The sequence below is a fragment of the Oncorhynchus tshawytscha genome, linkage group LG34, assembly GCF_018296145.1.
Source record: "Oncorhynchus tshawytscha isolate Ot180627B linkage group LG34, Otsh_v2.0, whole genome shotgun sequence".
NCBI lineage: Eukaryota > Metazoa > Chordata > Actinopteri > Salmoniformes > Salmonidae > Oncorhynchus > Oncorhynchus tshawytscha.
Window position 1 is genome coordinate 15,777,332 of NC_056462.1, and position 72,089 is coordinate 15,849,420.

Consider the following 72,089-nt stretch of genomic DNA (forward strand, 5'->3'; position numbering starts at 1 on the left):
TTGTATACATTGATAATATTATTTTGTCAGAAATTCAAGCCGTTGATACAGTTGTGTACTCTATCGCCCGCCCTGCTGATCGTGCTTTATCTGAACTACATTATGCTTTCATTATTTTGCATCAAATATTTATGGACCTTAAATTATTATAGAATACGTGTAAAAACTATGTATATGTTGTTTTCTCGAGTGTAGGAAAATGATTCTAATGATTGAAGTGTATGTACCTAGTATGTTGTACTAGTATATTAAGCTGACTTAAAAAAAAAACATATTTATGAGTTAGTTAATTAAGAAGCTGAATATAAAAAGTGTGGCTTCTTACATAGAAATGGGTCAGGCCTCTTGCTCAATAACACAAAGCAGATCATTCAATCTATGTTCTTACTGGTTCTAGACTATGTTGAAATAATATAAATGAATGCAGCGACCACTTCATTAAAAACTATAGATGCATTTGACCGTAGACCATTTTGTTTTATAATGGGTACATGTTCATCGGGGTTTGTACAGAGTTGGGTAAATCCGCTCTTTGCTCCCCCTTACATGGGTAATAATCTCCAAGCTGCTCTAAACGTTGATGTTTTGGTGTCTCTAGGTTAATCTCTAGACTGGTGAATGAGGCCTGCTACAACTTTCTTACAAAACCTTTAAAGGGAGTTTGTGAAACCATTCAGTCATGGATGTATGTAAAACATATTTAACACGTATTGCAGGTTACAGAATACTCCTGTTGTACGGCGGCAGGGTAGCCTAGTGGTTAGCGCGTTGGACTAGTAACCGGAAGGTTGCAAGTTCAAACCCCCGAGCTGACAAGGTACAAATCTGTCGTTCTGCCCCTGAACAGGCAGTTAACCCACTGTTCCTAGGCCGTCATTGAAAATAAGAATTTGTTCTTAACTGACTTGCCTGGTTAAATAAAGGTAAAATGAATCACCACTCATCCCTGTTGGCTATGTATGTTTATAATCCACATAGTGTGAATATTGTTTTCCATAAAGTTAATAACCCCCTAAACCGAAATATGAAATTACCGCTTCCCCTATCGTTAAAGCGTGAGACACATTTTTAAAACCAGTGATTTAATTCAAAAATTAGTACATACATTTTAACACACGTTATAATTCAAAATGTTTACTATTTCTTACAGAAAAGGGTCCGGTTAGGCCTGACCATTATCCGTTTCAAATTCACCATCGCAAAGACGCTTGTCCGCTCCATCAAAACTCCGTAAATTTTCCCTCCATGTGTAGATCAACCATCCTGCATGTAAATCCTGGGTATGCCCACATCATTAATTAATAAGATGGGTAGAAAACTGTTTAGCCATAAGTAAAGGCCTTTCATAAAGAGGCTGTCATGATTGCCTGTGCCACATATTTAACACTTATTGCTTGTTACAGAATACTACTGTTTTACATTTAATATCCACTAGCAGATGTCGTCGCATTTGCACAAATTCTGTCATGTTACTGTGGTCTTTTTAAAAGTCAATAAATGTGTGTAAAGTGTACATGTTTGTTTCACTGTAGATTTGTTTAAGCCCTCCTAGAAACACCTGATTTTATCCCACAGCATTAATTAATAAGCTGTGTAGAAGCTGTTTAGACATAAGTAAAGGCCTTTCATAAAGAGGCTGTCATGATAAACCTGAATCTGAAATTACCTTTAGGATCTTTTCTTTGGGGTTCTAATCTCCCCAGGTGTACATGCACTGAAAATCATTAGGCTGGAGCCATCTGGAAGCTCTGTGCATGTACATATAAAGAGAACTAAATAGGAAACTAGGCTGAGAAACATTATTTAGATGGCTGTTTTATTGTTGTTGAAAGCTTGAAATGGACACAATGCCAAGGGACCTTGTTTCTAACACACACACACACACACACACACACACACACACACGCACACGCACACACACACACACCTGCTTCATAGATAGCAACCATAAGGACAATAAAACTGGGGGTGTGGGGCCATACTCTTTCAAAAGTTCAAACACAGAACCCCCCCAGTTCAACCAGGTCCCTAGACATCAATCAGCATGACAACTTCAAAGGATGCAATATGGATATAAAATAACACACCCTCTAACACGTGACCACAGGAACAGGATGTCCTGGCCGGAGGCCCATATTTGGACATGTATACGTCATCATGGACACAGGGTCATAAATCAACATTGACCCGTGCCGTCTACTTTATTCTCTCTTAGGTGGACCCCTAGGGGTCCCTGGTGTAATGGCAAGGGGTCCATGAAATAAAAAAGTATAATGAACGTATTCAGCAGCACAAGGATTCCACTAACTTTGCATATAATATAGAGGGGGTGGAGGTCCCTGAGGACCACTCAAAACCTTGCCTGCCTTTCCTCAAAATATGCAGGGGTTCCAGTACTCATAATAGGTTGAGAACCACTGTTATACACACTACTGAACAAAAGAACCAAACATATGTTTGAGGGTTTCAATGGATACAACAAATTGCTGTGGAATTGCCAAAACAACAAACAATACAAAAACTTAAAATACTCTCAATAAAAGATTTGTAAAACAGAATCAGTAAAGTACAGTCGTGGCCAAAAGTTTTGAGAATGACACAAGTATTAATTTTCACAGAGTCTGGTGCCTCAGTTTGTATGATGGCAACTTACATATACTCCAGAATGTTATGAAGAGTGATCAGATTAATTGCAAAGTACCTCTTTGCCATGCAAATGAACTGAATCCAAAAAAACATTTCCACTGCATTTCAGCCCTGTCACAAAAGGACCAGCTGACATGTCAGTTATTCTCTCGTTAACACAGGTGTGAGTGTTGACGAGGACAAGGCTGGAGATCACTCTGTCATGCTGATTGAGTTCGAATAACAGACTGGAAGCTTCAAAAGGAGGGTGGTCCTCTGTCGGCTATGGTTACCTGCAAGGAAACATGTGCAGTCATCATTGCTTTGCACAAGAAATGTCTTCACAGGCAAGGATATTGCTGCCAGTAAGACTGCACCTAAATCAACCATTTATCGGATCATCAAGAACTTCAAGGAGAGTGGATCAATTGTTGTGAAGAAAGCTTCAGGGCGCCCAAGAAAGTTCAGCAAGAGCCAGGACCGTCTCCTGAAGTTGATTTCAGCTGCGGGGTCGGGGCACCACCAGTACAGAGATTTGTCAGGAATGGCAGCAGGCAGGTGTGAGTGCATCTGTACGCACAGTGAAGTGAAGACTTTTGGAGGATGGCCTGGTGTCAAGGGCAGCAAAGAAGCCCCTTCTCTCCAGGAAAAACATCAGGGACAGACTGATATTCTGCAAAAGGTACAGGGATTGGACTGCTGAGGACTGGGGTAAAGTCATTTTCTCTGATGAATCCCCTTTCCGATTGTTTGGGGCATCCGGAATAAAGCTTGTCTGGAGAAGACAAGGTTGAGTGCTACCATCAGTCCTGTGTCATGCCAGCAGTAAAGCATCCTGAGACCATTCATGTGTGGGGTTGCTTCTCAGCCAAGGGAGTGGGCTCACTCACAATTTTGCCTAAGAACACAGCCATGAATAAGGAATGGTATCAACACATCCTCAGAGAGCAACTTCTCCCAACCAACCAGGAACAGTTTGACGACAAACAATGCCTTTTCCAGCATGATGGAGCACCTTTTCATAAGGCAAAAGTGATAACTAAGTGGCTCGGGGAACAAAACATCGATATTTTGGGTCCATGGCCAGGAAACTCCCCAGACCTTAATCCCATTGAGAACTTGTTGTCAATCCTCAAGAGGCGGGTGGACAAACAAAAACCCACAAATTCTGACATTTACTCATTTACTCCACTGAAGCTTATTGTCCAAGAGGACACCCAGATATTTGTATTCCTCTACAATCTCTATGTTCTGACCTCTGATAGATGTTGCAGAGGTAGGTGTTGTACACTTCCTGAAGTCTATGCACATATCTTTGGTCTTGTTGGTATTGAGAACCAAGTGTGATTCGTTACACCACTGTACAAAGTCATCTAGGACCGGGTCATGGTGTTCCTAGTCATCATGCAACAGGCTGATCAAGGCAGTGTCATCAGCGAACTCAACAAAGTGTCTGTCAGGATGGGAACTAGTACAACTGTTAGTGTACAAGACGTACAGGAGTGGGGACAAAACATGAGCCTGTGGAGAGCCTGTGTTGGTGGTGCGTACGTTCCACATGTGGGGACATACTTTAACCCGCTGTGACCTCTGGCTCAGGAAGTCCAACAGCCACAAAACCAGCCCCCCCATCTAAGGAGGTCCTGAATGGGTCTCCGTGCCAGAATGTAGGGCTGGATTGTGTTGAAGGCAGAAGAAAAGTCAACAAACCGTACGCTGCCATGGGATTTGGCACCATCTAGATGTCTATAGACCATACTGATGAGAGTAAGAATGGCATCATCAACTCCTCTGCTGGGCTGATAGGCAAACTGAAACGGGTCAAGGAGCTTCTGGGTGGCGCTGAGAATATGACTTTTCACAATTTTTTCAAAGCATTTCATTACTAAGGATGTAAAGGCGACAGGGCGGTAGTCATTCAGCACAGAGGGATTAGATGCTTTAGGAACGGGTATAGTTATTGAGTTTTCTACAATACTGGCACGTGTTGCTGGTCGAGCGAGGATTGTAAAAGGTCTGTAAAAACACCAGCCAATTGTTCAGCACAGTACCTCTCCCTATGGCCATATCCTCCATAATCTATGCTCTCAGACGCAGAGAAGAGACAACAGCTCATCAAACTGTCCAGTCTCTGGAAAGGCCAACAGACATTGCTCAATCTATGCTTGATTAGGCCCATGTGCCACCCAGCCAAAACGGACTAATACATAAATTCTTTAGCTATTGTATTTTAACATTTTGTGTGAATTTCATACAAGCTTGCAAGTTGTTATATTATTGCTTTGTAACTCTCAGACAAAAATAATATCCTGTAATCGTGTCTACAATGTTAAACGTCAAACTCCATTCTCTTATATGCCAAGGTGGTGGATAGTGGCCCAACAGCTCGCAGTATGTAACCTGACACCACTGGAAGAGAACTGATGGATAGTGGCCCAGCTGCACTCAGTATGTAACCTGACACCACGGGAGGTGAACTGATGGACAGTGGCCCGCCAGCACTCAGTATGTAACCTGACACCACTGGAGGTGAACTGATGGACAGTGGCCCAGCAGCACTCAGTATGTAACCCGACACCACTGGAAGTCTTGATGGTATTTGTGTAGAACAAGAAAGAAAACCAGTAGGTGGCCATTACAAGCAGACAACTTTAGTGAATTATTTACATTTTAGTCATTTAGCAGACGCTCTTATCCAGAGCGACTTACAGTAGAGAGCATACATTTTATTACATTTTAAATACTGGTCCCCCGTGGGAATCAAAACCCACAACCCTGGCATTGCAAGCGCCATGCTCTGCCAACTGAGCCACAAATACAAAAATCATTCACAGTAGTAGAAGATCGGCCTATAGTTTACAACACCATGAACGTGACCATATCCCTGGCCAACTGCAGTAGCTCAGACAACTTCATCCCAAGGCCGATGTCCACGTACCCCAGACCTCCCTCATCCCCATACCACTCTTCCCGTATGTCCTGCTTGCCCATCAGGAGGGCCCACTGAAGATCCCCACCTGCATTACACCAGGGTGCCAGGGGAGCGCTGGCAGGTCCAAAATAGACAAAGCAAGGATATTTGTAAACTATGTGCTTGCAACATTTGTTCAGGGTTTGGTAGGGACCTGGGTAAGCCATTCTCATACAAAACATAACAGCCCTGTCCTAGTTCTGTGTGACAGCATTTGTTTCACCAATTGGGGAAATGATATTGATATGTTTTAGATGCCATCCACCATAGCTTTAAAGAGTTAATGTATAGAGAAAAGCACATCATAGACCAGGGCTATATGTTTTATATGAGGATGTTTTGATATTTTTCCTTTCCATTTCATTTAATTACATTTCTTGCAGTTGTTCTTCGTTAAAATATTTTTTTACATAAATATTTTTTGAACCAATCTTACTCTGATTAAGCAATTGTTGATGGTTTTGGAATAGCAGGACAAAGTACCTCATGCTGTACTCATATCGAAGAGACAGGTTGATGATACAGGAGGGGGCTAGAGAGGAAGGTCCCCCTGTAGTCACAGAAAACTGTTAATCAGACATCGCTCCTAATATTGGTTTGACGTCACTCAGTGTCCGTGGCTACACATAATGTTGTTGTGAGCGTCTTATAGAATCCTGTTGGAGATGATAAACCAATACTACAAATACTATATGCCTACATTTCTTCACATTCTGTTATACGGGGTGACTGTACTGATTGCTAGACTGATTAATTGGGACACCGCTCGAATTATAAGCTTGGTTTGTTAATAGGTCACAATTGCATATGTTTTTAGTAATGTTTTCAATAACTTCCTTTTGAAACAAGTCGTGATTGTTGTGTTAAACAGAAAATATCATCCAACTGTCTCGTGAGGTGCACAACCTGCAGCAGTCCTCTTAGTCCTGAATCATTTACTTGCAAACACAAAAAAAACATTTGATTTTACTCTGCTGCTACTCGCTGTTTATTATTATCTATGCATCGTCACTTTACTCTTACCTACATGTACAAATTACCTCGACTAACCTGTACCCCTCGTATATAGCCTCTGTATTGTTATTGTTACTTTAGTTTATTTAGTAAATATTTTGCCTCTATTTCTTGAACTGCATTGTTGGTTAAGGGCTTGTAAGAAAGAATTTGACGGTAAGGTCTACTACACCTGTTGTATTTGGCGCATGTGACCAATACAATTTGATTTGAAATGTTCGTGTTTCTTTGTTTTTCTTTTCAGTGGTTGTGTCAGGGTTGTGTGGTGGTGCTACATTGCCAACGAATCAATCAGGAACATCACTTGCAGCTTGGGTCAAAGCAGCCAGGCCTTATGAGGAGTGGAGTTTTTATTCAATCAGATCCACATGGCGGTGTCAGAGGTGGAGCTGTCAAATCCACAAGTGGCTACTGGCATTACACCTAAAGTGGACATTGCTCTTAATGCAAGTCCGTGCAGTCAATGGCAATCTCATACAAAAATCCATGAACACTGGAATGTGAGATGTAATCTACACCTGGATTAGTTCAATAGAAAGCCCCTATGGAGTCTTTGTAAATGTACTTTAAAATCATCACTATGTCTCTAATAAATGAAAAATAACCCAACATTTATTTTTATAATTTATTTCCCTTAGCCTCCTTCGGCCTTTGAAATGCTCAGTCTGATTGTGTGGGCATTAGGAAACAAATGAAGATATTTACATACACAGCCCTGATTGGCTGATGGGTGGGCTCTATAGACCATCCTCCTTACCCAGATGAACAGTTCTTCGGACTATTATAATCAGATCACATTGTGACGTCATGATGTGGACCAAAAGTTGTCCTATCTGAACATGCTGAAATTCCAGGCATTTATTTTCAACCTCTGTGTGGAAATATCATTAAAAAAAACTGTAAATTAATGTTTTTAACTGCACTGCCCCTTTAACAATTTTCAATTGAACATCATTATGTATATATGGCATACACTTTATCATTCTGAACTTCAAACCCAAGTGGCGCGTTGTGGCTTTGTGACAATGATCAAAGCAGCTACTCACCGATTTGACAGCTGAGAGCAGTTACACCTTTAACACCACCTAAAAACATCAGCTAGGATCTTTTTCAACATCGCTCTTTATTAAGCTAGTTATAACTGGCATGTTCACGCGTCTCCTGCCATGATCAACTGAAAATGACCTCACATAGAATGCATCCAATTGCAATTCAGTATGTTGACACATGAATATTACATGCGGGAGTCCACTATCGCCGGTTAACGCTTGATCTGGTTGAGTCTAGGCTCTAGTGTTTAGGAGGGAATTATCCAATAGCCAGGTAGCTGGAACTTATTTAATGAAACAATACCATAACTAGAGATAGGTAGCAATGGTGAACGTGCATAAAGATGGCAGAATTAAGGTATGACATACTTTTTAAAACTATGTGTGGATAGTGCAAAAACAATGGCGTTTCTAGAGTACTGAAAGTTTCCAAGAGCATCATTGGGGAACTGAAAAAAATATGGAACTACCCGGACTCTGCCTAGAGCTGGCCATCTGACCAAAGTGAGCAACTGGACAAGAAGAAACTTGAACAAGGAGGTGATCAAGAATCCAATGACCACTGACAGAACTACAGAGTTCCTTAGCTGAGATGGGAGAACCTGTCAGACTGACAATAGTCTCGACAACACTTCACCAATCTGGGCTTTATGAGAGAGTGGCCAGACGGAAGACACTCCTGAGAAAAAAATAATATGGCAGCCTGCCTAGAGGCACGTGAAAGATAAACACTGGTGAGGCAAAATATATGCAAATCTTCTTCAGAGTGCAAATGACCTTAGACTGGGTGAAGATTTATGTTCCAACAGGACGACCAAGTATACAGCCAAAGCAACACTTGAATGGCTTCAGAACAAGAATGTGAGCATTGAGCGGCCCAGCCAAAGCCCAGAATAGAGTCTCATTGAAAATCTGTATAAAGATTTGAAGTTAGATGAATGGCAAACTTAAGAGCATGAGAAAATCTGAAAGGAAGAATGTGAAAAAAATCCCCAAATCCAGAAGTGTAAAGCTGATACAGACATACCCTAAATGACTCAAAGCTGTAATTGCCGCCAATGGTTCTTCTACAAAGTATTGATTCAGGGATGTGAATACTTATGTAAATGAGAGCTCTGTATTTTAATTTCAATACCTTTGCTAAAATTTCATTATTGGATGTGTGTAGATGGGTTAGGAAAAAACAAAACATTTAATCAATTTTGAATTCAGACTAGTAACGAAACGCGGAATAAGTCAAAGGGTATGAATACGATCTGAAGGCACTGTACTCTTGCTAATGACCATAGAAAAGATTAAATGTTACTGATCATAACATATTGCTGAATAAACTTAGGTTATGGATTAAGAGTTAACTTTCTAATAGAACACAAAGGGTTTTCGTTAACAGAAGCCTCTCTCATGCAAATTCCGTTGAGTGTGGTGTACCACAGGGCAGCTGGCTAAGGAAATTGTTTTCAGTTTTTACAAATAACCTTCCACTGACCATGAACAAAGCCTATGTGTCTAGGTACGCTGATGACTCAACAATATACGTGGCGGTTGCAACAGTAAAATAAACAACTGAGACACGTAACATACAGCTCCAGTCAGTTTTAGAATGGGTAACTAGAAATAGGCTTGCGCTAAATATCTCAAAAACTAAAAGCATAATTTTTAGGACAAATCACTCACTCAACCATAAACCTCATTTAGATCTATTGAATAATGTCGCTATTGAGCTAGCTGAGGAGACTAAAAAATGCTAGGTGTAACTCTAAATAAGCTTCCATGGTCAAATCATATAGACTCAATGGTTGCTAAAATGGGAAGAAGTCTGTCCATGATAGGGGGTTACTCTGCCTTCTTGACATCTCAGTCAACCAGACAGCTCCTACAGGCCCTAGTTTTGTCGCACCTAAACTACTGCCCTGCTGTGCGGTCATGTGTGGCAAAGAAGGAAATAGGTCAATTGCAGTTGTCCAGAACAAAGCAGCAAGTATCGCACTTAAATGTACACTGAAGTGTCAGTAGCATGCACGTCAGTTTCTCCTGGCTCAACATTGAGAGATTGACTGACTGCATCACCATTGGTCTTTGTGCGAGGTATTGATGTGTTGAAGGTACCGAACGGTCTGTTCAAGCAGTTGGCACGCAGTTCAGACACTCATCGGTACAACACAAGACATGCAACTAGAGGTCTCTTCACATTCCCCAGGTTCAGAACAGAGGCAAAGTATTAAATAGAGCCATGACTACATGGAACTCTCTGCTAGGGTGCCCATATTACTTCCACACCTGAGGTCAAATTCCATGTGACTGTTTAGTCACTGTAATTAGGCTTCTCCAAGCTCTGATGCTGCTGATGGTCAGTAGTAGCCTACCAAACTTGATAAATGTCTTGTACTCAGCACTCTATTGTCCCTCTAATCACTCAGACATCAATGCAAATGTGTTGAAAATCTAATCAAACACTTCATGAGAGCCCATGAGCTCATGTTGCGCAGCATTTCTATAGGTTAAGCAGAGGATGGCATCAGCTTTCTATAAGCTAAGCAGAGGATGGCATCAGCTTTCTATAGGCTAAGCAGAGGATGGCATCAGCTTTCTATAGGCTAGGCCTGCTGTATTTATCTATCAACTTCTCTAATATTAAGCACATTGCTTCTCTTTACAACAGGATTATAGCATACCTGGCCTGAATGAAAATGTACCACGGGAAAAAGCGTCCTCCCTTCCATATATAAGTGCATAGATTATTTTCCGCCCCCATGCCCCAGTTCCGAGACAGGTGCATGATAGTCAATTCCAAATCAAAATACATTTTACACATATATTCTTCAGTATATGTAAAGACATTAAATTATGAATAATCTAATGGGTGACAATATTAGCCCATCACTTGTGAATGATGCATTAACACTTGTGAATGATGCCCAGCTTGTGTGCAGTAAGGCACACAAGCCTTTTTTTGGGCTACTTTTTAAATCATAGTCACACACCTACCTCATGTAGCCTAGCCTATAGACCTATATGTTTTGATAAGGTTTGTAAAGTGGCCAAATAACTTATTATACTTGAGCACATTTAATATGCTTTATAACCGGTGTAGAGCCTAACTGGCATACACAGGATGCGTGTGAGTTAATAGTGAGGACAAATGCGATTAAACTTAAGAACAGTGCGAATGCAATCGAAAAATCACATCAAAACATCCTATCATACTTTTACAACTCACCTCACTGTGATGATCCATTTAAAGAAGAAGTTCCACAGCAGGCTGAAGCAGTGTAAACAAAATGGACAGCACTTTAAGGTGATAATTAATTCAAAACAACCATATGCATATTAGTTTATGGATAGGTTTCAGCCCAAGGCCGAATCAAAAACCTGAATTAAAATTATGATTATGCCATTATACAATACATTGCCTACCGCATATTATGCATGGCAGAAAAGCATAAAACAAAACTGATTTAAGATGTCTTTGATACATAATTTGTGGAATGTCTTTCCTTAATTAATGCATTTGAGCCAATCAGTTGTGTTGTGACAAGGTAGGGGTGGTATACAGAAGACAGCCCTAATTGGTAAAAGGCCAAGTCCATTTTATAGCAAGAATAGCTCAAATAAGCAAAGAGAAACGACAGTCCATCATTACTTTAAGACACGAAGGTCAGTCAATGCGGAAAATGTCAAGAACTTTGAAAGTTTCTTCAAGTGCAGTCGCAAAAACCATCAAGGGCTATGATGAAACTGGCTCTCATGAGGACCACAGGAAAGGAAGACCCAGAGTTTCCTCTGCAGCAAGGGATCAGTTCATTAGAGTTACCAGCCTCAGAAATTGCAGCCCAAATAAATGCTTCACAGAGTTCAAGTAACAGACACATCTCAACATCAACTGTTCAGAGGAGACTGTGTGAATCAGGCCTTCGTGAATTGCTGCAACAAAAAAACACCAATAAGGAGAAGAGACTTGCTTGGTCCAAGAAAAACAAGCATTGGACATTAGACCGGTGGAAATCTGTCCTTTGGTCTGATGAGTCCAAATTAGAGATTCTTGGTTCCAGCCGCTGTGTCTTTGTGAGACGCAGAGTAGGTGAATGGTTGATCTCCGCATGTGTATTTCCAACCGTAAGGCATGGAGGTGGTGGTGTGATGGTGCTTTGCTGGTTTTATTTCCTATTCAAGGCACACTTAACCAGCATGGCCACCACAGCATTCCGCAGCGATATGCCACCCCATCTGGTTTGGGCTTAGTGGGACTATCATTTGTTTTTCAACATGTCAATGACCCAACACACTACCAGGCTATGAAGGGCTATTTTACCAAGAAGTAGAGTGATGAGTGCTGCATCAGATGACCTGGCCTCTACAAATCACCCAACCTCAACCTAATTGAGATGGTTTGGGATGAGTTGGACCGCAGAGTGAAGGAAAAGCAGCCAACAAGTGCTCAGCAAATGTGGAGTCACCGCAAGTCAGCACAAAGACAACAGGAGCACTGCCACCGTTATTCCAGCACCATTTCAGCTTAAACATAAAACTTTAATACGCTGAAAACCAACTTAAAAAGACACCAAAAACAATTTAGTCCAATCAATGTTGCAAAATATGTGGCTGTCCTGTTTTCTGTCTGTGTGTACGCAAGTAAAACTAAACACGGACTCACCCACTTGTAGAACACCAACCATCCTAATCTTTTTCATGTTGGCAGAATGGTCTATGGCTTTGTCATACAGTACACTTTTAGTTTGTTGTCATAGGCTACCTAGCTAAAAAGCTTGCTAGCCTAACGAACCAACTGAGTTAGCCAGCTAGTTAACATGAGCCTACATCTCAGGTCAGTGGCACAACATTCCTTTATTGTTAGATCATAATCATTGGCCTGTACAGAGAATTAAGTCAAAACCACAAGTCCAAATCCATGGCTTAAGAAAGGGACGATTTTGTAAGCTAGTTACTGCAGGCCATCAACACAAGCAGACCAGAAACAGACATGTTTTTGTGAAAATTGCTTTTCTTAGAAAGTGATTTGATTGGTATGAAGCCAAATCCAAACTGGCCTCCTTTGGAGGGCATTTTGCTGCACCAGGACAATCTACCGTTGAGCTCAGCAAACGCTAATTAAAAAAATATCTATCAAGGGAGGCCAAAAGCTTGCTAGCATCAATCAAATGCTACGCCAGCAACATGTCACACTCTTTTGGTCCAGACAGCATCAGATACATGGGCTACACATACGGAGACAGAAGGCTGCTGCTTCCCTCGCTCTGATGATTTCTCTGGTGAGATTCCAGCCCTTTTGGAATTTTGAAAACCCAGAGAGACGAAAGATAAATGTTATTTTAAATGTTTTATTGGTCAAATATTTGGGGAAGCCTGGCTTCCCTTGGCATCCATGAATACAAGCCACTGTTAACTTATATTATTTTAGCCTAAAACTTAAAAAGGATATTTCACCAATGTTAGGCAGGAGCCATACAGAAGTTGACCGTCTTCTTAAAACGCGCTAATGTCCAAATACAGAAACAATCAAGCAGTACACATATGGTGATGAACTATCACTTTAAACAGCTTATTACAGTGTACTGCAATGCATTGCACACACACTCCTTGTATATATCTAGTCCCCTCTTCTTTGGGAAGCGGAGAGGTGGAGATGTGATGGGAACCAACCTCCGTCTAGGGAACTGCTTCGATCACAGGGGTCCCTTCAATTTTAAGACGTGCCAGAGAGTCAGCTACCTCTTTCTCCTCCTCATCATCCTCCTCCTCCTCATCATCTTCCTCATCATCCTCCTCCTCGTCGTCATCATCATCGTCATCTCCGCCATCGTCCTCCTGGTCTCCCTCCCCTCCTCCGGACGATGAAACGTTCTTCCAGTAGGAGTCGTAGCCAGAAGCCCCATAACCTCCATAGCCGTAGCTATCCTCGTCAGCACCACTCTGTCGGCCAAACTTTGTCGTACGGGCTGCAGGGTGAGTACAGGAATACAAACATGAGCTGAGAATCTTGAGTACTAATCCCCATCCAGGGAGTGCATATATACAACAATTAAAAGGTGTTGAATGTGGCGGGATACATTTGAGGTTTAAGATCTGACATCTGCTACAAGAAAAGAGAGTATGAAAACGAGTGATTTGTAATGATGCAAAAATTACTCAATCAACAACTAAAATTATGATATTACATTATACATACAACTGCACTGCCAACAGTACTCAGTTTTCCTCTTAATGACTGAAGAGTTTTAATCCATGACTGACTTAAGCACTGATTAGATGTTAGATGGCAGACTCACTGGACATGCTGAGGTCCTTAGTCTCCTGGGTCTCATGGCCACACTTGGGGCAGGGAGGATTTTTACCCTTGTCCTGTTTGAACACCTTACTCTTCACATGGTCGTCACAGAAACAGGCCTGGGGAGGGAGAGACACAGTTCAACCCAAATGGGCCTTGTCACTATAGGTTACAGTCATGCGTCATATCCAGGATATGTATTCAGCCATGACTGGAAGTGACTTTTCATAGCAGATTAGGAGAACATTTTAATTTTAGCTAACCCTAACCCTTTTCCTAACCTTAACCTAATTCTCCAAACCTGCTGCAAAAAAAGTAACCTCTAGTTGTAGCTGTATTCCACTTCAGAAGCCTGGTAAACGGGTACTTATTTACCGGAAAAAATCGACTAATTTAACAGTGCAACTGAGAATCTACACATTTCCCCCTGAACCAACACCCTTGCCTTTCTTGCACTAACACTTGCCTTTTCTTACGAGCACCGACTGCTGATAGCTGCTTTAGGACTGATTATCTCACCTAGTTACCTTAAGACGAATGCACTCACTGTAATGCCAGGCTTACACGACACGACTTTCAAAAATCCTAGCAATGCTGAGCCTCGAGCATTAAACAACCGTATTTCCTATAGTAAACCATCTGGCAGAGACGGGTGTCGACACACTACAAGATTCTTCACTTGGTCGGGAGGAATCTCCATACCACCCCGTCTCGCCTAAACAATGTGAATAGATTGTTACCGTAGCTAGCTACAACGAGCTGTGGCTAAAAGCAGCCTCATAAGTTCAGTCAGACAAACACACTTGCCCTACAGTGTTGAAATATCTTGCCAATACATTTTGGACTGAATAACATTGGGTGTGAACTTCAGAGCTGTAACAAATTTACATTTGGGCTTAGGTTAAATGCAAGTGCAAACCCATACTAATAGTAGTTATCGCTCCTGCACATTCTGGGTGATACGAATCAAGATCTTGGTCTTCTTCCCTGGCTAGCTCTCATTTGGCTATTGCCGATCGCCGTTCTCAAAACTGGTCGTGGTACATCTCACATTACAAGAGCGTTGCAGATTTTGTGCCGATAACAATCAAATATGGGATCAGTAGCCCTCAGATTGTGACTCTGACCTACTCACATTAAATGAGCGTCGGTGACAGCTACGAGTAGGCAACAACATGGGGATTTTGTCTCCGATCTCAAAAAGTTGTCTGGGACAGCTAAAACCAGAGCCAAAAATCATGTAGTGTACCGACAGCTCAAGTCGCTCTGGAGAAGAGCGTCTGCTAAATGACTCAAATGTACATCTCTCGGTCAATGTGTACAGAGGCAATAGCGGTAACAAACTACACTGGTATGAGGAACAGTGGGAGAGAGACAATTATTTACAACATAACACATTGTGTTGATTTAATGCCTTAAAAGTGTTCATAGCACTTGGATTTCTTCCCATTTTATTGTGTTAAAAAATGGGATTAAAAAAATATTGTATATTTTTCTCAACAACCAAATGTCTAACATTTAAGATGAATAGAAATGATAGTTGTTGCTTAAGTATCCAGCTCCCCAAGTCAATACATGTTAAAAATCACCTTGGCAGCAATTACAGCTGGGTGTCTTCTTGGGTTAGTATCTAAGAGATTTACACACCTGGATTGTGCAATGTTAGCCCATTATTCTTTTCATAATTCCTCGAGCTCGGTCAATATTTTGGGGATCATGGCTAGACAACAATTTTCAAGTCTTGTCATAAATTTTCAGCAGATTTAACTCAAAACTGTAACTTGGCCACTCAGGAACATTCACCGTCTTCTTGGTAAGCAACTCCATTGAAGATTTTGCCTTGTGTTGTAAGTTATTGTCCTGCTGAAAGGTGGATTTGTCTCCCAGAGTCTCTTGTAAAGCAGACTGAACCAGGTATTCCGCCAGGATTTTGTCTGTTCTTAGATCAGTGGTTCTCAATCCTGGTCCTGGGGACCGCGAGGGGCGGACATTTAGTTTTTCCACTCAACAGCTGATTCAAATGATCAACCCACCATCAAGCTTTAATCATCCCGTTTCTTTTATCCTGAAAACCTCCCTGGTATTTGCTGATGTCAAGCATACCCATACCATGATGCAGCCACCACCATGCTTGAAAATAAAGAGGCAGTTACTCAGTGATGTGTTGGATAGCACGCCAAACACAAGGCTTTGCATTTAGGCCAAAATGTGAATTCCTTGGCCTTTTTTTCTTCAGTGCCTTGCTGCATACAATACGCACGTCTTGTAAATATTTTTATTCTGTATATTTGTATTCTTCTTTTCACTCTGTCATTTAGTTCATTATTGTGGAGTCATTACTATGTTGATCCATCCTCAGTCCTTTCCTGCAGCTCAGTTCAGACAAATGACTGCATCTTTGATGTGTCTGAGTGGTTTAATACATAATCCACAGCATAATTATTAACTTGACCATTCTTAAAGAGACATCCAAAGTCTGATTTGTTATTGTTACCCATCTACCAATCACTGCCCTTTATGAGGCTTTTGAAAAGCTCCTTGGGCTTTGTAGTTTAATCTGTGTTTGAAATTTGACTGAGGGACCTTACAGATGTTTTATGTATGGGGGACAGAGGAAGGGTTAGTCATTCAAAAACCATGTCAACCCCTATTATTTCACACAGAGGGAGTCCATGTAACTTATTGTGTGATTTGTTAAGCCAAATGTTACTCCTGAGCTAATTTAGGATACTTCTCAAATTGTATTAATCTTTTATTTTTTTAAAGTTAGAATTGTTATTCCACTGACAGAGTATACTGACTAGATTGTTGACAAAAAAAAAAAAAAAAAAATTAAATCCATACTAAATCAGAACATTTTGGGGAAGAAATCCAAGGGGTATGAATACTTGGATCTCCATTACCTTGCAACGCAGGCAGGAGTGTTGTCCTAATCTGTTGCAGGAAGCACCTGAAATGGACATGGGGGAAAACACAGTATATATTAACACATGAAAATGTTTATTTAAAATCACTACAGCTAGGAGTTAACCTTTCTCTAAACTGTCAGAATGCCTACTTTTCTATATGTTACATGGTGTTCCTCATGTCTGCCAAAGTCTGCCCTGAGGCTAAACGTCAACAGGTTATAGTGTTGAAACCTCTTGATTTCTCATGAGCCAACACAATGTGTTTGATTGACGTGTGAGAAATTGCTCACATTTGTAAGTCTCCGCCTCCAGGACTTGGCAACTGGCTTGGTGCTCAAACTGGTCATCCTCACACAGGAAGTTGTGGCAGAAGGAGCAACGGTATACCCTTCCCCCTGTGTCAGATAGGAAAAAAGGGGGAATGATTACAAAAGGGACACAAGGTGGATGGCAACCAGCATTTGGGTGCATGTATTGACATGAAAAAAAGCAAATTGTAGGCCTTGTTTAGTTTTGCAGACCAGGCAGGTTGGATAATATTATAAAAATGGCATAATTTACCATGGTCCCATACACAGCGTTCACACTCGATACAGTCGGCATCCATGAGAGGACATGTGCAAGCGTGTGTACTGAGGCACTTTCTCCCGTGGCACACCCAGGCCTCACAGAAGTCACACACGGCCCCCTTGTGGACAGAGACAGCATCTCACATATCATAAAGACATCCAATGATAAACTCATGACTGTGGACAATCTGGGCACATATCACAATGTTAAATAGATGTAGGTCTACACCAGGGGTGTACTCATTACGTCTTGCAACGGAAACCATTTGCCATTTAAGAACCAAACGGAAGCAAACAGAGCAAACAAAACTTTGAGGGAACTACCTTCAATTTGGGCAATAGAAACAAAACATTTTTCATTTGGAGTAAATGGTTACAATTGCAGAACGTTTTGCAACAGAATCAGCATAATGAATACACCCCATGGTCATATTCACTAGAAACCAAAGGAGGCAAACTATCGGGGACTACCTGAATTTGACCGATAAGAAACACTTGTTTTCCATTGTGAAACGTTTTGCTACGGTGTGCATTAATGATTACTACTGAGTATTTATTACTCCCATCTCAATAAAGTTTTTCAAACGTCTCTCATCTCTTACCACCATGCCCATTCCCGTAGCGTGGATCCCTGGGTGCTTGATGACACAGTCTGATGACTTCATGCATTTGGTTTTGCCTTTAGTTGGAATACAGGAAGACAGTATCACACCACAACATAATACATGGTTCTTGCAATCCTATACAAACATCTTACATGTAACGTTGTGCAATATATTTCTTTGCCACTTGAGGGGATAAATTAAGTTGTATTGAATTAAGTTGGCCTCAAAGAGCTCAAGGGATTTTAAAATCAGAAACATGCCATGCGTCACAATTTATCTTAGACTCACCACATTGACCGCACTGGGGCAGCTTCTGAACGTTTGCACAGAAGTAGCAGAAAGCTCTGTTCTTCTGCCGTCTTGGGTGTCATTGAAACAGGGGAACAAAGTGTCAAAGCCTCCATCACCTGTAGATTATAGTTGCTAATAAAGAAATAAGGCATCTTGTTCAAATAGTTGAATGTGTTCACACAATTGAACCTTTATTTAACTAGGCAACTCAGTTAAGAACAAATTCTTATTTACAATGACGGCCCACCCCGGCCCAACCCTAACGACGCTGGGCCAATTGTGCGCCGCCTTATGGGCCTCCCAATTACGTCTGGTTGTGATAGTCTGGAATTGAACCAGGGTCTGTAGTCGTGAGATGCAGTGCCTTAGGCCGCTTCGCCACTCGGGAACCCCAATGTTAGCTAGTTAAGTTATCCATTAAGATGAATGTAAAAAATATTGATTGAAGATGTCTTACCTCTGGCATTTGTCACATTCCTGCAACACCAGATGAGGACTACAGTAAGTATGAGGACTACAGTAAGTATGAGGACTACAGTAAGTACTAGGGAAATAATCATGATTTACAGTCATTGTTAGCTATCCATTTCATATTGTGTTGTGATGAGAACATGTATATTATTCCATACCATTGCTGAATTGCAAGGGGACTTTGCAACGTCAACAAAGCCCTTGTTGGCTCGAGTCTGTTTCTCCCGTTCCTTGCGGTTCTCTGCCTTCTTGCGTGCACCAGTCTTCTTTTTCGGCATCTTTCAGTTTCAGTAGCTGGCTTTACCTGAAGGCATGTGGGGATTAGCAAACCATAGCTATAACTAACCAACCAACCAACCAAGCCAGCTCAGTCAATGGCATCACATCTTGACAGACCTAACACACCATTAGTCTAGGTCCTTACGAAAATATAAATGTTGTAAAACTGTATTAGCTAGTTAACTAGGTATCTACGTGAAAAAAAAAATATGAAAAAAGCAGTTATTTAGCTATCTGCTTAGCGTTACTGTACGTGTGCTGAGCAACACGGTTCAAACACGCGCTAACTAGCTTGACTTCATGGAAATACCAGATGCAGCAACGACATGTAATAGAATGTAATTGTATAATTAACAGATAAAAGCCTTAACCGACATGTGCTGTTTATATATTTTTTTTAACACATTATAACCCAAAATGTAAAGACAGACTTACCAGGAATGTTGCAATCCACGGCTTGCTCAGATGAAAACGGAAGTTACAGAACGGATATTTAGTCCGACTGAGTATTCTCGCCTGAATTGTGATTCGCCTTTTCGTTCCTATGTGAGTTCCTATATTTCTATTGTACATGAATTTCCCTTGCGCTCAATGAAATGTTATATTAAAGTATGAATTGTATATAACATCATGGTTTGGCCAATTAAGGCTGTTATTATCAACGTTCAAAAATACATACTTTTTTATTTATATTGTATTCTGAAGGCACTTCAGTCACCTGCCACCATGACCCATGAATATTGTTAAAATTAATTGGGCTTTACCAAAGAAGCCTTTGCAATGTTTCTTTCTGTAACGTGAACTACGGTGAATGGGTGCACAATGCCCCAGAAGATGGCAGTAAACCATTCTTTTCATCACACATGCTTGAGGTCTTGGAGGTTTCTTTAGCCTTATCAATCAGTGGAGGCTGGTGGGAGGAGCTATAGGAGGGCGGGCTCATTGTTATGGCTGGAATAAAATGGATGGTATCAAACACATCACACACATGGAAACCATATGTTTGACTCATTCCATTCCAGCCATTACAGTGAGCCTATCTTCCTATAGCTCCTCCCACCAGCCTCCTGTTAACAGAATTTATAACGGTTGAAAATAAATGATTAAATAACTCTACCCGGAAACATAATCATTAGGGATTAGAGGTTATGTAGCATAGACAAGGGGTAATGAAAGATGATAAACATAAGTCCAAATAGGTTGGACAGGGGAAGAGAGGAATGTATGTGTGTGCCGAAAGAAAGCAAAGAGAATCCTTAATGAACTTGTGTTTGAACCGACCCGACTAGAACTCTAGGGAGATAAGATAGGACAGAGGACCCCTCCCGATTTGGAACTGGGGAATGGAACTGTCAGTTGGGTAGTGATCAACTGAAGAGAAGTAGATAGGATAGCTAACCTCCTGTTAGTGTGTATGTATGTGCGTAGGTTAATAAGAGAATGTTATAAAAGGAACATCTTTGTATATGCACGGGAGAGCTCTCGCGAATAAAATTGGATTTGACTAATTGTGAGTTGGGAATTCTGTCTGTTTCATTTAAACCAGAACTTTACACACTCTGGGTTGCAGACCTATAAAGATCATTTACATTTATGAACATTGATTACAGAATTCCACAACACCTCCTCTGATGTCAATGTTTTACACCAGTAGTTCTCTGTACCCCCCCACCCCCAACCCCATTTTGTACCTCGATATTATCTGATAGGGGGACAGACAAACATTGATGGCTGATGGTGGAACAGTATCTGCGTAAGAACTATACAGGGGAATGTATGATGGAGGCACTAACCCCTGTTCTGCAGCCAGGAATGAGTGAATGTTTCACTGTATCCAGGACAACATAGGCTAACTGCAGTGGTGCAAAACAAGATCTCGCCATTATAACACAATGGATCAGCAAGGCCCTTGGAACTTAAGTCTATCGCTTAAGAATACACCGCTTTTTTCCAATTTCCTTCTAAAATGACATAGCCAAATCTAACTGCCTGAAGCAAGGATATGCATATTCTTAGTACCATTTGAAAGGAAACACTTTGAACTTTGTGGAAATGTGAAAGGAATGTAGGAGAATATAACAGAATAGATCTGGTAAAAGATAATACAAAGGGAAAAAAACGTCATTGATTTACTGCCAAAATCATATTTGAAATGCAAGAGAAAGGCCATAATGTATTATTCCAGCCAAGGTGCAATTTCGATTTTGTCCACAAGTTGGCAGCAGTGCATGTGCAACGTGTTAGACTGATCCAATGAACCACTGCATTTTTGTTAAAAATGTTGTATCAAGACTGCCAAGCATGTCAATGTTGTCAATACTGTCAGTAGCATTAGCAACTACACAGGTTATTTGGTCCGGAACAAAAGCCTGCACACCCAGTAGCTCATCCAAGATTTGATGGCTGGATATCTTGGACTAGGAGATTCCTGACTCCAGCACTCTTATAATAACCACAGAGATACATATGTATATTATGTTGTACTTAATTCTGTGCTGATTAACTTCTCATTACAAATGTCCAGGGGGCCTTTTCCTATCTTTCCGACATACGATTGGCTCCTATGGTTTGAGCCGCCTACCACTGGCCTTCACAATTCACTTAAGCATGTATCAAAATCACAATCACCCACACAACCCCCTCAACCCTGTTTCGAGCGACCAAGAGATTATTCTATCAATGCCTTGAAGACCAATATTGACCTCTAGGTCAGTTGCTCTAGGTGGGTTGCCTGCCTTTCCTCTATTTTCCTCTCTTCTCGGTTACAGATATACAGAAATGTTAGAGCAACGTTCCATCAACATTTTAAAGACCAATATAAACCTCTTCAGTAGTGCTGGTGTGTTGCCGACTTGCCTTTCCTCTATTTCCCTCTCTCCGTTAATACAGATGAACTAAGATATTAGAGCGTTTAGTAATCGCTTCAAACCAGAGACCATGAAGAGACATTATATATATATTGGAAACAAGGATTTCAGTTTCTCTACATCCCAAATGGCAGCCTATTCCCTGTATAGTGCACCATGGCCCATAGGGTTCTGTTCAAAGGTAGCACACTATGTAGGGAATAGGGTGCTATTTGGGATGCCGCCTGTCCCTCTGGTGCTGAGTGAGTAAACTGTCATCTCAGCCTGTGCTGTGTGGATGTGTGAGTCTCGAAACTGGGCAGTTTGTTTTGCTCCTCTCTCTCCTCGTGTAACGGATGTGTAACGGCTAGCTAGTTAGCGGTGGTGCACGTTAAATAGCATTTCAATCGGTGACGTCACTTGCTCTGAGACCTTGAAGTAGTTGTTCCCCTTGCTCTGCAAGGGCCGCGGCTTTTGTGGAGCGATGGGTAACGATGCTTCGTGGGTGACTGTTGTTGATGTGTGCAGAGGGTCCCTGGTTCGAGCCCGGGTATGGGCGAGGGGATGGTCTAAAGTTATACTGTTACACTCGCTCTCACCTCTCCCCGCTTTCCAACTCTCACTCTGTTTTTCTATCCTGTCTCTGTGTGAAATTGGCTGTTTTGCTCATTCTTTCACTCTTCTGTCTCTCCCTCCATCCCTCTCTGCCTTAATTTTTCTCCTAGCTTGTATTTTCTCAAACCCAATTTCTTGATTGAGGACTCTCTTTCTCAATCAATCAAATTCCAATTTGTTTTATGAACTCCTTTTTACATCAACAGTTGTCACAAAGTGCATGTACAGATACTAAGCCTAAAACCCCAAAGAGCAAGCAATGCAGATGTAGAAGCACAGTGGCTAGGAAAAACTCACCAGAAAAGGCAGGAACAGAGGAAGAAACGTAGAGAGGAACCAGGCTCCGAGGGGTGGCCAGTCCTCTTCCATCTTTCTATATGTTTCATTCTATAAAGAACCCTCTCTCCCTCTTTTCCAACAAATCCAATTTGTTTCTTTCTTTCACTGGGTTGGTTGAGAACTCTCATACTACCTCTTTCTCTCTCTCTCTCATCCCTCTCTCCCTCACGCCTGTCTTGTTGTGAACAAACCCCAACCCTAGCAGCACATCTGTCGGCTTGTCACGGAGTATGTGTTATTGTCGGGCTGAAGGTGGGTGGCGTTGGAGAGCGAGACATCTCTCCCCCGCTAGAACATCATGACTTCACTGCTTGAATATATGCTGATTCTTCCTACAATAAATACCAATGGCCTTCTGGAAAGACATCTGTCCCACTCTTGGCTTGAGCTTTTGAGTCTCTGACTTTCTCATCACCGATTTCTCGCGCCCTCTCCCCAAAGTTCTTTCTCTCACCGTCTCTCTTTGTTCTATTTTCCTCCCTCGTAAATTATTAATAACCTTTCATGTCAGCAATGGGTGTGACAGAAACCACTAATTTGAAGGTGTGTCCACGTACTTTTGGCCATCTAGTGTAGTGTGCTAATGTGCATATCGTAACGATACAGCAGAGACCAGCTTATATCGTTGGAACATATGATGGTCATTTACATATTGGCCAATGAATCGTGTCAGAATAAATCATCTCAATAGCATTGGCTCACCCTAACGGTATCAGAGAGGGTTGACATAAACATTATTGACAATAACGAAATAGAAACCAGACAGCTTCACCACAGTTGGAAAAATTTGCAATAAAATGTATTGTACCTCACGATCATTGACTCACACACGTGCAACATTGTACTATAGAACTGTACTGTATATCATTAACACTGCCAAAAATATTTACATATTCCTCTATATAACAAAATAGCAATACTGTAGAGTTCTGCTAGATATAGCATACAACATTTTCATAACATTCCCCAAACCCACAGCTGGTATACAAGTCTAGATAAAAGAACACAGACTCTTAAACAGCACACATACAGTGACAATTGTCATGTGCCATTCCCAATATTGTAGCCCTCTCTCTTAAAAACATGGTCATGTCAACTGTCAACCGCATTTAAGGTCAACCGTATTCAAAAGATGTTTTGTGCCATTTTGTTGTAGTATACAGAACTCTCCTTCAAGTGAAAAAGTGCATTCTAGGTAGTACACAACTGGTACACAACCAGTTAAAGACAGAGAACTAAAAGCTATATTTAAATTAGGAGTTTCTATTATGTAATTTTATGTATACCTGACATAATTATACCATCATTGGGGTAAACAAGAACCTACTATAAGACTATAATATGTGCATTCATTACTTTATTTGGAAGAACACCCCGGTTTCTACAAGTGTTCATTACGAATATCACAGATATGCATTCAAATTACGTTCAAATCAAGAGTTGTTGGAAAGAGTTGTTGGAATAAGTGGACGTAAGAAGTTTGAGAATAAGAGAATGACCTTTCAGGAAGTTAAGTCAATTAAACACGACCCCGGACATGAAACAGGAAGCAATTAAAGGCTTTTAAATGTTCTGGCTTCACACAAGTGAAGATGTCAGACACGCACGCACGCACACACACACACACACACACACACACTACAATCAGTATCTATCAAAACCCTCCTTCTGGTACAAAATGCCCCCAGAGCTTAATTGCTTCCTCTTATCTTGTCCCCCTGTGCAATACAAACAAATGGGCACATAGAAACTGTGTGGTGTGTGTGTGTGAAACCAACCCCCAGAGGGAAATCAAATGCTGTTAGTCGTTTCTAGGGCCCTCAGCCCATAGTATCAACTGTAGAGCTGTGTGTGGAGAGGCTAGATGAGACTACCACACCATATTTTAATGGATCTCTAGTATTCTGGCCAAGGATGCCATGAGTTATGGTGGAGCACTTAACTCCTCCATGACTCAATCCCCATCCTCCCATACCGTGTAGTTCCCATCACTGATTTAGAAGCACTGGATTGGTGTAAACATTGGCTGGAGGGCGTTTCCACCATTATAAAATCCATTACTTTAAGTGTGCACACTTAGTGAGAAGTGTAGAGAATCGGAACGCAAAAAGTGGGAAGAATATGCTTTTAACTGAGCCATGTTCAATGCATCAATCTTCAGTCTCCATTCAGTCGATTGATTAAATATACATTTATGACGCTTATACAATATTAATCACACAGATGTAGTGTATTTCACAAACTGATACTGCAAAACAAAGCTAAATGTAAGGAGTCTGACACACTAGGAGGGCATACAGATGTACCTAATGCATAAGCATGGGAGATTTCAACATTCTCCCATAGATTCTGTAATCCTTCTCTGATTGACAAGGACAGGGGGGAATATGGGTAATATGAACTTCATACATAACTGGGAGTTGATTGGTTGTTGATTGTTTGGCGGCCTAAAGGAACCAATGATTAAATGAACGAACACATGGTAAGGAAGAGAAACGCAGTAGATGCTCGATGACAACAGTGGCCTTGTGCCATTTCATGCAGATTTTAGCCTGAAAATCAAAACTAAATTGCATATTAAAGCAATATAAGATGATCATATGTTAAGGATGAAAGTACACATTTGTAAATAAATGAATGTGTTGAGAACCTTGAGGGGACCCCAAAAGAGACAGGAATCAAACTCAAATAAAAAATGGCCTTTGAAACAATTACAGAGCAGTAATCAAAATCGGGGGAGGAAGGACATAAACCATGAATTAATACATGTCATTCCAAATGCATTAGCGTTACCAGTGAGCTCCTGAAACCAGGCAACTATTCTCTCTACTCCATTTCTCCTGGACTGTAAACATTTACCTCCATTTTCTTTTTCTTACAAAAATAAACTTATTTTCATACTAAAATAAATGCTGTTCGTCAGACTTTCGTTTCCCTACACGACGAATGTACAAAAAAAACTGCCATTTTGAAATTCATCATAGGAAAAAAAGAAAACATTTTATCCTCAGAAGAAATGACTAAGGAGATACAAACTATCTGCAACAGGGTTTAGTCAACTCTTTCATAATGAATTCACAGTCAACCAAAGCCACAACCAATGCATGGTATTCCTTCACCAAGGGGCTATCTAGTCTCTCTAGATGGACCAGTTGCTTCCCACAATGTACCAATGTTCCAGCATACTAGTGCGGTTGCCCTAGGTCTGGGATTTCTCAGACTAGGGGCTATCTAATACACCGAGTTCAGATATAGTCAAATGTCGTTTACTTTTATCAACAGACAACTTCGATGTGCTTTTCACTATCCAACCAATGGGTGAACTCAACAACACCCACAATGCAATCTTGCTTTGGCTTCTAGAAACAGAAGCAACATCAATACAAAAAACTAAAACTGCAAGAACTTGGCACAGAGCAAATGCACATCACTGCAGACACACGTTATGTTAGGTAACAGAAGATTTCACCACATGCTATTGGGTGGCTCGACTTGGAGATGACATGACATTAAAACGGAACAAACAGGCACTAATATCGCCTCCTGTGCTGTGTTACTGGCGGTGCTAATAAAGCTTTAGCAGTTTGAAACAGGGCTGTAGCTGACGTCATCACTGCAAATCTCCATTACCGTGGGCTGTGATTGTCAACTGATGTGGTAAAACAAACTCGTAGTTGGTCCCCACAACACATGGTGTACAGTACTTCAGAAGTGGAAATAAACAATAGTCCTAAAGACCCCTAAATTAAGGATAAGGATGCAATTTAACAATTGGATATTCAGAAATGCTTGACAACATGTGCATAGTATAAATGCTACAATACCAACAGCGTTGAATGTTATGGAAATTATTTCAAGCAGAGGTGGTGAAAAAACATCAGCTTCAATTTTACCACATGTAAATGCTGGTCACTCAGAACACGCACTAACTGTGTTTGACACTCAAAGCCCATGCTGCAGGAGGCTTATATTGACCACACACAGTAAAAATAGACATTCCTATAACGAGGTGAAGATTTCCGTGTTTCATTCTGGAATACGTTGGCAGTGATGATCTCGTAGAAAGAAATCAAAATGTCACATGTCCAAAGAGTCAATAAAGTGATGGTGACATGGAGACAACTAACAGAGGTGCTAAACTATACCCCCAGTCCAGAGGCTAATGACAAGAGCTGTGATTGGCTGCCTGGTTTCCATGGCGACTGAACGTGACAGCAGTCAGAAAAGGGAGGCAGGACAGGAGGACCCTGTAGATGAGGCAGTGGGGACAGATAGGTGTGTTGCACTGCTATGGGTTCTATTGCTTGCTTGTCTCTTATTTATTTGGAGCCACTACCTCCCATCAGGGGGCCAGGCGCTGCCCCTTCGGTCCCGTTTCTCATCTCCAAGTCGACCCCGGGAGCTTCCTTCCTACTTGGCTCTGATTGGCTCAGGACTTGACCTCATCACGGTCGTGCCCGAGGGAGAGCTCCATGTCGGACAGACCCACCTCCACAGCCAAGATAAGGGAGGTGTCCGAGTCGCTGCTCAGCGGGGGCTGGTGCTCACCTGCAGGGAGAGAGAGACCGGTCAGCACAGACACAACATGGTGGTCACCTTTTAAAGAGAGGGTGATACAGGTAAACCTGAATGGACCCAAAATGGCGGTTAATGTGCAGTAGAAGAGACAAGATGAGGCGACTGATGAAGGCATAGTAGGGAACCTGACGAGATGTAAACTGCTTTGTAAGTGCTGTGATGTCCACTTGACTAAAGACAGACTGCACGACACCAGGTCTTAGGAGATAGCAGCGCTACACCTGGCCTTAGGAGATAGCAGCGCTACACCGGGCCTTAGGAGATAGCAGTGCTACACAGTCAGATGAATAGAAAACAACTAGAGAAGTACAGGGGACCATCAATCTACTTCACATATGCTCTCTATGAACTAACACCACTCCTGTCCCACTTTCCTGCAGCAAATCGGGCCTTTTTTTGGCAACATGCTGTAGCACGGTCCAAAGTGAAGGATAACCGTAATAAGTTAACAGACAGCGCTCGGTGTTTACGCTGGCGGACATGGCGTGCACCACGATCTGTCACTGCAACACAGCAATTCAGCAGAACACTGATAGATCAGATCCTTCATCTCAGGGCGGTTGTCAGGCGGCACTGTGAGCTAGTTAGCGCCGCGACAAACAAACAACAGAACTCCCATTAACTCCCAGCTAATTGATGCAGGAAGAACACAGTGTGTGACGGGCTGATAATGAGTCTCACTTGACAACCAACACAACAGAACTAAACAGTGTGTGTGTGTGTGTGTGTGTGTGTGTGTGTGTGTGTGTGTGTGTGTGTGTGTGTGTGTGTGTGTGTGTGTGTGTGTGTGTGTTAATTACACATCATCCATTTCCAAATACACTGGCATAAGCTATTTGAATTACTTAGTGAAAGTGGAACCAATTTTACAACCATACAAGTTGCAAGCAGGCACCAAACATGAGCTGCATCCTCAAGGAGGTAAATGAAAACCTAATAATAATATATAACAGTTCAATCCTGTCTGTCCATGGCTGCATTTTGTCATGGTTACATAAAGGCTTGGAGGGAGGGAGAGAGGGAGAGAGAGAGAGGGCAGGGAGTCTGAAGGTGTGTCCTGAAAGGCTCTGGTGTAGTAGCAGGAGTTCAGGCTCGAAGTGATGCCAGCTGCTATTCACAGAGACTGGTGAGGAACAGAGAGAGAGACTGGTGAGGAACAGAGAGAGAGACTGGTGAGGAACAGAGAGAGAGACTGGTGAGGAACAGAGAGAGAGACTGGTGAGGAACAGAGAGAGAGAGAGAGACTGGAGTGGAACAAAGAGAGAGAGAGAGACTGGTGAGGAACAGAGAGAGAGAGACTGGTGTATATATATATATATTTATGACATTTGTAATGTCTTTACTGTTTTGAAACTTCTGTATGTGTAATGTTTACTGTTAATTTTTGTTGTTTTTCACTTTATATATTAACTTTGTATGTTGTCTACCTCACTTGCTTTGGCAATGTTAACACATGTTTCCCATGCCAATAAAGCCCTTGAATTGAATTGAATTGAATTGAATTGAGAGAGAGAGAGGCTGGTGAGGAACAGAGAGAGAGAGAGAGAGACTGGTGAGGAACAGAGAGAGAGAGAGAGAGAGGCTGGTGAGGAACAGAGAGAGAGAGAGAGAGAGAGAGAGAGGCTGGTGAGGAACAGAGAGAGAGAGAGAGAGGGGGGCTGGTGAGGAACAGAGAGAGAGAGAGAGGGGGGCTGGTGAGGAACAGAGATAGAGAGAGAGAGGGGGGCTGGTGAGGAATAGAGAGAGAGAGGGGGGGCTGGTGAGGAACAGAGAGAGAGAGAGAGACTGTTGTTATATAAATAATAATATCAAGCATTACTAGCAGACCAAAGCTCTGGTTAAACCGGATGCCCTCAGATAACTCTGGGCCCAGTGTCCTCAGTCAAGTTTAGAGCCTACGTGCAATAACATGATTATCCGAAGGACACACAGCTGCCATCACGCAAATATACTCCCCTGTAACTACAAAGAACAGCCTGTAACACTAACGAGCTTAGAGTGCCAAGCTATCTCACTGACATTGAACCCTACATGCACTCCTGCATGAACAGGAAACACCTGAGCCTAAAGCAGACATTACCAGTCCCTAAATCCATGCTCCCTTGACACACATACATTTCATGAGCACTGTACACTCACACTCTACCCCCTACTGGTCGGGTGCCAAGAGCAAAGGACTTTGCTGAGCACCAATGGGGCTCCTGCTCTGGCTAAGAGCAGGCCCACCTCCAACTCTTCAGGACCAGTCAGAAGACCAACACAACGAGACCCCACCTACATTATTCTGTGTATACATTCTGTTGTAAACTCTGGCTGGGCAGCCTAATTATTCTGACTCCTCACAGAGTCATATTGCTTAGGTCCGTGCACGGTAAACGGAAGGACAAGATATCTTTGACTCAATAAACTTTCTTTTTGATACACCTGATTCCACTCTGTCCAGCGTCGTTGTTTTGCATTTCCTCTCCAGCATGTAAACACCAACAAAATGGTAGCATGAGGATGGTTATTCCTGAATTCAATCTATGATAGTTGGTGTGAGAGGACGAAACAGATCAACGGCTCAAAATCAGACGAAAGAGTGACCTGTCCATAGGAGAAAATCTGCCATTCATCTTGCCGCAGGAAATCTGATCAGAGCGCTCTACTTAAAAGGTAAGCAGAGCCTGTTTAATCGAAATCTGCATATTGTATCTTAGCCTAAACCAAATTTTGATCAGAAAGTACTGGGCGTGAGTATGAATCGTTGCAAAAAATTTTTTTACATAAAAACCTAAGGCATTGGTCAAGGAGATCTTGTTTTGCTCGTTTTTATTTTTATTTTTATTAATTGGCCTATACTGAGTTATTATAATGGATACTGAAATTAATGTTTGACCAATACACTAGATTTCCCCCTGGAATCCGGTTTGTTCTGAAATCTGCATAGAAATGAGGTTAAACCGAGGCTGTATTCTAGTGTATAATGGATACTGAGATTAATGTAAACTGAGTGAATGAATTGCGTGATTTTTAAAATTGGTTGTGTTAGAGGAGTAGTTAATGCATGTAAAAGATCCTATTAAATAAGTGGTATACTGTTTAATTGGTTGTGTTAGAGGTGTAGTTAATGCATGTAAAAGATCCTATTAAATAAGTGGTATACTGTTTAATTGGTTGTGTTAGAGGTGTAGTTAATGCATGTAAAAGATCCTATTAAATAAGTGGTATACTGTTTAATTGGTTGTGTTAGAGGTGTAGTTAATGTATGTAAAAGATCCTATTAAATAAGTGGTATACTGTTTAATTGGTTGTGTTAGAGGTGTAGTTAATGCATGTAAAAGATCCTATTAAATAAGTGGTATACTGTTTATTTGGTTGTGTTAGAGGTGTAGTTAATGCATGTAAAAGATCATATTAAATAGTGGTATACTGTTTAATTGGTTGTGTTAGAGGTGTAGTTAATGCATGTAAAAGATCCTATTAAATAAGTGGTATACTGTTTAATTGGTTATGTTAGAGGTGTAGTCGAATAGACATAGTATATGTAAGTTTAGCGTTCCACAAGACAGAGATCGGGAATGATGTGACCATTGCACATCACACTATAACATAATATAACCAGTTTTGATGTTCCGCGATTTTGTTGTGCCCAATTCAGAGAAAACATTTGTTGAGGAATGATTGCCATACTCTGAATACATAAACGGTGTAAGATTGACGGTCGGTGAGCCAAAATACTGATCAGTCGCCGAGCTGTGAATTAACCCAGCCGCCGTGCTAAAATATTGACGGTTTCTTTTTTCTCTCTTTCCGCTGTTGGTATTCCCCAGGAGATAAAATTATTCTGACAATTGTTATAGAATCGCTTGAATTTACTGATATAAGTTCCAAATGGAAGTTACTGAATTATTTGCAGAAAGTATTTAAATAATTCACTGAACAACTTTTAGCTCTCTAAAATAAATTCCCTAAAGTAGCTAAAATTATTCTGACAATTGATATAGAACCGCATGAATTTACTGATATAAGTTCCAAAAGGAAATACTGAATCATTTCTAGAAAATATTTAAATAAATCGCTGAACAAATTCAACTTAAACTGACAGATGCTAAGCTAAACACTGATTTTTACTTTTCACATTTCTATTGATATTTCCTAAAGAGATAGAATTATTCTGACAATTGTTATAGAACCGCTGGAATTTGCTAATATATTGTTCCAGGAGGTGATTGCAAAGATGGAAATTTATAGAAATATTTAAATACATAGTGAACAGGACTGATTTTCAAACCTAGAGGACACATTTCAAAGGCTAAAATTATTCTGACAATTGGAATAGAAGCCAAATAAGACTAATATATTTTCCAAAAGAAATCACTGCCAAATCATTTCTAGAAAATACCTAAATAAATCGCTGAACAAATTCAAATAAACTACCGGAGAAACAACACGTAGCTGCCAAATACACCCAAAATCAAGTTCAATGAATATTTAGAACAGCGCATGACTGATAAGTCGGGAGAAAAGGGGGTGCAGAGCCAGGAAAGTCTCTGCAGGTGCAGCTGATAAAGTCCAAATGGAAAAGATGTTACAAAAGGGGAGACCTCTAAAAAAGGGGGAAAAATGATTGCAGAAGAAGCTCAAGACCAAGGGAGCAAAAGCCAGATAGACTGAGAGGAACAAGATATACATGTTCAAAAAGAAGGGGAATCCAACAGCAGGCAGCCCCACTCATACAGATTGTGGGAGCCCCACCACCCCAATACCCTCCCCCTCAGCAGTATACCCTGCAGCAGCAACAGCCACAACGGGCTCAACGGGGCCCCTACACTGGACCATACAGAGGGGGAAACTACCAGTGTTATAACTGCGGAATTCCCGGTCACTTTGCCAGAGATTGCAGGAAACCACTCTCCCCGCAGCAACAGCAATGGAGAGGAAGAGGAAGTGGAGAGGAAGAGAGAAAGGGGAAGGAAGAGGAGGACCCCCTCCTCATCAGGATATTACAACCAACAGCAAGATTACAACCAACCACAGTTCCAGGAATGGCTGGGGACAGGCCATGCCCTGGCCATAAAGATGCCCACCACCCACGGCAGGAGAAGGGAGCCGATATTTTCAACTACACACTGAACCATCTATGATATGTGAAGTTGAGGGTGTTCCCCATCAGTTCCTGATAGACACAGGATGCACCTATTCTACTATCAAGTTCCCTCAAATGCTGTAATCTGATTCCATATCGGTGGTAGGGGTCACGGGATCACCTGAGGCTCAAAGCCGCACTATCCCTTTAACATTCTCCTGGGAGAAATCTCAGTTGAAACACCAGTTCCTGTACTGTCCAAAATGCCCGATCGATCTACTAGGACGGAACCTCTTATGCAAAATGGGGTGCACCAGATATCTTACTGAAAGTGGAGTGGAAGTATCCACCAACCCTCCCACTTCAACACCTGATCGCCCAGTAAGAATTATGATGCCACTCCTGCCGATGCCCACACTGTCTGAAACCCAAGAAGTGTACTGGCTAAAATGCCTACCCACAGGGCCTGCCACCCCTCACATCCAGTTTAAGTTCAACCAACTGAAAGCTCAAATCTACACTCTGCACCCATATAAGACTCCCCAAGCTGAGATGAGACACTGATGACTGTCCCTATACTGAAGACTGGGACGAAGACATGATGCACCTGACCCCACCTATCAGGTGTTGTACCATTGTGTGTGGCCCAGAGGGAGTGGCAGCACCGGTCATCCTACGATCAAGGAACCTCCATGCACCCCTGGCCTGGACGGCTGAAGCATCAACAGCCATAGCACTCCTGAAAACAGATCTATCAGCGGCAGCAGCTCTGACTGCACCTGACTACAAGAACAAGTTCCATTTGGATGTTTCTGAAAAGGAAGGATTCACCTCATCCGTCCTATTCCAGAAACAAGAGGGGGAGAGAAGGGTCTTGATGTACCACTCTTCCAAACTTGACCACATTGAGGTAGGACAGACAACATGCTCCAGATACGTTCCTGCAGTAGCAAAAGCTATTGAAAAAATAGCTCACCTCGTGATGTCACCCTTCAATCAGCCATCATCCCTCAACCAGTACCTGCTCAATTAGCTGAAATCATCGGATTGACGCAGGCCCTCATCAGAGGAAAAGGAAAGACTGTGAATATCTATACAGACTCAGCCTATGCCCATGGAGCAGTCCACACAAATGGACCCAGAACTTTTAAGAGAAGCACATGGCCCCACACACACGAAGGCAAACTAAAGACCCTTCAAAAGGTCTCGCACATCTGGTGGCACCATCACATGAAAATATGACTGATTTTTTATTTTTTATTTTTTTTATGACGATGACTTATTTTATGACGAATGCAATGTTTGTGACAGCCACAACCCAAAGAAACCATATCAAACACCAATGGGCTCATACTTAGTACCTAATGCATGTTTTCAGGACATTGGTATAGACTACACCGACATGGGCCCCGAAAATGTATCTAAAGGCAAACGCTATCTCCTAGTTATGGTAGATAGGTTCTCCAAATGGGTAGACGCAATACCAACAGCGAAGGGGGATGCTAGGTCAGTCGTTAAGTGGCTACAAACCAAACTAATACCCAGGTATGGCATCCCAAGACAAATCAAATTTGACAAATGGCTCACATTTAACAAACACCTGAGACAGGTGGAAGAAAGATTTGGCATAACACACAGATTTGGTTCTGTGTACCACTCCCGGTCCCAAAATCTGGTGGAACGTTAAACCAAAAGCTGAAAGCTAAGATAGCTGCAAAGTTGACATGGGTTGAAGCCCTGCCTCTGGCGTTGATGGATAGCCTCACCAAAGGCACCCATCTCTCTCCTCATGAGATAATGACTGGAAGAGTCATGCCTGGTCCACCAAGGGAGGGAGGTCATATGCCCGCTCTTGATGTACAACAAATTGTAATGTCTAATTATGTGAAAAAACTGACGATTCTCTCTGCAGCACTCTCTACCCAGGTTCACAAGGTCCAGGAGGGGGAGCTGCCGGGGGACACGCCACCACTGAAGGTAAAGGTTGGTGACTGGGTGAGGGTTAAAGTCCACAAGAGAAAGTGGCTGGAACCCAGGTGGACTGGACCGTACGAAGTGAAGGAGGTTACTTCACACTCAGTCCAGGTCAAAGGTAAATCAGGCGCACCTTGGTACCACCTTACACATTGCACTCCAGCCCCAACTCCTTCCAGAACACTGACAGAGGTCAGAGCTGATTTGAACAGCCTAAATTTGATTCCAAATGAAGATATTCCTGACTCAGGTAATGGGGCATCAAACCCCTCTAACCCTGATAAAGGAACCTCGCCCAGTTATAGGGACATTTCTTCCTCCCTGGGTGAGGCTAGGAATATCTGAACCACTGTTTGTGATATTCCTACTGATATTTGGGGTGTCCCTGGGCACTTTCACATGGTTAATAGAACAACAAACACATATTAAAGCATCAACCCCTCTCACCCCAACCCCTATCCCTAATAACATTCCTAGCACCACTCCCTTCAATCTCACACGCACCAAACATAGCACTACACCTACAGACCCACCATGCACACCAGACAAGGTGCAATAACATGATTATCCGAAGGACACACAGCTGCCATCACGCAAATATACTCCCCTGTAACTACAAAGAACAGCCTGTAACACTAACGAGCTTAGAGTGCCAAGCTATCTCACTGACATTGAACCCTACATGCACTCCTGCATAAACAGGAAACACCTGAGCCTAAAGCAGACATTACCAGTCCCTAAATCCACGCTCCCTTGACACACATACATTTCATGAGCACTGTACACTCACACTCTACCCCCTACTGGTCAGGTGCCAAGAGCAAAGGACTTTGCTGAGCACCAATGGGGCTCCTGCTCTGGCTAAGAGCAGGCCCGCCTCCAACTCTTCAGGACCAGTCAGAAGACCAACACAACGAGACTCCACCTGCATTATTCTGTGTATACATTCTGCTGTAAACTCTGGCTGGGCAGCCTAATTATTCTGACTCCTCACAGAGTCATATTGCTTAGGTCCGTGCACAGTGCAGAACAAAGATATCTCTGATCTTAAAATAAACTGCCTTTTTGCTACACCTGATTCCACTCTGTCCAGCGTCGTTGTTTTGCTCTCCCTCATGTAAACACCAACACTGGTGAGGAACAGAGAGAGAGAGAGAGGCTGGTGAGGAACAGAGAGAGAGAGAGAGGCTGGTGAGGAACATGAGAGAGAGAGAGAGAGGCTGGTGAGGAACATGAGAGAGGCTGGTGAGGAACATGAGAGAGAGAGAGAGAGACTGGTGAGGAACAGAGAGAGAGAGAGAGAGAGAGAGAGAGAGACTGGTCAGGAACAGAGAGAGAGAGAGAGAGACTGGTGAGGAACAGAGAGAGAGAGAGCCTGATGAGAGAGACAGAGAGAGAAATGTGAGAGGACGAGAGGTTAAGGCTTGCATTAGGAGAGAGTCAGTAGCAGCACTGCAGACTGGCTCTAGCAGACATGCAAACACATATCTCATCATCTATTTTATACACTCACGCACACACACACACACACGCATCTCTTATCATAATCCTCTTTGAAACCAGGCTGACAGACCTACGGCTGCCAGGAGCATCTATAATAACATCACTAGGGAGATCAAACAATTATATCAGGTAGGAAAGACCAGGAGCACTTGGTATGACTCAGGAGGCTTATTTGTCCTGTATGACTCAACATGAACAGCTCTGCTGGTTGTCACTTCAAATCAGAGAGGTATAATGCAAAGCAGGTTCAAGGACTTAGCCAGCTAACTTGCCTGAATATTCTGAAATATCTTTATAGTTTTTTTTATAAAGATAAACTTGAAATGGGCATGGTCTAACTGAGCCAACAACCAAAAACACATCCCTAAACGTAGCTTTCCTACTGAACCAGAAAGTAATTTCTGGTTGTTTATCAAAGTCAGCTGGCTAACTCCTCCTAATTAGTAGTGTACCCCTAAGGCGTTACTCTTCGAGGGGAGTACTGATCTAGGATCAGTTTTGCAGTTTAGATCGTAGTGAATACCATTATATGTACAGCCTTCCTATTTCGAAGACACTGTGAATATGGGCCTGGAGCTTTCTTTCTCCTTACCCCAAATGGCATCCCCCTCAGTGTGCGCCAAGTTTGTTTTACTGCCTATACTGCATTAAGCTATCGTGCTGGTGACAGCCAGACTACAATAAGGCTAAAGGCCTAGAGTGGCAGTACTGCCATGCCATTCCATAAGCAATGACTCAGCCCGATTGGGCTCTGCGTTTTGCGCAACCCACAAATCACTCTCCCTGACATCGCAGATCCATCCTGGGGCTTAAAATAAACAGCAGGTGGGGGATTTTGAATACGCTCCGGGATGGAACCGAGAAAGCGAATATTTAACACAAAGGTAGGTGTGACAAGCAATGCCAAGGCTCGAAAAGGGGACAAGCTGTGCACAGTTGAAGGACATACAGGCATGTAAACTCAGTGTAAAAAGTGTTCAACTACCTTGAAGGTAGAACATTGACTGGCATTCATGGGAGCGCAAGAAGTCGGCTTGTGTTATGGGAATGAGGGAGGGATAAAAAAAAAAGTACAAGGTTCTCCCTAGTTTTCTAATGTTTTGAAGGGGCTTAGCAGGTTGACGCTGTCCAAAGTGTTTCCCAGGTCTTTAAGGTACAGTAGAGGCCTCAGGAAGCTAATAAGACGCTGTCACAAAGGCAGCATTAACTTGTTCCATTGGCACAAGAGACTCGAGAGTCGAGCGTTTTGGTCGGAGGCCCCGCCAACTGCAGGTGGAATTTCAGCACGATGGGCAGGACAGGAAGTGGGCCATGCCCGTGTCAACACACTCCTGCCCCACTCTCCGGGCCGACTGCATGCAGGCAGGCAGGCAGGCACGCGCGCACACACGCACACACACACACACACACACACACACACACACACACACACACACACTAATAAGTTCCATGTGCTAACCAGCTGTTAAACAAACAGGCTAACTCAAAAAACACAATGTGCCTATCAATGGCTCAGTGCTGTAGTGCCTTATCATAATACCTTGCTAATAGCAAGCATGGCAACCTTAAAACATACTCTGATGCTACGTATGTAAACCATGCCAATGCATTTGGGTTAGCTTGTGACTTTGAAAAAAGGGAGCACTATTCCTTCTCTGGCCAGGGACTGGATTGAGGGAACAGTGAAGCAGGTGGCTGATGGCCTAGTTCTGGCCCTGGGCTAGCTAAGCCACGACAGTACAGCAGCCCTGGACTAGCTAAGCCACACCAGTACAGCAGCCCTAGACTAGCTAAGCCACACCAGTACAGAAGCCCTGGACTAGCTAAACCACGCTAGTACAGCAGCCCTGGGCTAGCTAAGCCACGCCAGTACAGCAGCCCTGGGCTAGCTAAGCCACGCCAGTACAACAGCCCTGGGCTAGCTAAGCCACGCCAGTACAGCAGCCCTGGGCTAGCTAAGCCACGCCAGTACAGCAGCCCTGGACTAGCTAAGCCACGCCAGTACAACAGCCCTGGACTAGCTAAGCCACGCCAGTACAGCAGCCCTGGACTAGCTAATCCACGCCAGTACAGCAGCCCTGGACTAGCTAATCCACGCCAGTACAGCAGCCCTGGACTAGCTAAGCCACGCCAGTACAGCAGCCCTGCGCTAGCTAAACCACGCCAGTACAGCAGCCCTGGGCTAGCTAAGCCACGCCAGTACAAGGCTGCATTAGAAATGGTACGGTATTACCTATATAGTGCACTACTTTTAACTAGAGCCCTATGACCCCTGGTCAAAAATAGTGCACTATCTAGGTAATAGGGTGTTGTTGTGGACGCACATGTGAAGAACCAGGACATTGTGGTCTGTTAGAGAGAGCAACTACTCTCTGTTCTGGTGGAGACAGAGAGGACACTGTGGTCTATTTCAGAATACAGTACTCCTCTTATATCCCACCATAGCACAGCTCTGAACATGACTGGTATGTGGGAGTGTTCTGGTGTTCACTGGTTTGTGTTGAAGAAGTACAGGTGAGTTGAAGAAGTTCTGTTAGTGCTGGGATGGAACCAAAGCATAGGTGTGTGTGAGAGAGTGTGTTACATGTATATGCGTATATATGTGTGTGTGTGTTGATGCGCAAATGTGTGTGTGTAGGTGTGTGTGTGTGTGTGTGTGTGTAGGTGCATAGGTGTGTGTCTATACTCACTGCTGGCGATGTGTCGGCTGTCCCCAGCCTGTGGTAGTGTCTCGTGTGCATCGTGGTAGACCTGAGGCAGCCCTATCGTCCTGTCCATGTCCACCATGTCCAGCACCACCGAGCTCTCCTCCCCGTTCACCGTGATGTCACTGGCCCCTGTGATTGCGTTGGTGGGCAGGCCTCCCACTGACATCTCATAGTCTGGCGGAATGTCACCCCCACAGTCAAAGTTGGGCTGAAATCAATCAATCAAATATAAAAACATCAAAAACACTTTCCAAAAATAAAATCTCTCCATGATCAGGGTCGGGAATGAAAGAGAGATGGATAGATGTTGAAAGACAGAAACTCCTTACTGGTATTCCCAGCGCTTTGAGGATGTTCATTTTACACATGGGACAAGTCCGATGGTCCAGAAGCCAGGGGTCCACACAGCTTTTATGGAAGATGTGCCTGAGGACAGAGTCACACACACAAACACGCACAGCCTTGATGATGTCATCCGTAGTAACAGTCTCCTTGGTAACATAGCATCACTCACCATGCTCTACATATGCTCTCAGGTACAGAACAGTAAATTATTGTGGCATATTAATGACTACCAATCATTCCCAATAGACCTACTGCAACACATGATCTATAAGAGACAATGATAGTAATGGGTGTCAATGTGTCTGCTCTCTCTAGTTACACTGACAAATGGGAGAGGCTGTCGTACCTGCACGGCAATATCCTAACAACATCATTCGCTTTATAGCCCTCGATGCACACAGCACAGTTGTCAAAGTCAGACTCCGTTTCCTAGAACACCAAACACACAGGAGACATTTGGTTGGTTGTCTAGTCTCCTTTTCATTTCCTGGAAGGTGAATAAAGCAGAGCGGATCAAAAGCCATGCAGCCTGTATAATTCATTCAAATTTACACACACACACACACACACACACACACACACACACACACACACACACACACACACACACACACACACACACACACACACACACACACACACACACACACACACACACACACACACACACACACACACACACACACACACACACACAACAAAAACAATAAAGTCAGTCATTATCATTGGGCTGATGGAAGTTCATTACCAAATGCTGCGCTTAGCAGGAGCGTGAGGAAACGGTTCGCTTCGGTTTAGAACCATATCACTGCTACTTAAATAGGTGCTTTTGGAAACACTTTACTTGAAGAGGGTCTATACATAAGGCATTCATAACCCCTTCATGAAACCAGTCATGAAATCTTTATGAGTGTGGCAGTATCATTCATAACAACCTTCGTAACACATTTATCCAACATCATAGAAGAGGTTAGTAAAGAACGCAGCCAGGTGTACCTTGTCTCCTTTCCTGATGGTTCGTACTTGGAGCTTACTGATGGCCTTCTTGGCTGCGTCTCCGAGACGTCTCTGCTCATAGAAGGTCAAAGAACAACAAAGAAGGTGGGGGAAAGATAAGCAACCCAACCTGGCAACCCAAAAGAGAGAAAAGAATGTCTGGAATTTCCTATATATCCAATAACCACTGACAAGGCAAGGAATGGACACGTTTCAAGGTTAGAGAAAGGGCCTGAGATGCACTGTCTCCATCTGAACCATATTACTGGTTAATAGATCTGAAGGAGACGTTCTGAGAGGCTGTGTAATGTTTTAACCCGGCCGGATGAACAGTCGCTTAGTGATGTTGACATAGCAGCGTCTCTGAGCTGACAGTTAACCCCTTGTTGCAGACCAGAGCAGAAAACACAGGCCGAGTCAGGTCACTGAGTAGTGCAAGGTATGAAAAAAGGGAAAGAGAGAGCTAAATGCATGAGGGAGGGAGCGATAGAGAGCTAAATGCATGAGGGAGGGAGCGATAGAGAGCTAAATGCATGAGGGAGGGAGCGAGAGAGCTAAATGCATGAGGGAGGGAGCGATAGAGAGCTAAATGCATGAGGGAGGGAGCGATAGAGAGCTAAATGCATGAGGGAGGGAGCGATAGAGAGCTAAATGCATGAGGGAGGGAGCGATAGAGAGCTAAATGCATGAGGGAGGGAGCGATAGAGAGCTAAATGCATGAGGGAGGGAGCGATAGAGAGCTAAATGCATGAGGGAGGGAGCGATAGAGAGCTAAATGCATGAGGGAGGGAGCGATAGAGAGCTAAATGCATGAGGGAGGGAGCGATAGAGAGCTAAATGCATGAGGGAGGGAGCGATAGAGAGCTAAATGCATGAGGGAGGGAGCGATAGAGAGCTAAATGCATGAGGGAGGGAGCGATAGAGAGCTAAATGCATGAGGGAGGGAGCGATAGAGAGCTAAATGCATGAGGGAGGGAGCGATAGAGAGCTAAATGCATGAGGGAGGGAGCGATAGAGCTAAATGCATGAGGGAGGGAGCGATAGAGAGCTAAATGCATGAGGGAGGGAGCGATAGAGAGCTAAATGCATGAGGGAGGGAGCGACAGAGAGCTAAATGCATGAGGGAGGGAGCGATAGAGAGCTAAATGCATGAGGGAGGGAGCGATAGAGAGCTAAATGCATGAGGGAGGGAGCGATAGAGAGCTAAATACATGAGGGAGGGAGCGATAGAGAGCTAAATGCATGAGGGAGGGAGCGATAGAGAGCTAAATACATGAGGGAGGGAGCGATAGAGAGCTAAATGCATGAGGGAGGGAGCGATAGAGAGCTAAATGCATGAGGGAGGGAGCGATAGAGAGCTAAATGCATGAGGGAGGGAGCGATAGAGAGCTAAATGCATGAGGGAGGGAGCGATAGAGAGCTAAATGCATGAGGGAGGGAGCGATAGAGAGCTAAATGCATGAGGGAGGGAGCGATAGAGAGCTAAATGCATGAGGGAGGGAGCGATAGAGAGCTAAATGCATGAGGGAGGGAGCGATAGAGAGCTAAATGCATGAGGGAGGGAGCGATAGAGAGCTAAATGCATGAGGGAGGAAGAGATTTGAGTGGATGATAGATAAATACTAAGAGACATTGAGAGAAAGGTAGGCTGTTAACCCTCGCTATCTAGGTCTACTCTCACTGTGGAAAAGAACTGCATCAGACCAGGCCACTGCCCACAGCTGCTCTCAATCAATCATCAAGGAAAGTCATTGTGACATCAACAGAGAACAGATTTGTGGTTTCAGGCCTGGCGAGTTCTTGGAGTGAATCATAATTCAACTCCAGCAGGTATGAAAAATCTAACAATTGTCACCATGGTACCCATTCCCCTTGACAACCCATGCGGTTGTCTGTGACATTTGTGTCAACATCGGACAATCTTAGAAAAAGGTTTCTTCAGCTGTCCCCATAGGAAAACCCTTTGAAGAACCCTTTTTAGTTCCATGTAGAACCCTCTGTAGAAAGGGTTCCACATGCAACCCAAATGGTTTTACCTGGAACCAAAATAATTCTCTCTGCAACCAAAAAGGGTTCTTCAAAGGGTTCTCCTATGGGGACAGCCGAAGAAACCTTTAAGGTTCTAGATTGCATCTTTTTTTGTAAAAGTGTGGGCCACAGTGTGTGCATTGACTACACGGTCCAACAGGACTACCCGGTTGACGGTCCAACAGGTTTCCACTAGCAAACCCAGCTGTCGCGCTATTTTTAATTTTGGCCTTCATTTCTGAATGGAAAAAGCAGAGAAAGGTTTAGAGTAGACGAATCACCTCAGAGAAAAGCAACTGCTCTACATATAGATATCGAAAAAGTATGTTCATACTGTGGTCAAACTGCTAGTTTACGCTGTCATTACGGTCATACCATACCTGGTTGCGGTCACGAGCTTTGGCATATCTGAACCACTGTATATAGTAACAGACAACCTGTGTGTGATCAGAGACACACTGAAATACAGTAGGATGACATTACCAACCATGTCTTAATGTTATAATCCCTTCAGACGGTTGGTTACAATGCTACACTCACTATGTTCCTCACATTAACCCCACATTAACCCAGTACCCCCTGTGTATAGTAGCAGACAACCTGTGTGTGATCAGAGACACACTGAAATACAGTAGGATGACATTACCAACCATGTCTTTATGTTATAATCCCTTCAGATTGTTGGTTACAATGCTACACTCACTATGTTCCTCACATTAACCCAGTACCCCCTGTATGTAGACTCGTTATTGTTATTTGGGGGGGGGTGTACAAATGACTACATTCATGTGTCTGTACAGTGAACTGTACCTGATTGCGGTCGCGAGCGTTGGCGTATCTGAACCGCTGTATATAGTAGAAGATGAGCCATGCCAGGGAGATGATCATCAGGACAATGAAGGAGATGGAGACAAACACCACCGACGTTCTGCTCACATACTTCTGAAGGTTCCTCGTTCCTATGGTGATGTGCATGGTCACCGTGACGTTGCGTTCTAGTAGAGCAGCGATCTCCTGACCCTTGGGTTCCGGAATCATGATCGCCACGATATCCCCCGTACCTGTTGGAATAGGAATTTCCAGGTGAACAAAAAGAGGAGCAGTCGTTGGTAAAGTCAATCAAATATTTATCCGGTTTGTTAAAAGTTGCAAAAGGGAGACATTTCTAGAACAGAGCAGAGAAAATGTCTAAACGGGCCTCTTGGAGATGGGCACTGTATTTTCTAAATCAGCTCCTGCTAAGCGCAACATTTGGTGTTGTGTGATTTAGAAAACAGTGCCCATCTCCAAGAGGCCCGTTTAGACATTTTCTCTGCTCTGTTCTAGAACACCAGGCTGGTAGGAAGTCAAGACTTTGTCAGCTGCTACAAAATGTATCCAACCAACTACTGTAAATATGTTGTAGTTCATTGGAAAGAAAGTTAATAAAGGATCTGTTGAGACAACCTACACATCCATATTCATGTGCCAATATTGTTTTTTGTATGGGACAGATCTGCAACATGTGCCTGTGGGACTGCATGTGGCTCTTTAATTGCTCCTTTGTGGCTTCATTAGATCCCATTCATTTGTATGGGATTTGAAACCTCTCTGTGGAGGTATCAGACCCTTATTGTGTATCAGGGTTGAGCTAAACTATAAATAACCTGTATTCACAGAACACTGTCTGTAGAACACAGTGAGTAATTAGCATTAGGCTAGCCTACTGGGACTTCATTCAGGCAGAGACAGGACGCAGAGCTAACAAAACAAACCCCTGACTCTCCATGTCTGGGTCAGAGCCCCGTGGCCCTGTTCAGAAGGGAGAAAACGTTACAGATTTAGAACGTATCTGTCGAACAGAAATGATTTGTCTGTCACAGCGTAAGGAATCATATCAGCTCTGTTCATTAGCTGACATTTCTATCAGCAACGTTTTGAACATTTCACATCCCTGGTGTCACAATACCAGACCGCTTTGATAACACAGTCCAATTGACAATTAGGTCAGGCCCAGCTGCCACTAAAAAGGTTTGATCGGTAGCTCATTTAGGGTCAAACAAAGTACAACACACACCCCCCAGACACTCTACAAGGGAACATAATTTCATAGAAAAGCCATTAGTTCACACCACCAGATAGTCAACAGAGTGGACAATTGTAACCACCAAGGATATTTTTACACATTTTCACAACAGAGTTGAAGGTTGTTGAGTTGAATGTTATCAAGGTCATGGACAACAGAAGTGCCACTCTAACACATTGTGTTTTAACACTTCAGTTAACTCCTTTCAGAGTTGAAACTAGCAAGTTCTGACAGGGCCTCCCACCAGACATTATTCTCATCCTCACCTCTCATCTAGCCCCTCTCCCTATGGCCTGTGACCTGACACATCACACAATCCTCAACCGTCACATCAAAAGATACTATAGCTTCAATATACCCTTTCTTCACACAGAAAATTACAATTACAGTGATAAAATATCCTTCAAGTGGGCTAAGTCCTAAGCTAACACACTAAATAACACAATCGACTCCCCTCAAGATTTCAAAATGGTCGCCATTCACGTTCATAAGAAGCAGGCCAAAAAGCTTCAGCGAGGCAAGACTCTGAGTGCCTTAACTTGCAGCTACAGTATGTACTGCCTACCTGTCTATCGGACACAGACACACTTTAACCACTGACTGAAGCATTGGGAGGTGAGGTGAGAGTGATAGGAAGTATAGCCTATCAGAGGTGTCTGAGTGGTTTAAAATCCCAGACAAGAGATTACACTTCATGGTCACTCCATCTGCAGCCACACATTGATGTGGGATGATGTCTGTGTCGTCAAGTGCCTAAGTGACTCATTAGCCTTTGGAACTCGGTGACATCATTTCCTCTAGTACTCTGCGGCCTTGTTACCGTGGCGTCTGTGCGGAGCCACAGGAACACAGAAGCCCCAGGGTGCTTCACTTCATCTATCAGTAATTTCTAAAGGAGATGCTCGTTCACTCTGCCACCACCGCTGCCCAGGCAGCCCGCCAGCCACAGGGCATTGTGGGATACCCTCGGCACCCGGCGGAGGTCTGAAAGTGGCCAAGGCCATTATATCACCATACCTGGGGATGGATAGAGAGAGAAAGAAAAAAAGAGAGAGAGGAAAGTTGGCACCTAGCAACACCATATTATCACTGCAGAACAGACAAAAACAGGTTGGAAAAAGCTGTGACTGAAGAAATAAAAGTAGCTGCAAAACTTTTAGCCCAAGAAAGACACAAAGCAAGCAGCAAGGCATTCAAAAATGGATGACTGAGTCTACCCACTCACTAATGAATTCCGGATTAGAAAAGGAACATTGGACTTTACTCCAGAGACTGAAATATATTCACGAACAAATGCGGATTTAAAACCGCCAAAAGATTGCCATACGACAGTCGGCGCGTCCATAAGGCTAAGAGCTAAGCTTCCCCTAAAGTAAATTGGCAAAAATGTTATAGCCTAATTATCTTACTCCTGTCGATACAGATATTCATAAAAACGCCTTATCTCAGCTCACTGGTCACCATAGCAGCACCCACCCGTAGCATGCACTCCAGCAGGTATATTTCACTGGTCACCCCCAAAGCCAATTCCCCCTTTGGCCACCTTTCCTTCCAGTTCTCTGCTGCCAATGACTGGAACGAATTGCAAAAATCACTGAAGCTGGAGACTCATATCTCCCTCTCTAACTTTAAGCACCAGCTGCCAAATTAGCTCACATATCATTGCACCTGAACATAGCCCATCTGTAAATAGCCCATCCAACTACCTCATCCCCATACTGTTATTTATTTTTTGCTCCTTTGCACCCCAGTATCTCTACTTGCACAATCATATTCTGCACATCTATCACTCCAGTGTTTAATTGCAAAATGGTAATTATTTCGCCACTATGGCCTATTTATTGCCTTACCTCACCTCATTTGCACACACTGTATATAGACTTTTCTATTGTGTTACTGACTGTATGTTTGTTTATGTGTAACTCTGTGTTGTTGCTTGTGTCGCCCTGCTTTGCTTTATCTTGGCCAGGTTGCAGTTGTAAATGAGAACTTGTTCTCAACTGGCCTACCTGGTTAAATAAAGGTGAAATAAAAATGTAAAATACGCATTGCCTACAGTCAGAAGGCGCCGCAATTTGGACAGCACACCTGGCAAATAGCCACATAGATGATTGTTAAGTTGCGAATGTCAGTGAAAAGTAGAAGCCCAGCCAGGCATATCGCAATATTTCAAAATCCAATTGAAGGAAAACATAATTTGGAATGCAAATGTCTATTGCTGTAAAGAAAAGACAGTGAAAAGATTAATCTGTCTTTTAGTTACCAAAATTCTCAATTTAATTGAGTGAACAGTATAGCCTTTCTTCTTAGCACCAGCCGAAAGTTTCAGTCATATTCCTGGTGAGTGCGCATATTCACTCTTTCATGGTTGGGTATGTGCTACTTGAAAGTTTGTTTTTGGACAATCATTTCCTCCTCCAGGTTAGATGAACGTCATAATTGTATGTGTCTACCCTTCTCATAGGAAGATTAGACGGATCAGACAACATCATTTTAATTGATCTGTTTGTCAGTGTCAGCAGAGTAGGCTACTCTGTCATTTTTGTCATACTAAAAAAATATTCTGCTATTGTCTCCAGTCATATAAAGTGTAGTAGAATTGCATGACATGTGTTCATAAAAGGCCAAGATGTTCCTGTGCAAAGAAAGAAGAAACGTATCTGATATAGCCTACAGCCATGCATTCAATGATTAAGTTATATTATTAGCCTAAATTACAACTATCCAATCAACTCATCACATTTGGAATAGTAGGCTATTTTACATAAGTCTGCAAATATGATGATGCATGGAATGATTTATTATAAACGGTGCATTTTTTCGGGTGAAAATTTGCTTCCCCAAACTTGAAACTCACACTCCGCCTATGGGATACGGCATGCTAATTTTCCTTGGCAGGGTTGCATGACTCACATCTGTACGGGTCTAACAGTGAGAATAGGTCAAATTAGAGTGGGTGAAAGAGGGTGGTCAAAAGACAGGGAAGAGATGGAGGAGACAGAATTACAACTCGTTTCTCTGTACTCTCGGTCGGTCGCCATAGCGCCCAGTTTCATGACGCGGTCCTGGAAATAAACCTCGAGGTATGTGTGTGTGACGCAGGGACTGATCCCCCATGGACAGCACACATTTCATATGGGAAAGGTGCAATGCATTATTATGCTCATAAATCTCCATATGTAACTAGTTCGTCGTATACAGCCACAGGTTTATGGAGAGAAAGGAGAGCAGATCAATAGATAATCTACATAATAATAATCTTTACTAGCCCAACTCTTCGTATGGGTCCAAAAGATACAGTCTTGAAGCTTTTTTCTCAAAGGCGTATCGTCTTGAAACGGAAGTTAAAGGGCTACTGGCAAGGTGTGCTTTTTTCGGCTTCAGATGGCCTAATTGTTTCCAAAAAACTAAAACGACTAGACTAAATCTAATAATACACAGTGGTCTAATGAAATAAGCGCATCAGGAACGAAGAGCTCCGGAGCCAATGTCCTGGCATAGACGGGGCCTAAATCACATTGTGACGTAACAGTGCACAATGGGTAGTAGGCCGGAGGCTACTGTGTTACCCTGCATATAGGGTTTACACACAACAAGGCACAATGCATTAGGTCCAAGGACGTCACATATAGGCCTATATGCAAACAAGCGCGCGCGCACACACACAGTTGGCTGAATTAGCAACGAGCATTGCAGCAGCACCATGGTTTGTTCATACAAACGTCACATATAAGCCTATATGCAAACAAGCGCGCACACAGACACAGTTGGCTGAATTAGCAACGAGCATTGCAGCAGCAACTGTTAAGGGTAGCCACTCCTAATGCAATCAGCGGCAGAATCACCGACAGAAAAACAAGGCTGTGTGTGCACGGTAAACAGATCTCACGGCTGCTAATACTATTACGTTAACACTGAGCCCTACACCCTGACAAACGCTACACAGCTTTAAAAAAACAATGGGCTTGCTAACCTAACCAGATACCCCTCAACTGATGAATAAAAAAAACTATCTGGACATGAGGTCACAATCCAACATGGATGCCAAAAGATTAGTAGCAACACATGGCCTCAAGGAGTGGATTAACTTCTTCACCTCTATGAGCCTCGAGAACAATATGGCCATGGTAAGGGAACACATTGACAAAGTTCTACATCTGCAAAGCTGCTTTTGCACACTGGCCATGCTTCAGCTGTTAAGTATGAGATCTTAAGTAGGTAGTGCAGAGTAGACTCAAGGTTTTAGCCATCTTTACCATCTGGGTGGGATTTTGGATTACATAGACTGGTCCCTGATCTGTTTGTGCTGTCTTGCCAACTCCTATGGTCATAGTCACGTCAATAACCACAGGAGTTGGCAAGACACTACAAACAGATCTTGGACCAGGCTAAAAATTACAACCCAGATGAAGGAGACAAGAATACAGACACAAAGATATTCCACAAGGGGCAAGATGTTATACACATTTTATCATTACTGTCTGCAAGTAGTTGGCGAATCCATTTCATTTAGAAAGAGAGAAAGAACAAGAAAACGGAAATAGCTGCTTCTAAAAATCAAAGCAATGTGTAATATCAACCGATGGCCCGACAGAGGCTGAACTGGACCAAAATCTCTCCTCTTTGTGGACACCCTTTAGCAAGAATGGTGCATAATCAGCCACGATGGTGGATAATAAGCCAGGATGGTGCACAATCAACCACGATGGTGCATAATCAACCATGATGGTGCATAATAAGGCAAGCCAGGTGGAATAGAGAGCGAGTGAACTTTTTAGAGTTGATTTTTAGAGGAAGGGCGCTAACCTGTTTATTGCTGCTGAGGATTAGCTTTTGCTAGCAGCCTTGAGGGCAGCATAACCTGCTGTGTAGTGGATAATAGTATTTGGTTAGCTGTAATTAAACAGCACAAATCCTTATTCAATATCAACGGTGTTAGTCTGTCCAGCGAAAATGTGCATAAAAATATAAAATAATTCATACATGTAGCCACTGAAATTTGCATAGCCAAGATGGCCGACAAAACAACGGCCTAAAAAACCATGGTCAGGCAGAGGGAGGGAGCCACGTACAGAAATCTAGTGATTAATTCCAGCTCTCAGAAAATGTCCTCCACATGCTCATTGCTCTCCCTCCATATAAAAGCCAGACTGCAAATGTCTAGTCTTTCATAAAGATCAGCCCTGATAGGATTCATGTGTCCTGTCCACATAGAGGTCTGAGTGTTCTCATACAAAAAGGCCTTGTATGCGTTCTTTGTCACAGGTGGGGCCAACCTAATTAAGATGAGAGAGAGAGAACGAGATTCTTGGCTCTCGGTTACCCTGGCCGATACAGTCCACTTCTGTTGGCACTTCCTTTCGCTTTCTTTTAGTCCCCCTTTCCCTCATCATTGCTCCCCCTGTCTGTTCGTTTCAGGGCTGGGAGTATGAGTCTTAGCAGCCCCAGAAATAGCAGTCTCCTCTTTTCCGTAGGTACCCAGGGACTGCTGGCCTGCTGTACCCTCTCAGCAGGAAGGGTGTGTGTGGTGTGGTTCGTATCCACATGCTTCCCAGACAAAATAGTTTGGAAGAGTTAGTGCATATATAATGCCAACTTTTTGTGACGTTTTGGTTCACTTCAGTTGTTCAGGCATACAATTTTTTGCCGAAGTCAGTAGCCGAAGTCTACGCCCCTTTGTCGGTGATTGGTCAATAATAGGGATTCTTCAGTAAAGTGTTTTTCATGCAAAAAAAAAAAAAATAAGAGACAAATACTGCAAACATCTTAGTTAGATGTAAAATTGCAAGACTAAGATCCCCTCAGCAAAAACTTCAAAATGAATAACAGATTTCTTGAGTTATTTTAGATTAATTTAACTATTTTGAAGAAGTGTATACTGGCTATGGCTTCTCAAAATGGACAAACAATACCATCGACGCTTTTGATAATTGTTCAAGCGAGGGTCTTTTAAGGGATATACAAGCTTGTTCGGTTCACCTAGCTGAGCTGAAGAATGCTGACACCTTAACAGACACATCTCCTGGGCTGTGCCAGCCAAGCAGGGAGGGACCCAATGGGGGTCCACCCCCCCCGAACCCCTCTCCTCGGCTGGCCCCATGTGTCTGAGGCATCTGGTAGGGCCTTCCATCATCTCTCCTCACTTCCCCATTAGAAGCCAGCATGCTCCTGTCCAGTCCAGGAGATGATGCAGATAGGGCTTGGAATCTGTCAAGAGACTGCCAGTGAATGTGAACAAAGGGGTTTATATGAATGTTATTACCCGTTTTGGTCCACATGGCGTAATCCTCAGTTAAAAGAAGGCAAAACGTCAGCAATGGTAACCATTCCATTGATGCCAACCCTCATGCAACCCGATCACCTGCACAGCTTGGATGCCCATACAGACAGTCGACACTCTGTATTGGTTGGAGGAGGTGTGTCAGTGCTTTTGCAGCAGGCTAATGCAGTTTGGCAGCGTGCTAACAGGGTGATAGGTTATGCACTACCTGTCAGCCCATTGTGAAGGAGGGTGCTACATTTTACAGCACGTCGTCAAACCAGTCGCACAGTCAGGTTGTGTTAAGACACAGACATGGTTCGTTTAGTTTCAATCCATTAACATGATCTGTCTCAGTAAACAGAGCTACAGTAAAGACAAAGGAGTGTAGCCGAGCTCAAAACGCATGTGGGCAACCATACACACACACACACACACACACACACACACACACACACGTCAGTCATTCGGTGCATTCGAAAAGTATTCAGACCCCTTGACTTTTTCAGAATGTTGTTACATTACAGCCTTATTCTAAAATGGATTAAATTGTTTTTTCCCCCTCAACAATCTAAACACAATACACCAAAATGACAAAGCAAAAACAGGTTTAGAATTTTTGCAAATGTATATTTAAAAAAAAACCAGAAATATCACATTTAAATAAGTGTTCAGACCCTTTACTCAGTACTTTATGAAGCATCTTTGGCAGCGATTAAAGCCTCAAGTCTTCTTGGGTTTGACGCTACAAGTTCAGCACACCTGTATTTGGGGAGTTTTTCCCCCATTCCTCTCTGCAGATCCTCTCAAGCTCTGTCAGGTTGGATGGGGAGCGTCGCTGCATAGTTATTTTCAGGTATCTCCAGAGATGTTCGATCAGGCTAAAGTCCGGGCCCTGGCTGGGCCACTCAGGGACAATCAGAGACTTGTCCCGAAGTCACTCCTGCATTGTCTTGGCTGTGTGCTTAGGGTCATTGTCCTGATGGAAGGTGAACCTTCACCCCAGGCTGAGGTCCTGAGCACTTTGGAACAGGTTTTCATCAAGGATCTCTCTGTACTTTACTCCATTTGTCTTTGCCTCAATCCTGACTAGTCTCTCTGTCCCTGCCGCTGAAAAGCATCCCCACAGCATGATGCTGCCACCACCATGCTTCCCCGTAGGGATGGTGCCAGGTTTCCTCCAGACGTGACGCTTGGCATTCAGGCCAAATAGTTCAATCTTGGTTTCATCAGACGAGAGAACCTTGTCATTTGCCTTTTATTGAGGAGTGGCTTCCGTCTGGCCCCTCTACCATAAAGGCTTGATTGGTGGAGTGATACAGAGATGGTTGTCTTTCTGGAAGGTTCTCCCATCTCCAGAGGAACTCTAGACCTCTGTCAAGGCCCCTCTCCCCTGATTGCTCAGTTTGGCCAGGTGGCCAGCTCTAGGAAGAGTCTTGGTGTTTCCAAACTTCTTCCATTTAAGAATTATGGAGGCCACTGTGTTCTTGGGGACCTTCAATGCTGCAGACATGTGTTGGTACCCTTCCCCAGATCTGTGCCTCAACACAATCCTGTCTTGGAGCTCTATGTAAAATTCCTTGTGGCTCATGGCTTGGTTTTTGCTCTGACATGCACTGTCAACTGTGGAACCATATATTGACAGGTGTGTGCCTTTAAAGCATGTCCAATCAATTGAATTTACAACAGGTGGACTCCAATGAAGATGTAGAAACATCTCAAGGATGATCAATTGTTGTAATTGTCATTATTACAAATTAATTAAATAAAAAAATTTTACATTATAAATTTACTTTTTAAAACTTTTTTTATTTGTTTAAAAAAAAAATCAAACGATTAATCGGTATAGGCTTTTTTGGTCCTCCAATAATCGGTATCGGCGTTGAAAAATCATAGTCGGTCGACCTCTAGTATGGATCATGGATAGAGAGGAGAGGAGGGTGTTTTGTGTAGGACTCATAAGATGCTGCAACCCTAGGTTTCTCCTAAGAGCTTTTCCTTTGCAACGATGGTGCAAGAGTTTAGAGTGGCCAGAGCCCACCACCAAACTGTCACTTGCAGAGCTGGGGTGGCCTAACCAGCCTAGATATGAAAGAGAGCAGTCTACAGTGGAAACTTGGCAGCCAGTTAACACCAGTTTTTTCTGTTAAAGCCTTCACTGCTGGCTCCACTATTGGACCCGGACCAGACGGAAACACCTTCGACTGAGGGATAACATACCCAACTGATTAAAATGTCCATTGGATGTGCTTGGGGGGATGGCTGACTCAGATATTCCCATGGACAGACTCTCCAAGCTGGCTCGTCTTAAACATGTCCACCCATCACTACGCTGTGATAGTTCAATTAAAAGCACGCCACGAAATCAGATGTCTAAGAAAAGTTGTCATAGTAACCGCCACTTTCTGTAGATGTTCAAGCTAAGGCTAAACAGAGATGACTCAATTAGTACATTTGAATTAGTCTGTCGACCCCATTAATACACAAAGTGTATTTATGTTACTTCAGTGTCACCATTGAATTGGGTAGGTTTTACGAAAACAAACAAACACTCTTCTACATGCACACACACGGGGCGACAGCCTAGAGGTTAGAGCGTTGGACTGGTAACCGGAAGGTTGCAAGTTCAAACCCCCGAGCTGACAGGTACAAATCTGTCTTTCTGCCCCTGAACAGGCAGTTAACCCACTGTTCCTAGGCAGTCATTGAAAATAAGAATTTGTTCTTAACTGACTTGCCTAGTTAAATAAAGGTACCATTTTTTTTTTTTTAATGCACACACACTAAGTTGACAGAGGCTGTACCGGGGCAGCAGGGTAGCCTAGTGGTTGGACTAGTAACCGGAAGGTTGCAAGTTCAAATCCCAGGTACAACAGGCAGTTGAAAATAAGAATTTGTTCTTAGATAAATAAACCTAAAATAAAATATGGATTGCCATTTGGATCTCTTGCAAAGCAGTTTTACAACCCAAAAATTTAAATCATTTTGGGTTTGAAATCATAACTGTGCTAAATCCTTCTTTCATTAATATTTGTCCACCCAAAACTAAAATCCTCCTACTTCCTGTCCCCCCTCTGCTCTTTGTCCTTGATTCTTTCCTACATGGCTCAGGGTGAGAGCAGGAGAGACAGGCTCTAAATTGTAAAAAAATAATAATAATCTGTCTCTTCATCTCCCTTCATCTGCACTGATTGGAACATACCTGACAAGTGAAAACAATAATGGTGGAAGCTCATCATGAGGCTGGCTTTCACCTGGTCAGTTGTCAGTGCTGAAGAAGGACAGGGAGCGAGGTGAGGTCAGATTTTGATGCGGTCAAGAATGAGCCAGAGAGAGAAATTACAGGAGAACTCTTTAGCTTACACAACAGCCTCAGCCTGGTCTGAGCCAGTACCATGCCAACCCCGGACTCAACATTTGGCCCAGTTCAGAATCAGATATGCATTCAAATTAGATATAGGCTAAAATGTATAGGGAATGTGTAGGATATCAGAGCTTGACTGATCTATCCCAATGCAGTCAGGGAAACATGCATCAATAGTCTATATGAGCTGGGTGGATACAACTCCCAGAGGGTCATGGTGAGTTCATGCATGGGCTATGCAGCATAATATCAACATATATATTTTACACAAGTGGCCTATTCCCTTAACAAGTAGGCCTAAAATCCAAAATCTAGTTTTGTGGACAATGTGCATCAAATGAACAATGTGCTTCTTTGTTGATTAGTTCAATATATAATAGTGAGTTTGACAGTTTTGAGCTTGTGGCTTACTGACATGATTGCATTGCCAGTATTCAACAGCCTAAAACAGTGTGCCATTGACATAACGACATGATAAGAGGGCAGAGCACTTGTAAACTGTCACCAAGTCACAACAGTGACAAGTACAGTGTCTCATACAAGTGATAGAGTGCATCGCATACAGTCATGTACGATTGATGAGTATGATGCATTTCTCCCCCGAAATTGTAGTTTACCTTGATGAGGCATTGTTATGGTATCGTTGATATTAGTGGAGCCCGCGTTATAAATTATGACTGCAGATGCGTTGTGGAGTGCAGCGACGTTGCGAATTTTATCTCTGAATGTACAATTCCCCGCAGCTATCAACGCCATCCAAGCATTGTTTTGATAAGGCAGGGGATACTTAGCGTTCGGGTCGCAAGCTTGTCTCTCTTGCAAAAGCAAAGGCATCAACACTTGCCCTCTTGCTTCTTTCTTGGGGGAGTGCTCGCCATATCTTCCACACTCAGTCTTCTCTGTTTTGATTTCTGAAGTCACGGGATCCACATAAGTAACGTTGACAAACGCGGTGTACCATTCTTCTTTCTCCGCCACCGTAAAGTCCAGGCACAGCAAATGCACGAAGCAAAAGGATAGCAGCCATGTTGAGAGAGCTAGACTGCGGCAGGCTTGGATGAGGGTCATTGCCATGTTCAGTCCGAGGATATAGCGAATGTTTCCCTCTCCACCAAGTCTAAAAGCTGCCTCTCGCTGGTAGCCTCCCCTTTCCAAGCTCGACGAGTACGATTTCGGACTACCCTGAAGTTGAAATACTTGAAAAGTGATGTAGCAAACCAACTGGTTAAAGGTAGCTTCTGGTTGTTGACAGAAATGTTTTTAAACAGTTGGTTGTAAAAGGCGTGCTTCTCCACCCTGCCTACTGCTACCTAAGCGACCGGCCTGCAATGTTGTTATCAGTCAGCTGGACAAGCTTTCTAAACATGTGACCTGGGCGGGGATCACGAAGATAGTCGAACCTGTCCCCCATAATAAAGGCTAGTGTTCGCCGATACAGGGATCGGCAATAGTTCCTCGTGAGAGCCAGTTTCATCATAGCCCTTGATGGTTTTTGCGATTGCACTTGAAGAAACGTTCAAAATTCTTGAGATTTTCTGGATTGACTGACTTTTATGTCTTAAAGTAATGATGGACTGTCATTTCTCTTTACTTATTTGAGCTGTTCCTTCTATAATATGGACTTGTTTTTTGGTACCAAATAGGGCTATCTTCTGTGTACCCCCCACACCCCACACACACACACACACACACATAAACACCGTGTCACAACACAACTGATTGGCTCAAACGCATTAAGAAGGACAGAAATTCCATAAATTTACTTTTAAGAAGGCACACCTGTTAATTGAAATGCATTCCAGGTGACTACCTCATGAAGCTGGTTGAGAGAATGCTAAGAGTGTGCAAATCTGTCATCAAGGCAAAGGGTGGCTATTTGAAGAATCTCAAATATAAAATATATTTTGATTTGTTTTACACTTTTATGGTTACTACATGATTCATTATGTGTTATTTCATCGTTTTGATTTCTTCACTATTATTCTACAGTGTATAGAAAATAGTCACAGTGTACAGAAAAAAGTCCAAATAAAGAAAAACCCTTGAATAAGTAGGTGTTTGAACTTTTGACCGGTATAATATATATGTATGTATGTATGTAATATATATATATATATATGAATTACAGGTTAATATTGTCAGGACACGTTGCAGAAAAATAACATGATCATAGCCGTGGGTCTGTGACCTGTAATCGAGTAAACATTGCCCTCTGCTGGGTAAATATTGTGATTACATATTGCAAGCAGTTCTTCAAGTTGACCTCAAGAGAGCACTGTATCCTACTACATGTCCATCATCATGCTAGCCTTTGGAAGAGAGAATACAGAATGAGTGCGTCATAGGCCCTATATACGTCCCAATTAATCACATTCTTTCCAATGAAAGGAAGTCTAGATTAATGCAGTCTAATAATAGTTTCACATTAGTTCTTCAATGAAATGAAGTCTAGATTAATGAACACACTGTAACAAACGTACTAGTGACCATCAGGATATGTAGCCATAAAACACACTGTGAATGAAACCCTGATTAATACACCATTCTTTTTCTGAAGGTTCAAGATCATTTCCAATGAAAGGAAGTCTAGATTACATCTGATCTACCACATAGTTTGCCACTATTGATGTGTGAACACGTTTCAATATGAAGTTAGATTTGAACACAAGACTCGTAACAAACGGAACCATGGAGAAATGTAGCCATAAAACAACATGTGCTTCGAAACATCTGATTGACCACATATTTCGTGAACACGTTTCTGGACGAGGCTGGATACCAGGAGGATCTGAGAATGACAGACTGTTGTTTAGTACAGTAGCCTACACACACACCATTGTGTTCATATGGACAGATGGAGATAGATACAGTAAACCTACATGAGGTCAGATGAGATGGTATATTTCCTCTAGAGAGTATTTTTGTACAGTAATAAGGTGACAGGTCGTTGCATTTCCACAGCACAGCCTTGGGAAGGGAGATTTCACTGGAAATAACTAGGCCATGTCTCCATTTAATCACTTTCCTTACCGTTTTGAAGTAGGAAACCTAAAGTATTTTATGTCATTGCCAACACATATGAAATGATCAAATCTATTCCATTTGATCTGGATTTGCCAAGACGTAAAACTATTGACGTAATCCTTTTGGGATTCAATTCGATCAAACCCACAGTGCAGTATTTGTACAAGACCGTATGAATTTGGCCCTCAGTCAGTGGTCAGGTGCCTTGGTAATAGTAAACATATTGTGAAATATGTATCTCTTGCAGTAGCTGACAGCTAGCTGACTGTCAGAGTCCTTTTTTGTGAAGAATCAACAACAAGTGGGACACAATCATGAAGTGGAACGACATTTATTGGATATTTCAAACTGTTTTAACAAATCAAAAACTGAAAAAATTGGGCGTGCAAAATTATTCAGCCCCTTTACTTTCAGTGCAGCAAACTCTCTCCAGAAGTTCAGTGAGGATCTCTGAATGATCCAATGTTGACCTAAATGACTAATGATGATAAATACAATCCACCTGTGTGTAATCAAGTCTCCGTATAAATGCACCTGCACTGTGATAGTCTCAGAGGTCCGTTAAAAGCGCAGAGAGCATCATGAAGAACAAGGAACACACCAGGCAGGTCCGAGATACTGTTGTGAAGAAGTTTAAAGCCGGATTTGGATACAAAAAGATTTCCCAAGCTTTAAACATCCCAAGGAGCACTGTGCAAGCGATAATATTGAAATGGAAGGAGTATCAGACCACTGCAAATCTACCAAGACCTGGCCGTCCCTCTAAACTTTCAGCTCATACAAGGAGAAGACTGATCAGAGATGCAGCCAAGAGGCCCATGATCACTCTGGATGAACTGCAGAGATCTACAGCTGAGGTGGGAGACTCTGTCCATAGGACAACAATCAGTCGTATATTGCACAAATCTGGCCTTTATGGAAGAGTGGCAAGAAGAAAGCCATTTCTTAAAGATATCCATAAAAAGTGTCGTTTAAAGTTTGCCACAAGCCACCTGGGAGACACACCAAACATGTGGAAGAAGGTGCTCTGGTCAGATGAAACCAAAATTGAACTTTTTTGGCAACAATGCAAAACGTTATGTTTGGCGTAAAAGCAACACAGCTCATCACCCTGAACACACCATCCCCACTGTCAAACATGGTGGTGGCAGCATCATGGTTTGGGCCTGCTTTTCTTCAGCAGGGACAGGGAAGATGGTTAAAATTGATGGGAAGATGGATGGAGCCAAATACAGGACCATTCTGGAAGAAAACCTGATGGAGTCTGCAAAAGACCTGAGACTGGGACGGAGATTTGTCTTCCAACAAGACAATGATCCAAAACATAAAGCAAAATCTACAATGGAATGGTTCAAAAATAAACATATCCAGGTGTTAGAATGGCCAAGTCAAAGTCCAGACCTGAATCCAATCGAGAATCTGTGGAAAGAACTGAAAACTGCTGTTCACAAATGCTCTCCATCCAACCTCACTGAGCTCGAGCTGTTTTGCAAGGAGGAATGGGAAAAAATGTCAGTCTCTCGATGTGCAAAACTGATAGAGACATACCCCAAGCGACTTACAGCTGTAATCGCAGCAAAAGGTGGCGCTACAAAGTATTAACTTAAGGGGGCTGAATAATTTTGCACGCCCAATTTTTCAGTTTTTGATTTGTTAAAAAAGTTTGAAATATCCAATAAATGTCGTTCCACTTCATGATTGTGTCCCACTTGTTGTTGATTCTTCACAAAAAAAATACAGTTTTATATCTTTATGTTTGAAGCCTGAAATGTGGCAAAAGGTCGCCAGCCACCCTGCGTCCTGAGAGACACATTAAATGAGGTTAATACGATCGAATGAATGTATATTTTAGACAGTCACGCTGCACATAACCTATAACAGGACCCAAAAAATCGTTTACAATACAACTCCTCGCACAAACCAGGACTTTTGGTGTCCCACCGAGCACCGCCGGAACGGCCCCAGCTTCCCGATGCACGGCCCCCGAGCTCCACCACCGGCAGAGGGTCAAGGCACTGGAAGCGTCCGAGGTCGAGCGGTGAAGTGGGCACCTCCGGCCTCACCTTCCTCGGGGACCAGCCACCACCGTCCTGAGGAGAGACACATTAAATGAGGGTTGTATCACTAAGTGGCTGTAACCTATAACACACCTCGTTTATCCTCCTCAGGATGTCCCAACACACTGCGGCCCCAGCTTCCGGCAGGAGGCAGGCAGAGGGCTCGAGCCAGACCCGGTTCCCGGTGTGAACACGGGGGGCCTCACTGCGGTTAGCTGGTCAGCGCTCCTCTTCTTCCGTCCACTAGCCTATTTTAATGATTCCTGGACGGCTCTCAGGTGTCCCTCGGCGCTGCACCCATTCCTCCACACGGGCTTCGGTCTGGCTCTGATGCCATGGAGCCAGGACCGGCTGGTAGCCCAACACGCACTGGAACGGAGACATGTTAGTAGAGGAGTGGCGGAGGAGTTCTGGCTAGATCTGCCCATGGGACGTACCTCGCCCACTCACCAGCCCGTCCGGCAATACGACCGCGAAACCTATCCACATCTGGTTTTACTCTCTCCCGCCTGTCCATTACTCTCGGGGTGGGCAGAGGTCAGGCTGACCCGAGACCCATGCCGTTCCTTGACGCCCTCCAAACTCTGGACGTGAACTGAGGACCCAGATCCAGAAACAATGTCCTCAGGCACCGTGAGTGCCCGGAAGACATGGGTAAACAGAGCCTCCGCAGTCTGTAGGGCCCATAGGGAGACCGGGCAATGAGGCGGCAGGACAGAAAACCGATCCACAACGAGCAGGATCGTGGTGTTTCCCTGAGACGGGAGTCGGTGAGAAAGTCCACACGACAAGTGCGACCACGGCCATTGTGGAATGGGAGGCTGTAACTTCCCTCCCTAGGCAGGTGTCGAGGCCTTGCTCTGGCGCACACGAGCAGGAGGAGACTATAAAACCTCACGTCCTTTACCAACGTGGTTCACCAGTACCTCCCCCTATGACTCCGCACTGTCCTCTCGATCCCAGGATGACCCGAAGAGGGTAGTGTATGGGCCCATCGAATCAACTTATCACGGACACCAAGCGGCACGTACTGAACACCTGCTGGACACTGAGGGCGTAACGCCCGCTCGATCTCCGCGTCCACCTCCCATACCACCGGTGCTATCAGACATGAAGCTGGGAGGATGGGATCAGCTCGATGGACCACTCATCGGTGTCATAGAGGTGGGACAGCGCGTCGGCCTTCGTATTTTGGGAGCCTGGCCGATATGAAATCGTAAAACGAAAACGAGTAAAGAACATGGCCCACCTGACGCGGATTCAATCTCCTCGCTGCCCACATTACAATGGTCAGTCCAGATGAGGAAATGATGCTTAGCCCCCTCAAGCCAATGTCTCCACACCTTCAGAGCCTTGACTACAGCTAACAACTCCTGGTCCCCCCACATCATAGTTCCGCTCCGCCGGACCGAGCTTCTTCGGAAAGAAAGCGCAGAGGTGGAGCTTTGGTGGCTTACCCTAGCGCTATGATAGCACGGCTCCCACCCCCAGCCTCGGACGGGTCCACCTCCACTATGAATACCACAGAGGGGTCCGGATGAGCCAGCACGGGAGCGTTGGTGAACAGCTCCTTCAGGCGACTGAAAGCTCTGCCCGCCTCAGCTGACCAGCGCAAGCGCCCCCCCTTCAGCCACCTGACCAAAACCCCTGATAAAACTCCAGTAGTAATGGGCAAACCCTCAAAACCGCTGCACCTCCTTTACCGTGGTCGGAGTCGGCCAATTACGCACAGCTGTAACACGGTCACACTCCATCACCACCCCAGAGGTGGAAATGCGATAACCCAGGAAGGAAACGGCTTGTTTGGAGAACACACATTTCTCAGCCTTGACGTACAGGTCATGCTCCAGCAGTCGCCCAAGTACCTTGCGCACCAGAGACACGTGTGCGGCGGGTGTGGCAGAATAGATCAGTATGTCATCAATGTACACTACCACTCCCTGCCCGTGCAGGTCTCTGAGAATCTTGTCTACAAAAGATTGGAAAACGGCTGGAGCATTCTTCAACCCATACGGCATGACGAGGTACTCATAATGGCCAGACACGGTCTTCCACTCATCTCCCTCCCGGATACGCACCGGATCCAGTTTTGTGGAGAAACGCCCGCCGTAAAATGATTCCACCGCCGTGGCGATGAGAGGTAGTGGGTAACTAAAACCCCACTGTGATGGAATTTAGACCTCTATAATCAATGCACGGACGCAGACCTCCCTCCTTCTTCACAAAAAAGAAGCTCAAGGTGACGGGTGACGTGGAGGGCTGAATGTACCCCTGTCCCAGAGATTCAGTGACATATGTCTCTATAGCCACTGTCTCCTCCTGGGACAACGGGTACAAGTGACTTTTGGGAAGTGCAGCATTTACCAGGAGGTTTATCGCACAATCCTCTCGTCGATGAGGTGGTAATTGGGTCGCCCTCTTCTTACAGAAGGCGATAGCCAAATCGGCATATTCAGAGGGAATGCGCACAGTGGAAACCTGGTCTGGACTCTCCACCGTCATCGCACCGATGGAAACTCCTATGCACCTGTCTGAACACTCCTCTGACCACCCTCGGAGAGCCCCCCTGTCTCCATGAAATCTCCGGATTGTGATTAGCCAGCCAGGGAATTCCCAGCACCACTGGAAACGAGGGTGAATCAATAAGGAAGAGACTAAGCCGCTCCTTATGATTCCCCCTGCTTTACCATGTCCAGTGGAACCATGGCCTCCCTGACCAGCCCTGACCCTAATGGTCGGCTATCTAAGGAGTGCACGGGGAAAGGTTGGTCTAACGACACCAGGGGAATCCGTAGCCTTAATACTAGCCCACGATCCATAAAGTTCCAAGCTGCGCCTGAATCGACTAGCGCCTTATGCTGTAGAGAGGGAGAAAAACCTGAAAAATAAATTAGTAAGAACATATGGCCAACAGGTAGCTCTGGGTGAGTCTGGTGCTGACTCACCTTGGGTGAACGAGGAGTGCTCTGCCTGACTTCCCTACTCTCAGACGAGCTCCTCCAGCACCGATCGGCACTGTGTCCTCTCCGACCACACCTGGTGCAGAAGGAGCCTCCTCCTCTGGTCCCGCTCGATGCGGCCCCCCCCCCTAACTCCATGGGGATTGGAGCGGGAGGGCCTGGAGGTGGAATCAACAGGGCCCGTTCTGGACGCCCGCGGGCAGCCAGCAGGTTGTCCAGTCGGTTGGACATGTCAATCAGTTCGTCGAGGGAGAGGGTGGTGTCCCGACAAGCTAGCTCCCTGCGGACGTCCTCCCAGAGACTACAGCGATAGTGGTCCATCAAGGCCCTGTCGTTCCACCCCGCCCCGGTGGCCAAGGTCCGGAACTCTAGTGCAAAGTCCTGCACGCTCCTCGTCTCCTGTCGCAGGTGAAACAGCTGTTCACCCTCCGCTCGGCCCTCTGGTGGTTGGTCGAACACGGCCCGGAACCGGCGGGTGAACTCTGGGTAGTGATCCCTCTCCGAGTCTGGGCCATTCCACACTGCGTTGGCCCACTCCAGGGTTCGACCGATCAGACAGGAGACAAGGACGCTCACACTCTCCTCCCCCGAGGGAGTCGGATGAACGGTAGCCAGGTACAGCTCCAGCTGTAGTAAGAACCCCTGGCACCAGCCGCCGTTCCATCGTACTCCCTGGGGAGCACCAGACGCAGGGCACGGATCCGGACGCTGGAGGAGGGGTAGGTGGTCATGGCGGAAGCGGAGCTGGGGGTGAGGTAGGGAGGCCACTCCTCTCCCATCGGTCCATCCTCTCCATCATCTGGTCCATTGCCGCCCGATCCGGTGGAGAATGGACGTATGATGGAGTACTCGCTCCTCCATCGATGGGAGAGGAGGTGCAGCTGCTCCTGCTGACTCCATTTAAACGGTGCGTGATTCTGTCAGAGTCCTTTAAGAACAGTGGGTTTGGAGTCAGGCGCAGAGAGCAGAGGGTTCGAATACACAGGACCCAAAATGTCCAGAAAAATAAAATACAATCGAACATCCACAACTAACAGTAAAACAATCCCGCACAAACCTAGGCGGGCCTAACTGGCTCAAATAGACAAAAATCAAGAAACACAATAAGGAACAGGTGCAACTAATAAGACCAAACGAACAGAAAAGGAAAAAAGGGATCAGTGGCGGCTAGTAGACTGGCGACGATGACCACTGAGCACCGCCCGAACAGGCAGGGGAGCCACCTTCGGTAGGAGTCGTGACACTGACATTCATTATGTTGGTATCAGAGACATGGGGGAACTTTAAGGAAATGACTCAGAACACAGAATGACACAGAACACATCAACAACAGCACAGTTTCTGTTTGAGCCATCTCATGATACTTTGTGGTGGTTACAGCACCTACACAAAATAACCCCGTAATGTCAAAGTGGAATTATATATATATATATATTTTACTAATCAATTAAATATGAAAAGCTGAAATGTCTTGAGTCAATTAGTATTCAACCCCTTTCTTATGGTAAGCCTAAATAAGTTCAGGAATAAGAATGTGCTTAAGTCACAGAATACAGTAGGTTACATGGACTCACTATGTGCAATAATAGTGTTTAATACTGTAGTGGGCTAAATCAGGGTTACAATGATTATTGGTAGTCTTAAACAAATCTACATTGAAACAAAGTATATACCTCACAGACATGGTTATGGGCTTAAAAAAAAGTCACCTCTACCATGTCAGATATAGAGTTGATGTATTACATTTTGATTTTGCATCCCAATATTAGACTTTATATACATCACAGAATACTTTTTTTATTTTTTTATTTTAATTTTACCCCCTTTTTTCTCCCCCAATTTCGTGGTATCCAATTGTTAGTAGCTACTATCTTGTCTCATTGCTTCAACTCCCATGGGCTTGGGAGAGATGAAGGTCGAAAGTCATGCGTCCTCCGATACACAACCCAACCAGCCGCCTGCTTCTTAGGCGCGTCGGAGGAAACACCTTGCACCTGGCAAGCTTGGTTAGCGTGCACTGCGCTCGACCCGCCACAGGAGTCGCTGGTGCGATAAGACAGGGTCTCCCTGGGTGGGAGGCGGTGCACAACTGACCAAGAGAACAAGTACATTAGAGTGTCTAGTTTGAGAAACAGACGCCTCACAAGTCCTCAACTGGCAACTTCATTAAATAGTACCCGCAAAACACCAGTCTCAATATCAACAGTGAAGAGGTGACCCCGGGATGGCCTTCTAGGCAGAGTTCCTCTGTCCGGGGTCTGTGTTCTTTTGCCCATCTTAATCTTTTATTTTTATTGGCCAGTCTGAGATAGGGCTTTTTCTTTGCAACTCTGCCTAGAAGGCCAGGAATTTTAATTAGGAATTTTCTATTACACTATCTTTACTTTTACAGAATTATGACAATTGGATACCTTTTCCACCACTGGTTATAGCTAATAATACAGAAAACAACTATAACACATCATCTTCAAACAGCCCGACTGTTCTCCTCTGTCTTCAAGGCTTCACTATTCCACCCGTTTGATCTGCATATGGTCTTCTCCATTTCTCAAAAGCCCCCTTCATTCCTTGAATGTGGAACGAATCTGTCAATGACTAAAAATAAACTGCCCTTTTTGATGTAGGTGTAGCATACACCAGTGGTGGAAAAAGTAGCACTTGTCAGACTTAAGTAAAAGTATAGATACCTTAATAGAAAGTTCCTCAATTAAAAGTGAAAGTCACCCAGTAAAAAACTACTTGAGTAAAAGTCTAAAACTATTTGGTTCTGAATATACTTAAGTATCAAAAGTAAATGTAATTGCTCAAATATACTTAAACATCAAAAGTCAAAGTATAAGTATAAATAGTTTCAAATTCATTGTATTACGCAAAACAGGTGGCACCATTTTCTTGTTTTGAAAATGTAATGATAGCCAGAGGCGGATGACCATGTGTTCTCTTGATAAGTGCGTGAATTGGACAATTTTTCTGTTCTGCTAAGCGGTCAAAATGTAAAGAGTACTTTTGGGTGTCAGGGAAAATTAATAGAGAAAAAAAGTACATTATTTTCTGTAGGAATGTAGTGAAGTAAAAGTGAAAGTTGTCAAAAATATAAATAGTTAAGTAAAGTACAGATACCCCAAAAACCTACTTAAGTAGTACTTTAAAGAATTTGTATTTTTACACCACTGCCTACACCTAGAAATAACCTAAATATGACATACCCCTAACTATGCTATTCTGGGGTGCCCAGGTAGCCCAGCAGTTAAGAGTGTGGGGCCAGTAACTGAATGGTCTCTGGTTTGGAATCCCAGTCGGCAAGATGGAAAAATCTGGTCTTCTGCCCTTTGAGCAAGGCAGTTAAACAACAACTGCGTCGATGACATGGATAAGGCAGCTCCTTGCACCTCTCTGATTCAGAGGGGTTGGGTAAAATGCAGAAGACACATTTGGGTTGAATGCATTCAGTTGTGCAGCTGACTAGGTATCCTCCTTTCCTTATTCAGTTATATACTGAGGAAATCCTTACTTTAGGTGTTTTCTCCTTCAAGGAGTGTTCACACGTAGCACCACTGTCTTGATTTCGGGTTTTGGCAGCTCACAACAGAACAAGGAGAGGAAAAGGAACATTTCCTTAGAATGGGAACCCTTGTTTCAGTTCTGCTTCTGTTTTTTTAAGGGAAGGACTGCTTCTAAAATGGGGATATGAGGATGTGTTAGATGCAAAGCTATGGAACAGATAGTTCTGTTTTGGTTCTGTGATGGTAAGAGAAGGCAGGGAGGAAGGCCCTACTGCCAAGCAGAAAGCAGCTCTCCACGATCAACTCAACCATGAAGGGTTTAACTCGACTGGGACTGAGAGTGAAGCTTAAGCCTCAATCCCTGATGTCTGCCTGACAGTAAAAACATTGAAGAAACCCATCTCTGTCAGGAGCTTGTCTCAGTAGGAGATGGAAGTCTAAGCCATTTAAACTGACAACTATTTCAGTAATGGGATGAAAAAATCTAACTAACTGGTTGGATTAGTTTAGACAAATGTGTTATTTATTTTTGTGCAGCATAACATTTAATCAACTCTACACATAAACCTAATCCAATTATAATTGAATTTGCCCCTCTGCCCACTAAATGGCAGAAAGGTAAGCCTCACTTGAATCCTGTCCTAAATTTAAGGTGCTTTGGAGCGATATCAGAATAAAAGTTGAGGCTAAAAACACAAGAAGTTTTGCAGATGAAACAGGGTGAAACTAAGAGGGACTTTTCGATCTAGTGGAAGAGTATCTTTAGGAAAGAAAAGAGAACAGAGTAAACTTCAGTTGGAAATTGGATCTTGTGAACTCAATTACACGTATTTAGGGGGTCCCTTTGAGTCGGCATTATGTCAGTGGGTTTGTTTGTTAGTCCTAAATGTCAAGTTTCCATCCCCCAATTCTGTGGATGAAACTGTTCCTCCAGACTATGTACACAAACACTGACTGAACGGAGCCCCTGACATAGCCCCACTGTGGTTACTGGTGAATAGGTGGAGGGTAAAAACAAATAGTGCACTATGCACATCTGCTTGCCCCTACCTTCAGCCTCAGTCTAAACCGACAACAACAGAAAGTGTAGTGACATCGGTCGTCTCTGCAGCTCCGAATCCCTTTACTTAATGTGGTCTGTCGAGAGAAAGTCGAGCAACCTCAGACAAAGGTCTCCCGCTTGGCGTCGATGGAAGCTGTGAAACCTTAAAGTGCAGTCAGTTCAGCAAAGCTAAACCCACACACACACACACACACACACACACACACATATCTATATATATCTATATATATATATATATATATATCTATATATATATATATATATATATATATATATATATATAAACAAGCACAGTTAAGTACAGGCCTTTAGCAGACCATGGACCACATACTGTAGGCAGAGAGACGTTGTGGAATATAAACCATTTCTCTCTCCATCAACTCCCACATATTTACCACATATTTGTTTGTTGAAACACAAGCATTTGTTGACTCATGTCTGACAGGTTTGTGGGTGTGTGGTGTTGAAGGAACTGATGTTTGAAACTGGATATGATTTTCGTGTACCTTTTCAGCCCTCTGACTAACTGGGAATTTACAAATTCAACGTTTTCATTCTTAAACACCCCCTTCTCAAGTTTTTAAGAAATCCCAAATGTGTGTGGCATGTCATTGTAAAACCCCTATAGACTACCCACTGGACATAGGTGTAAATTATGGCAATTGTATTTGTTTATAAAATTGCTTTGATGATATTTGCATTAAAGAAAAAAGTACAGATGAAAGAAACCATATAAACCATTACAATTGATTCACTAATTGGTAACAGGTGGCAAAAACAACAAATGCAAGAGAGAGAGAGAGCCGGCAGTGACAGCTTTGCTCCTGAAGACAGCTTCGACACCTGGTATTTGTAAACAGTAATAAGTCATATCGATGAACAACTTTAGTCATTTGAATTCATACTTTATTACCACATAGGGCCTAGGCTATAATTGTACAACCTCCCACAAAGTTGATAACGATGGCCACTCTATGACGCGTGTTGTTGATACGGGCTGTGCAGTAGCGGCAGTAGAGTGGGTTGCATTAAATGACTTTGTTGTTCGATGTGGAGGCAGGCAGCATACATATATGTTGGATAGTGGGCATTGTAAATAGCCTAATGGATATAACGTGCTTGTGTGCACATTATTTAGCGTCCAACCATCGCTCATTCTGAAATATCTGACGACCGATGAACGAGGACTCGTCGGCGATATCCACCTGACAGCGGTTACAACACAGATAATAAACAACAAAGACCGAACCGAAGTGTCGCTCTCAGATCCATCCCTACAGAAATCTGTCATATTCGGTTGTTTTAATGCGAAACCTGCTTTATTGTGCCACCTTGTAATTTAGTTCCACTGATTGTATTGCACACATTTTTTTTGCATATTTGGCGTACACGGCTGGAATCCAATCACCTCTCACGCGGCCGTGCATGGAAGTTTGGAGAGCGTGTTTTTAGCGAATAAATAGGGTCTTTATGCTCTCATAGTTCTATACCTACACTGTAACCAAGTTGTCCTTGTCCAATTGTACGTGTTATTCGGTGGACCTGCATCGAGCCTCAGCCCCTGGACTGACCGAACCAGCATTCCAGTTCATTTGACAGGCACCGCCTGAATCAGCTGGATTTGATGTGCTTTTAGAATCCGCTGGACGAAGATGTGGGTGCACCCTGAAGAGGTGTTGCAGGCGGGTGCGTTGTGGATAACCGAGCGAGCAAATCCGTATTTCATCCTCCAGAAACGCAAGGGCCACGGGGACGGCAGAGGAGGACTAGCGGGTGAGATGCATATAACTGTCTCTCTCTCGGTCTCTAAATCATGGATTATTGTAGCCAAGCATAGCTCAACTCCACGAATGTTCTATCGTCGAGTTCAGATATACTTGGCTAGGATTATTTAACGCTATTACAGCTGTGATGCAAGCAGTGCCAAGCCAAATTATTCTTCTCTGGCCGGGTCTCTCGCTTGGTTTGGGAGATTATTCATGCCTCACAGATGTTTAGTGATGGAGAGAAGATTGCATGCGTAGTGAGGGATAGAGGTCCGGTCACTCGGGTGACAATGGCATGAGGGGATGTAGACCTGTATGAATGAATAGACACGTGACCCTAATAGCCCCTACTACTATATTTTATTTATTTAACTAGGCATGTCAGTTAATAACAAATTCTTATTTTACAATGATGACCAAACCCTCCCATAACACGGATGACGCTGGGCCAATTGCTCGCCGCCCTATGGGACTCCCGATCACAGCCGGTTGTGATACAGCCCGGGATCGAACCATGGTCTGTAGTGACGCTGCTAGCATTGAGATGCAGTGCCTTAGGCCGCTGTGCCACTCAGGAGCTACAATAACTAGACAAATGCAGGTGTGATTTTATCTGAATAAGGTTTTAGGCTCAGAATAGTCATAGGGCCATTGTTGTACGCTTATGGACCACCTCCCATAGAACTACATACAATGGAGCTAGTGGGCATTCAGCAGCTAATGTACCCTATTGATCAGCATCCCAAGATCTGGGCTATTTATGTAGGCCTTGTACTTTAGGTGATCCTGGAAAATTGTAATTAATATTGTTGCAAAGAGTAAGCCTTCTATATACCTTTTCAACCATTAACAAAACAAGGAAAGAAATGCATAGATTTGTTAAATAGATAATCATTGACTGTGCTTAGTTCACTCCAATTGTAATCTCATTAGGCTACTAGCTAGCTAACATAAGGCTGGACACATCTCCCCTGACAGGGAAGACAAATTCCAGCACTTGGGACCGTTAAAAGGCTCCAATAAATGGAAATGAACCTGTGATTGATTAGAGCCCAGCACGCCCAGGGAATGTTAAAATGGCTGGTGATGTGTCATTCCCCGTACTGAATTTTGAATGCCACCGAGACAACCCATACACAAGGAGACACGCAGAGCAAAGGCACACTCTTTCTTCCCGGCAGGAGTAGTACATGCTGAATCATCTCTCCCTCTCCTTTCTCTACTCATCTCCTCCTCTTCGACTTCACTCACTCCATCCAAATTAGTCCACAGTCACTAGGAGGACTGCTACATCAGGGAGGAGCAATCATTTTAAGGACCGTAGGTGGTGGCGACTGTCTGCATCTGAAATGGTGTACTATTTCCTATGTAGTGCACTACTTTTGACCAGGGCTCATGGGGTTCTGGTCAAAGGTAGTGCTTAATGTAGGGCATAGGGTGCCATCCCAATCAGGCTGACCTGGATTCAGTCTGTCTGTTGAACTCATCGCAACTCTGAGAATGATGTGAATGATGCTACCTTGTTAAAAAAAAGGATAGAACATGATCAGTTGAAAAGTCAGTCAGGTTCATTAAAGGTACAGTAGATTCAGTCCAAGTCTTTGACTCTGAGCCATAGATATGACTCTGTATGGATATATCTATAGCCCTCTCTATACAGTATCTATGTAGCCCTGCTTTGACTAGACTGGCCGTCGCAGTCATGGTGGGTCAAAGAGAGTTGAACTGTGTGCTGCTGTCCTCAGTGCCAGTCAGTCACTCCCTCTTCAGTGTCAGCCAGCCAGTAATGAATATGACAAGGGGAGCCAAAATGGCCTGCAAGTATCTCACTTCATTGGTCAGCAACAAGACATTTCGCCTACATTTTACTGAAGGACGGAGATATTATTTTTTCCCGCATGCCAGCGACTGAAAGTTACCCCCGAACCAACACTCTGCCTCTCCCTATTGTCTCGGGATAGCGACACAAAGCGTGCGGTGGTGATATGTGATGATGTCATTGTTATGTGAATACTGAGCGGACCGTGTGGTGTGCCAGTTGGCCTGCTGAGGAGAAGAGAGAGCCTGGGCACAATGACTGGCATTGCCCAGTAAACACCCCTTTTCAGCGGGCAGAGAAAGCCAAGCGAGCACCTGGTCCTCCTGGGGCATATGGAAGGGCACCAGGGCCAACGCTTTTTGATTTATAGCCATATTTATGAGGCTACTTGATATGAGGAAAAGTCAACATTATCATTTTTTAAATTTAATTGATTTATAGAGACTGAGAAACAGAAACAAATAGTACAGTTTCATTATAGATGACTAGTTCCCCTAAAATCAATCTTAAGTCATAAGATTTGAAAAATGTCAAGCTTCAATTTTGAAATGTTGACTGGTAATTTGGTAGGTGCTTAAATTTTTTTTCTATTTCCCTCTTGTACAATTGTGTATTAATACGCAGGTAAATTGGAAATGTTTGTTTTTTGCATATCCCCCACTCTCCTTGAGACCCCCCTCGGAGAGTGGTGTCTCTGCCAGGGTCTGCCATTATCTACAGCGACACTGGAGCAATTTGGACTAAGTGCCTTGCTCAAGGGCACATGGGCAGATTTTTCACCTTGTCGGTTCGGGAGTTAGAACTAGCAACCTTTCGGGTGCTGGCCCAATGCTCTAACCGCTAGGCTACCTTCCACCACAAATGTTGGATTGGAGCTTATTCAGCATATGATACTTTCAATGCAGAAATAACACTATCCAAGGGACAATAAGCTAACCTATATTATCTAACATTTCACAATAGTGTGACATTTTGGAGTCGTTATGACCTGAACTCTACTAGGCCTACATGTGTTGGGTGACTAACATCACGTATACATGATGACATCGCCCTCAATAGACACTTGGACTAGACTTCTAACCATCGACCTCTTTGACCATCGAACATTACCCACACTATCATCTGCTGCTTTACGTCACCTATCTATCTTATCTGGTGACCTCTGACCTGGAGGTACACATTGAGGCTTGGGAAAGAAGAAAAGGAATAACACTACAGCTGTGTTACAGGGGGTTAGGTTAGAGAAACATGACTTAAAATAACATGTATGGTGTTACTTCGTATCAGGTTCTTGTTATTTGAAACAATATTGATTCTCAGCCAGTGGGGTGATTAGGTGCAGTGTCAGTACTTGGGAGAATATAGACCAGTGTTTCCTTGTAGCCATTTAGCTGTGGTGCTGCTCCACAGCAAAATCATTACCGCCACATCCAAAACAATATGGAACATGAGAAAATATTTCTGCCAATGCTAGAACAGTCCACATGTACTTTTCCTCTGCAAACAAACAAGTCATGAATATAAAAATCAGGTAACCCCATAGTAGAATAGTTCATATTTTATAGTTGGCTTGTTTTTGTGTGTTCTATGCAAGATGAATATTATTCTCATGGCACATTCAAGTTACAAGTGCCATGAGGAGAGAAACATGCATTCTGACAAGCAGTCGATGCATGTGTATTTCTCAACTCCTAAATATGCATGAACTGCACCAGGCAGTTTTTAGTGCGTGGAGGATATTTGGGATATATGTAACACTGGTCAATTGTAGGATAGCTTTGAGGTAAAACACCACCCTACCTCAAGTACAGGCAGGGGGTGTGTTACCCTGGGTTACCCTACCAGGTAGCTAGCTCTACACTGTGTTTATGCATAATAACTAGTTAAACTCATTGGTTAATGATTAGCCCAATAGGGTAACTGCAGACAGGTAGTCCCATGCTTCAGCCTATTTATTTGCTCTTCTCTGCATCAGTTGGGCTACAAGTGATAATGCTTATTGCTAATAGCATACCTGATAATATGGACCATGCATAGACTATATGCATTGTCCAATATGTTAATCTTTTTTTCAAAATAATTTTACAAATGTGTTATTGCGCTCATTTCTGGAGGTGGAAATAATATTTGAAATGGTGTCAGC

General features: G+C 43.4%; 3 protein-coding genes across 3 annotated transcripts in view; 1 reads left to right on the top strand and 2 right to left on the bottom strand.

Moving 5' to 3' along the window:
- Positions 1 to 12,975: 12,975 nt before the first annotated feature.
- Positions 12,976 to 19,621, bottom strand: LOC112237418 (zinc finger protein 330). Its single transcript, XM_024406014.2, has 10 exons — positions 19,502 to 19,621; positions 18,946 to 19,091; positions 18,774 to 18,793; positions 18,314 to 18,384; positions 18,023 to 18,099; positions 17,413 to 17,539; positions 17,142 to 17,246; positions 16,846 to 16,892; positions 13,944 to 14,061; positions 12,976 to 13,613 (listed from the first exon to the last, which is right to left on the bottom strand). Exons 2-10 carry the CDS (start codon positions 19,063 to 19,065, stop codon positions 13,324 to 13,326), a joined length of 975 nt encoding a protein of 324 aa, XP_024261782.1. The 5' UTR covers positions 19,066 to 19,091; positions 19,502 to 19,621; the 3' UTR covers positions 12,976 to 13,323.
- A 4,022-nt stretch (positions 19,622 to 23,643) lies between these two features.
- LOC121838799 (RING finger protein 150-like) lies at positions 23,644 to 54,896 on the bottom strand. Its single transcript, XM_042311997.1, has 7 exons — positions 54,372 to 54,896; positions 42,877 to 43,127; positions 40,039 to 40,110; positions 39,389 to 39,471; positions 39,027 to 39,123; positions 38,680 to 38,905; positions 23,644 to 27,414 (listed from the first exon to the last, which is right to left on the bottom strand). The coding sequence occupies exons 1-7, from the start codon at positions 54,826 to 54,828 to the stop codon at positions 27,296 to 27,298; spliced, it is 1,305 nt and encodes a 434-aa protein (XP_042167931.1). The 5' UTR covers positions 54,829 to 54,896; the 3' UTR covers positions 23,644 to 27,295.
- A 12,493-nt stretch (positions 54,897 to 67,389) lies between these two features.
- The window catches only part of LOC112234704 (TBC1 domain family member 9), a 28,454-nt gene continuing 23,754 nt past the window's right edge, over positions 67,390 to 72,089 (top strand). Inside the window, 1 exon segment of the mRNA XM_042311971.1 lies at positions 67,390 to 68,134. Coding sequence (XP_042167905.1) covers positions 68,014 to 68,134 — 121 coding nt within the window. The 5' untranslated portion in view covers positions 67,390 to 68,013.

Bases quoted from the DNA above. Each gene is read 5' to 3' on its own strand.
- LOC112237418 (XM_024406014.2), bottom strand. From the start codon at position 19,065: ATGCCGAAAAAGAAGACTGGTGCACGCAAGAAGGCAGAGAACCGCAAG. The intron at 18,385-18,773 runs GTAAGACATCTT...ATGACACCCAAG, and splicing joins GAATGTGACAAATGCCAGAG to ACGGCAGAAGAACAGAGCTT. The intron at 17,247-17,412 runs GTAAATTATGCC...TATCTGACACAG, and splicing joins ACGCTGTGTATGGGACCATG to GGGGAAGGGTATACCGTTGC.
- LOC121838799 (XM_042311997.1), bottom strand. From the start codon at position 54,828: ATGGCAATGACCCTCATCCAAGCCTGCCGCAGTCTAGCTCTCTCAACA. The intron at 40,111-42,876 runs GTACAGTTCACT...TTCTATGAGCAG, and splicing joins ACGCTCGCGACCGCAATCAG to AGACGTCTCGGAGACGCAGC. The intron at 39,124-39,388 runs GTACGACAGCCT...CTCTGTCCTCAG, and splicing joins GTTAGGATATTGCCGTGCAG to GCACATCTTCCATAAAAGCT.